The sequence below is a fragment of the Macrotis lagotis genome, chromosome 1 (genome assembly GCF_037893015.1).
Source record: "Macrotis lagotis isolate mMagLag1 chromosome 1, bilby.v1.9.chrom.fasta, whole genome shotgun sequence".
Taxonomy (NCBI): Eukaryota; Metazoa; Chordata; class Mammalia; order Peramelemorphia; family Peramelidae; genus Macrotis; species Macrotis lagotis.
The window spans coordinates 451,249,208-451,321,296 of NC_133658.1; the positions used below are offsets into that span (position 1 = coordinate 451,249,208).

At 37.1% G+C, this 72,089-nt stretch overlaps 2 pseudogenes; one reads left to right on the forward strand and one right to left on the reverse strand.

Annotated features, from left to right (window-relative positions):
- Nucleotides 1–13,121: 13,121 nt before the first annotated feature.
- On the reverse strand, nucleotides 13,122–32,058 carry LOC141504541 (forkhead box protein H1 pseudogene; annotated as a pseudogene).
- Nucleotides 32,059–37,405: 5,347 nt separating this feature from the next.
- On the forward strand, nucleotides 37,406–37,792 carry LOC141519194 (large ribosomal subunit protein eL32 pseudogene; annotated as a pseudogene).
- Nucleotides 37,793–72,089: the final 34,297 nt, after the last annotated feature.

The window sequence follows — 72,089 nt, forward strand, 5'->3', positions numbered from 1 at the left end:
AGGGCTGGTGCTTTATCCACTGCGCCACCTAGCTGCCTCAGGAAATAAGCTTCTTAAAAATTTGAATAGACCAAATAGAAACCAATGACTACATGAGAAAATAAGAAATATTAAAATGAAGTTTGAAGACTGAAAAAGCCTGAAAAAAAAAACATAGCAGAAACAAGTGACATGAAAAACAGATCAAAGAGAAAAGTTATTTTAAGAATCATTGGACTGAATAACACTATCAAAAAAGAGAGCCAGGGCGGCTAGGTGGCACCGTGGATAGAACACCGGCCCTGGAATCAGGAGTACCTGGGTTCAAATCCGGCCTCAGACACTTAATAATCACCTAGCTGTGTGGCCTTGGGTGAGCCACTTAACTCCATTTGCCTTGCAAGAGAGAGAGAGAGAGAGAGAGAGAGAGAGAGAGAGAGAGAGAGAGAGAGAGAGAGAGAGAGGGCCTAGACATCTTAATTCATGAACTTTTAAAAGAAAACAGCTCATAACTCTTGGAATCAATGGACAAAGAAATAGAGGGAATCTTCTGGTTACCTCCTGAAAAAACCTCCCAGGAAAATTCCCAGGAAATATCAAAATCAAAATGCAGAGCTTCAAGAAAAATTAAAAAATACTGCAGGGAGCAGGGAGGAATAGCTGACATTGGAACTTAACACTTTTTTGTTCTACTCTGAACTGATGAAAGACATGGAAGGGAGAAATAGAGGGAATGTATGTTAAGGGAGGAATTATCCTAAGCAAAACAAACCCTAAAGATGTTTAAAAATATTTATAGTTCTTTCTGAAGGAGTAAAGTATGGGAATTTGAGGGAATACCCATAAATTGGGGAATGACTGAATAATTATGGTACCTAAATGTCATATAATACTATTGTGCTATAAGAAATGATGAAGGAGATGATTTCAATGAAATTTGGGAAGATATTAACTGACACAAAGCAATATGAACAGAACCAATAGGACAATTTTTACAAGGCAATGTGGAAAAGAGAAATAACTTTGGAAGAGTTAGGATCACTGATCACTGCAATAAACAACCATAATCTGAAATAATGATGAAAAATACATCTGTGCACGGAGAGGTGCAGGATTTGGAGAATAGAATGACACATTTTTTTGACATGGTCAATATGCAAATTTATTTTATTTGATTATACATGTTTATACTCCACAAGGGTTTTGTTTTTCTTTCATTCTCAATGGGAAAGGGGCCATTGGAGGGGAATCCAAAGAAGATAGGTTTTGCTGATAAAAAATGGAAAAAATAGAATAAGTTATCATATTTTTATTTCTTATGTTCCTAAAAGAGTGAACTATCCAGGGAAGAGTACTTATCTTAATTTATCTGTCTCTCTAGCCATGCATAACATATGATTTTCTGTCTATTCTTCCTACGTCCTATACATACACCGATCATAACTTTCTGTCAGTTATTCGGCTTTGTTACCTGCATAACTGTGCAGTCAGGAGTTGTTTATTATGTATTGGATTAAATAGAATTGAAGATCCCAGTCATGCTGACCTTCCTGTCAATACTCTGAACCTGTACATGCCCTTTGATACCTGGACACTCAGAACCACCTGAATATCACCCAAATTTCAGGTCTGAATAAGCATAGTAGGATAGCAGTAAAGATCCTTCATTCTCCTAAGAGAACTCAAACTACCTCTAAAATTTGTTCAAAAATTAAGAAGAATAATGAAACTTCCTCTTCTCTGCCAAAGCTGCTCAGGACAGTAAATTGATGAACTGGAAAGGGATTAGATAATAAGGTGGCACAACATGGTTTAGTGGTATGATTTCAGAAAAGTCGATCTATTGTTTCAGTTTACCCATATGTAAAATGAAGAGATTGCCACTAAAGTTAAAATTCTAAACCTAAATCTCATGATTTATTTTTGTTGAGCCAGGAGCCAAGAAGAGCCAGAACACCTGGGTTCTAGACTTAGTTCTACCAAAACAAGTTTTTTGTATCACTTTGGGAAAATCATTGATCTTACCTGAATTCCAGTTTCTTCATTGTAAAACGATAATTGTAATTCTTGGCTGATCTCCCTTCTTCTCAAGACTCAAGAATAAGGATTCAAAGAAAAGATGGATGGGAAAGTTCTTTTCATAACAAATGTTGGTCTCATAAAGCACTCAAAAACACAGTTCCCTCTTCTTAATGAGGATTGATCCTATTAATGTGTGTGTATATGTATATGTGTGTACACACACACATATATGCACATATTTTGCTATGTTTAATTTTAATTTTTTTATCTTTTAAAAGAGAAAATTTAATATGTATACTTGGGGTGGTGGTAAGGATGGTGAATATATCGGGAAATTATTGCTGTAGGAAACAAAAGAGATATCAATGCAATTAAAAAAAAGAAATGCTTTTCATTTTTATCAAGTGTACATACCATAGAATTTGTTGCTAGATAACACAGGACCCATTCAATTAAAAAAAATTTTGTGATTCTATGAAAGATTTTTGTGTCTTAACACCAGAAACTTTCCTTTTATATGTGTACATATACAAGCCTACATGCACACACTTGCACACATGCATGTGTGTGTATGTGTATATATACATATATATGTATATATACACACTTATATGAATACATGTAATAATTTCCTGGCTGTATCTGTTGATAAAAGGCATTACTTTTTGGGTAATATAGAATCTCCCAATCCCAGTTCTTAGAGAAGTCTAGGATGTTGCCCTTACTAACAGCCTCTGAAACCTTCCTTAGCCTTGCCCTTGCCTATACCATCAGCAAAAAGGTAATAAGACAGCCTTGCCTGGACAAATGGAATTAATGAATGATATATTTATTAAGGGCTTACTATGGCAAAGAACTGGGTTAAACACTGAGGATATACATAGGAAAAAAAGATAGTTCCTGCTCTTAGGTAGCTCACATTCTTTTTTTCTTTTTGCAAGGCAGATGGAGTTAAGTGGCTTGCCCAAGGCCACACAGCTAGGCAATTATTAAGTGTCTGAGGTCGGATTTGAACTCAAGTCCTCCTTACTCCAGAGCTAGTGCTCTATCCACTGTGCCACCTAGCTGACTCTGTAGCTCATATTCTAATGGGGAAATCAGCAAATAGTGAAGGTTGACAGACAGTAGAATGAGAAACAGAGAAGGGGAAGATCCTCTGCGAGGAGGAAGCAAGAAATGATAGTGGAATAATATAGTGGGGTTGTCAGGAGAGAACTTGCCCAATAAAGATCCTAGTCAAGAAACTAGTCAAGATATTTAGTCATTCCCTGTTGAGAGGAACTGAAGCAGTTACTGGTAAAACTGACATTAATCATAAAAATTTTCTATCTTCTGGGGGGGCATATGAACAGGACATGGCAGAACACCTCCCAAGACTACTACCCATTTCTAGTGACACATATAGACCCTAATGACTTATCATTTGACAGAAAGTCTCTAGAAAGCAGTATAGTTTGGAAATACCTCTGAGGGTATTTTAAATTAAGTTTACTTTCTTCAATTACTAGAAATTTATATTCTATTCCCTTCTACCTCCTTCTTCCCCCCTACTCCTTACACTAAAAAGAAAATCAAAACCCTTGTAAAATATGCATAATCAAGCAAAATAAATTCCTTGATCAGTTAAAACCAAAAATATGTCTTATTTAACATCTTGAGTCCATCACCTTTCTGTCAGGAGGTAGGTAGGGTTTTAGAATCATGGTTGGTCACTTCCCTAATCAGAGTTCTTAAACAAAAGCTGTTTTTTTCTAGTTTCCCTTTTCTCTCTTCGACGGCCTGTTTTCCCTAGTCATATTCCCTTATAATTCATACATCTTCCCTTCTGCCCTGTCCCTTTTCTGGAATCCTCCATGTTTTTAAACTTTTATGTCAGGAACATTATAATTATACATTTTCAATTTTCTACTTGATTAGTAGAGGTTTACTTGAGTGGAACACCTCCCAACCCTCCCCTCAGAGCAGTTTTGATCTGGAACTGGCATAACCTTTCAAGATGCCATGATCTCAGAGAGGCTGTAATCCCAGAGCTGAACAAGTTCCTCAGAGGCATGGACCTAGGGATTCTGAGCCACTGTAGACTTTCTTTTCCTGTAATGACCTAAAGACCATCATGCCCAAGGCTCTGTAGTGACAACCCAAGATGCATCCTGGATATTTCACAATCTTACCTCGTAGATGTTAGTCCTGGTTCCAATATTAAGGAATTCATTGAGTTATCATAATATGGAGGTATCAGACCTATCCTGTCCTTATCCCTGCCTTCTAAAAAAATGAACTGATTTTTCTTTTTAGGCCTTCCCTTAAATATGTCCAATAAAAAGGCCTTTTCAGTATTAAGCCTTTAAGGGGTCTTATGTTGACTTTAAGGGGTCTAGCTCCAAAGACAGCACATAATAGGTGTTTGATAAATTCTTGTTCATTCATACTTTTTGCCTCAGTTCACTATATTGTTATATTGATGTGTTTGGCTATGGTACTTCAGGATGATGACTTTGGGGTAGGATAAGCATCATTATCTGTATTTCTTGAGATAAAATACAACCCATATTCAAATTAGCAGGTTGGGCCTCAAGAGAAAGGTTGTCCTCAGAATTAGATGGATAACCCTAAGGGTTTGGAGGTTCTATAGTACCATCATTCACAAGCAACTACCTTATATATTTTCCATAATCACAATTCATATATTAAGATCTTCTTAATATTATTTAACCATGGATTACTGCTCCAATATATTCTAAAAATTAACTTTAACTTTTACAAAAGGATACTTACTAAAAAGATATAATTAAAATCAAAGTACAATAACTAGAGAAATGGAAAGCACACTCTCATCTATGATCTCAGTCCCCAGGAAGAGTGAACTCACACCTATGAGTAATGACTACCGGGGTGGCTAGGTGGCATGGTGGATAGAGCACTGGCCCTGGAGTCAGGGGGACCTGAGTTCAAATTCAGCCTCAGACACTTAATTACTTGGCTGTATGGCCTTGGACAAATCACTTAACCCCATTGCCTTGCAAAAACCTAAAAAAAAGTGATGACTACCAACATTTCTCTCACCAAATTTACTTCTGCCTGTGATGTAGCCAATGTATGAGTCACACTCATACATTTGTTTGAATAATGTGATATATAGGATGCTAGGTTAGTTCACTACTGGGATGGGTCAAACAGGTCAGTTCTCATGTTTAGTTCATCACTAAACTTGGCTACTATAGCCACCAGTAAACTGTACTTGCTGAGCCCCTATAACTGTTTTGCTCTTTTGAACAGTTCAAAACAGAATAGGTCTGCAGGAAAGTCATACAATAATTAGATCTTCTGTCTCTCATTCTTTACCTGAAGACCTCAAGTTAAGGGAAGCCCACTAGATTCAGAGGAAGTTTAAAAACTTAATTACTAAAAAAAAAAAACCCCAAAAAACCCAACTTAATTACTTTAGTTCAAATTACTAGAAAACTTTTCCTTACAGAGCAAAAATATACCCTTCTAAAACTTCAACCACAATTTTTATACTTCAAAGTCACATTTGATATAACTTAGTGGCCTAGCATGGATCCCAATAAGCCTCTACAATTCAAGGAAAGGTCCAGATTCCCTAATATTGTTCTCTACAGTAATAGAGAAGGTAGGAAATGGAGAAAGGTTTAGGGGAAAAGATAATGAGTGCTATTTTGGACATTTTGATTTTAAAAGATGTCTATTAAACATTCAGGTAGAGACATTTGAAAGACAGTTGGAAATGAAAGATTGGTCTAGTGAGATAATTCAGTTGTGACAATACTGGTGGCAGCTGATTAGCTAATGAGAGCCCAGATCTTAGAGAATGCACATATTGGGAACAGTCCAAATGAAGGCTTGGTGAGCCAATTTCTGGACATGAGTATTGGAGGATCTATTTCCCCCATTCAGAATACATGCAGGTATTCTCTGGTCACAAAAAGTATTTTAACTGTCTGTTGAACTAGAGATGAGTGACTGAGTGTGCACACAAATAGTTCAAACAAAAGAATTCTCTTTCTCCTTGTGATTTGGAATAAGGAGGAAAAAATGCTATGGGCCTCAGTGGAGAGGAGCGATCATCATATGTGCTGTGTCTGTCTTAGATCCCCACTTGGGCTATCATGTGGAAGGTGAACAGGTAGTCACCTCTGTTCCATCTATTCTGTTGTATCTTTTCTTTTCTGATCTTAAGTAAATAAGTATGACAGACCAGACCAAATGAGGTCTTTCTCAGCTTTGAAAGGACAGGAGTTTCAGCCACTGGAGCAGACTACCCTAGTTCAGTCTAGAGAAGAGGGACCTGCTCACTTTTGCCCAACCATGAAATGGCCTGGCAGCTGAGACATCTGTCCTGCAAACAAAGGATTCACTATTCCATCAGCTAAGCCATTCCAGAAGACTAGTACTTCTGGTGCAAGGGCTGTGTTTCACCTTTGGTGCCCTGATTTATCCAACTCTCCCCTGTGACTCCCAGAAGCTGAAGCATATGTAGTGTTCATACCTTAGTAGGCCTTTCTGGCAACTGTACTAAATCAAGTAGATCACTGAGGAATCAATCACCTTTGATGTGCTGGGTTATATCTACCCCTAACATGTGAAGATGTTCTCCTGTGAAACTGGTGGAGGAAAACAATTTCTGCCAATGGCCATGAAGGTGACTGAAGCAGGTAGTATTAGCACTTAAAGCTTGCTTAGACATTGAAAAGGCCAATGTTATCCCAAGTCATCATTAATCATCTTGCTTTGACTCACAACTGGATTGTGATGACTCTGGAAGCAAAGTGAAACCAACAACTTCAAACAATTCTGTCCAATACCATTTTATCCTTTTTACTTATCTCAAAGTACTATGGTGACAGACCAGTGACAAAGCAGCAGTTGGGTTAAAAAAACTGGGAGTTTTTTAAAGACCACACTGTTATTCTCCTGGAGAGCTTAGAACTAGTGACAAAAAATTGTCTGTTCCAGCCCTGGCTTTGCAACTTATATCCTGTGTGATCTTGGGTGAATCACTTAACCCCTCTGTGGCTTCAGTTTCTTCATTCATAAAATAAAATAATTAGAATAACTGACCCCAGAGGTACCTTTTAGCTCTAGCCCTATAATCCTATATCAATGAATGTCATGCTGGCTTGAGTGTTTATATGGGGAGTTGAAGGACCTCTTAGGGAAAGCCAGAAATTAAATTCTGATGTTTCCAGAGGAAATCATCCCCTAGGTGGGAGAAAACAAAACATAAAAATTTTTACCAAAAAATAGCTTCATATTTATCATAAAAGACCATAGTTTGTTCTGGGGTGAGGCCCAATTAACACACAATTGACATAACTATTTAGCATTCAATCAAATAAACATTCATTAAGAATTTTTGTATCTTGCGTGGCTAGGGTAATGGATAAAGCACCGGCCCTGGAATCAGGAGTATCTGGGTTCAAATCCGGTCTCAGACACTTAATAATTACCTAGCTGTGTGGCCTTGGGCAAGCCACTTAACCCCATTTGCCTTGTAAAAACTTAAAAAAAAAATTTGAATCTTGTACTAAGTTCTGGGTGCAATTTGAAAAACAAATCATCAAGGAGTTTAAAATCCAATAAGAAGAGAGGTATAGAGAGTGGGATAGAGCATAAGAATAAAATATAAATGAATAAATATGATGGTGGCACAAAATGCAATGATGATAAAGAAGGATCTAGACAAAGTTGGGGATAATTAAGGAGGTGTCTTTATGGTTTAGTTTGCACCTAAGATGGGCCTTGAAGACAGAGCTGGGAAGAGAACATGTCCTAGACCTTGGGTATGACCTATGATGGAAACTCTAGGATTTCTTGAAAAACCAAGACAGATAACTCTTCAGAGAATAAAAGTAATCTATTTGCACTGCCTATGTCACAAAGATGTTGTGAGGAAAGTACTTTTAAAATAATTTATAAATCCCTATAGAAATGCAATCTATTTTTATAAAAATGCAAGGAACCCCTCCTGAGTGACCTTCAGGTAATTGGGGAAGGGGCTCTGAAGCCCATGCAGATTTTAAATGGAAGATGACAGAAAATTTCACCAAGAAGTAGTAAGGAAAAAAGAATTGAGATATAGCATCTTTGAAATCAGTGCCCTACTACATCAGTACATAAAATATTATCTTTCCACATAATCTCATACTTGGAAGGGATAGCAGAACTCATTGAGTTTTCAATGCACAGTTGAATAAGAAATTTCCTAAAAAGCCATCAAGGAGCCTATTACCTTCTGAGATAGCCTGTTCTACTTTGGGATTCTTAACTCTGACTGCTAGAAAGTATTTCCTTTTATTAGATCTAAAGCTGCCTCCTGCAACTTATATCAATTACTCTTAACTTCACTCTCTGGCACCAAGCAAAACTAGAAGAAAAAAGTTCCCATTTTCCACTTGATCTCTTCCATTATCAACTAATAATAACCAAAGATGCAATATCAAAGTAATGTGAATTCTACTTAAAAGTAGAGTTCAAGACAAACAAAAAAGAATTAAAATAAGCAATATCTATCACCTCCTTCCATAAAACTAACTCTTTCAATCTTGGGATAGTGTAAAACCTATAGCATAATGCTTTTAGTGACTTGCTTGAAGAAAACTGAAGTGTCTGTGCCTGGTAGATAGCACTATAATTTAGCCTGCCAAAGCTTCCAGATCCTACTTCTGGAAGGGGAATGGTGACATCTCTGGAATTGTATCTTGGCATAGACATAATGAAATCTCAGCATTCTGAAACCATTGTTTCTTACAAAAGGAGTGAATTCTCAAATTGTCATTTCATTATCTGAAATTGTTAATACAGAGTAAGGGAGTACAAGCCAAGAGCTAACCTGGGGGGAGTGACAGTAGCCCAGAAAAAGATCTTTGCTCCTCAGACATTTTTCTCCTCCTCCTCCTCCACCTTGTCTTTCTCTCTTTGTCTCTCTGATTCTGACTCGCTCTGTCTTTCTGTCTCTCTCACCCCCATTTTGGACGAGATTATAGAACTAGTCAAGAACGAGTTTTCAGTCTAACTCTAGGAACCAGATCACCAATATTTCCTGACCAACACCCCAAACCAGAACTCCTTGTTGCCTCCATTCCCATCTCACCAGTATTCAGAATGATGAATTATAAAACCAAGTAGCAGGGCAGCTAGGTGGTGCAGTGGATAAAGCACCAGCCCTAGAGTCAGGAGGACCTGAGTTCAAATCTGACCTTAAACACTTAATAATTACCTAGCTCTATGACCTTGGGAAGGTCACTTAATCCCACTGCCTTGTAAAACAAACAAAAAAGCAAGTAGCACCTCCACTGACATATTATGTACAGTGCCTTGGAGAGCAAGAGTTTCTAACAACTGGGTCTTTCCATAGAACCGGCTGGCAAACCTCTACCTTTTGTGTCATCTGACAAAGCCAAAGAAAAAATAATTTTAAAAATGTTTTTCCTGATACCTTTCCCTACATTTTGAAGTGGTTTAACACTTTAGCCCTACATCTCCATAGTTCCTATTATAGAGCACTGAGAAAAACAATTCTATTTCTGACATCCTAGATCCTTTCATATCAAATTTCTTTATCTTATAATTTATCAATCTTTCTGGTCTTACAGACTCCTGACTCTCTCCAAGACAGAACTCATCCTTGCCCATCCTCTTCTCAGATTGCTTCTTTTCTCATACACCCCAACCCAATGAACATAAAAATTAGTTAAGGAAAACTTGATAAAGAAGAGATCACTTATAGCTCAGACCTTTGCTTTTCACTTCCATTTTCAGTTTATCCCTTTTCTACCTTTCTCACTTCTCTATCTTTAGTATCTATTCATCTGTATAAGCCCATCCAGATCACTAATATATATATATACATATACATATATATATATATATGTATATGTCCCAAATTTGTCAAAGACAGAAAGGTCTCATATACACCAAAATAATTATAGCATCAATTTTTGTTGTTGTACCAAAATGATGGAACAAACTAGGTATCCACTGATAAAGAAATGGCCAAATAAATTAGTACATAAAGTTAACAGGATAAAATTATGCCATTAAAAATAAAATTTAAAATATTCATGAAGTGATTAATATGAAGATTTCAAATAAGGATGGAAATATAGAAAAACTCAAATGAACTGTTGCAAAAAGCAGTAACTAGAACACAATATATACAATGATTACATCAATAATACATGGGTAGAAAAAGTTAAAACTGAATGCAATATAAATTTTAATTATATCCCTGTATTGACCTTAGAGAAGAGTAGAGGAGGATACTGTAGGTGTGGAATACTGCATATTATATAAGACATGATTATTATTTTGTTTGATTTTGCTGATTCTTTTCCTCTTTTTAAAAAATCTATATTATAAAGTATGGCTCATCGGAAAGGGGAGAGGAATAAACTTAAAAATATTAGTGTTGTAAAAACCAAAAATAGCAATAAAAATAAGATTTTAAAAAGTTCAGTATATAACTTATAGCTTTCCTCTAATCCTACTCCTGTCCCCTTATTTGAAGACTTTATATTTAGATGGCTCTTTGTACACCTTTTTATTCATTAGTTTCCTTAATTTCCAGGCCCTATGTATCTTTACTTTGTTTCAGTCACCTATAGATCTGGTCATACAGAATTTAGAACTCACTGGTCACAAGATAAATGTTTTGCAAACCTTAAAGTTCTCTATAAATGAGTTATAAAATATAGGTGTGGAGGTTCAGAGTAGTCTATAATCTTTGGGCATATTTTCTCAAAACTGAACATGTTTTCCAACATGCTTTTCACCATCCCTTCCTGTATCTGCCTTGCCATTGAATCTACCATGTGAGGGCAGAGTCAAGATGATGGAGAACAGGCATCAAGTTGTCTGAGTTCTCTCTCAAACTCCTCCAAACCCCTTAAATAATTCTATAAAACAATTTCTGACAAGGCAAAACCAACAAAAGGATGGAATGAAATGATTTTCCAGTCAAAGATAACTTAGAAGGTCATCAGGAACCTGGTTGAGAGGAGAGCACAGTCTAGCACAAGTTGCACCAGCATTCACCACCTCCAGCAAACTAGAAGCAGATTTTGGGAGCCACTGAATCGGCAGTGACAATGGCTAATTCTAGAGGTCTCAGTCCACAGGACAGGGGCTTGAATGATTGATCAGAAGGAGATCCCAGGGATCTCTTTGTTGAGACTGTGAGCAGGACTCTGGGTCACAGTCCTTGGTGGTAGTCCCAGGGTGAGGAGGAGCACAGTGCCCACCAGAGCTTGTAGCCACAGTGGAGCAGGGACCCTTGTCACAGTTCTAGGATAGAAAAGAGTACTTGTGGTCACCCATAGAGCAGAATACAGATCAGGAGAGCAATAAATACACTTCTCCCTAGATCATGCCAACTTGGAAGAACTGAAAACTTATAGGTTCCTAGAAGTATCTCTGAAAACTACTGCATAAAACCTGTGTGCCCTCCATACTGGAAACAGAACCCCACTTTAAGTTAAAAGTCAAGAAATAGGTTGGAAAATGAATAAAAACTTGAAAAAAATTCTGACCATACAAAGTTGCTAAGGAGATAGGGAAGATCAAAACACATACTCAGAGGAAGATAACAAAGACAAAGTTCCAGCATCCTAGAAAAATACGAATTGGTCTCAGACTAATGAAAGATTCAAAAGGAATTCTGAAGGTCAAGCAAAAGAGATAGAAGAAAAATTGGGAAGAGATGCAAAAAAAATTTTAAAGGAGAAAATGACACTTTAAAAAACAGAATAGGCTAAATGGTGAAAGAGGCATAAAAATTCACTGAAGAAAAAAATTTCTTAAAAAAATAGAATTGATCAGGGCAGCTAGGTGGCACAGTGGATAGAGCATTAGCCCTAGAATCAGGAGTACCTGAGTTCATATCTGATCTCAGACACTTAATTGCCTAGCTGTGTGCCATTGGGCAAGTCATTTAACCCCATTGCCTTAAATAAATTTTTTTTAAAAAAAAGTAGAAGTGAACAAGTAGAAAAGAAGGTGCAAAAGCTCATTAAAATATTTCTTTAAAAATTAGAACTGAGTAGATGGAAGCTAATGATTTTGTGTGAAATCAATAAACAATAAAACAAAACCAAAAGAATAAAAAGACAGAAAACAATGTAAAAATATTTCACTGGAAAAATAACTAATCTAGAAAGTAGATCAAAGAGATGATTTAAAAATCAATGATATCTGAAAACCATCATAAAAAAAAGCCTAGACATAATTTTCTTTTTTTTTTAAGTGTCTCAGTCCTTTATTGCCTCTATCCCTGTGTGCCCTGCCCCCCCCCCCCCCAGCTTTTAGGCTCTGGAGCAACCAACATACATGCTTTTCTCTACCCCTGCCCCCCCACAACAAAGGTGCTAGTTCTTCCCCTCCCCAGGCTTAAGGGAGGGGCCATAGACAGTGTCCCAGCCTTTTCTTTCAGGCCAAAGATGATATAAACTCGAGAATAGACAGGACCTAATGGATAGAGGGGGAAATTGTGATAGGAAAGGGTCTAATGGAAATGTTGGGGGAGTGGGAATAGTGGAAAGGATTCTGGGTCCTGTCAGGAAAATTGGGTTGGGGGGTCTCAGTTTGGTCTCTAACTCATGGGATGACCTTGAATAGTTCTTTCCCTTCAATGAATTTGTTTTTTCTTTCTGCAAAAGAAGGGGGTTAAACTCTTGTGATCTCAAAGGTTCTTCTCAATTCTAAGATTCTGTGACAAATGGACTGTCCCCAGGGCTCCAACCAGGATCCAACTACAAAGTGAGTCTTTTCCTCACTGTCTCTCTCCCTCTGGGAAGCCATGGCAGTATCATTCCACAAGGGAAATGGTTCCAATAAAAGTTTCAAAAGACTCAGTTTGATTTTTTTTCTGGTTTTAAATCCTATGATGATTAGAAAGATGGTAATGGTAATTAGGGTGATAGTCCTCAAGGAGGAATAACTGGTTTGTAATTGTGGACCTGGGACTTGGGTCTGAAAATGGCTGGGAGCCCCCAGGATAAATAAAGCCTTATCTCCTTTACTTTCCTGATGTGGAAACAGGTTAGGGTGGAGGTTAGGGAAGAAAAACAAGGAATGGATGGGAGAGAGATCCTGGTCCAATTCCTTCAAACATTGTACCAGGTGAGTAATGTATTGGAGTAGAACCCCTGGGGTTAGGAGAGACCAAGTCCAAGGGGTGAGTGACCAGCACATCACAGATGCTCTTGTTAGGTGGCACCACCTGAAAGAGAGCATCCAAGTCCCCTAGGGAGCCAGTGGTACCTGTGGCTTTAGGTGCTAGCCCCCAGTAGGGAGTGCCTGGGGGAGGCAGACACTGAGGGCAAAGTGGAGGTGGGAGTTGTGCCAGGGGCATCACCACATTTGGGGTGTATATTGGGGAGTATGATGAGGACAGCTGAACCCCAGAGGGGGACCCTGGCAGCTCCTGATAGCTGTATCTGATTTGAAGTACCCTGAATTATAGGAAGGGGCAGGAGAAGCCAGCTTGGGTTGAGGTACCCTGCAGAAGAGGAATGGGCTGGAGGGGCCAGTGTCCCCCCCTCTGAGGGAGAGGAGGAAGAGGACAGGGGAGAAGTAGGTGCTCCGTGGCCCCACAAAGACCCCTCTTGTGACTTGGAGAGGGGGCCCAAGGGCCAGGACACTGGCTCTGAAGTGGAAGAAGAGGAAGATGATGGCCATGGGGGCTGGGGCCCTTCTGGAATATCCCCAAGCAAGGAATCAATACAGAAGGAGTCGCTGGCTGGGTTGGGGCTAGGAGGCCGGTAAGGTCAGCCATAAAGAACATATGGGGTCAGGTCCTTGGCAAAGGCTTTGCCCTGACCACCCCTCTCCCCTCGATGGGCCACAGTTGTGTTTTGCAACAGAAGGGCCTCAGCAGGTATCTAGTTCACGTCCACCACCCAAAAATTCCCTTTGGCCTGTGGCTTTTCCAGGTCCTTGGGCACCTTGTGGAAGTACTGGTTAGAGGAGAGGTTGTGCCGGATGGAATCCTTCCACTCTTCATAGTCATCCTTGAAGAAGGGGAACAGGGCTTGAACCTGGGCCAGTTTGAGGCTCTGGGCCAGGGCAGCCTGAATCACCAGGGCTATCATGGCCAGGTAGGTGTAGGGAGGTTTGTCATGCCAAAGGTATTTCTTCTTTCTTTTCTTCTTGGGGGGCTCTGGCTCTGGTTCTGGCTCCAGCCCTGGTTGTGGGGGGCCAGAGCTGGGGCCCCCTTGGGGCACCATGGAAGGGAAGGACCAAGCACTCTAGACATAATTTTCAAGAAATTATCAATAAAAATTGTCCTGATATGCTAGAACCAAAGGGTAAAATAGAAAATGAAAGAATCCACTGATCCCTCATGGAAAGAGATCCCAAAATGAAAACTCCCAGTAATATTATAGCCAAATTCCAGAGTTCCCAGGTCAAAGAGAGAATATTGCAAGCAGTTAGAAAGAAACAATTGAAGTATTGTGTAGCCACAGTCAGGTTAATGTAAGATTTAGCAGTTTTCACATTAAAGGAGTAAACAACTTGGAATATGATATTTCAGAAGGCAAAGGACCTATCCAGCAAAGAAGGACTATAATCCTAGAGCGGGGAAAAATAGATATTCAATGACATAGAGAAATTTCAAACATTCTTGGGGAAAAGACTAGAGTTGAATAGAAGTTTTGACCTTCATACAGACTCAAGGGAAGCATAAAAAGGTAAACAGGAATGGGAAATCAAAAAGCACCTTTTGATAGGGTTAAACTGTTAACCTTCTTACATGGGAAGATAATACTAGTGACTCATAAAATCTTTCTCATTATTAGGACAATTAAGAATATGTTTAGGGGCGCTAGGTGGCGAAGTGGATAGAGCACCAGCCCTGGAGTCAGGAGTACCTGAGTTCAAATCCAGCCTCAGACACTTAATTACCTAGCTGTATAGCCTTGGGCAAGCCACTTAACGCCATTTGCCTTGCAAAAACCTAAAAAAAAATAAATAAATAAAGATTATGTTTAGACAGAGGGTACAGGTATGAGTTGAATATGAAGACATGATCTAAAAATCTAAAAATTAAAATTAAGAGTGTGAGAAAGAAGAATGTGCTGGAAGACAACAGGGGAAAGGGAGGGAAAGAGAAGGGTAAATTATAAAAAGCGAGGAAAACCTTTACAGTGGAGGAGAAGGGGGTAAGGGTAATGAGAGAGAGTAAGTGAACATAATCCTCATCAGACCTGGTTCAGAAGGAATAACATACATAAACACTCAATTGGGTATAGAAATCTGTCCTATCTTATGGGAAAGTAGGAGGGGATAAAAAAAAGTATGGGGGCAATAGAAGAGAGGAAAGATTGGGTGTAGTAGTAGTCAGATGCAAAAGGTACAACAGGGTGAAAGGAGAGAAAGAATAAACAGGCATGAGATAAAAGGAAATACATTTAGAAATCTTAACTGAAAAAAATTTGAAGCAAATTTTTCTGATAAAGAATTCATTTCTCAACTAAAAAAATGGAGTCAAATTTATAAAAATAGGAAACATTCTACAGTTGATGAATGATCAAGAGATATGAAGTTTTCAGATGAAGTGATCAAATCTATCTATAGCCATATGAGAAGGTGTTCTAAATTGCTATTGATTGGAGGCCCTATCTCATACCTTTTAAGACTGGCTAATAGTACAGAAAAGGAAAATGACAAATGTCGGAGAGGATGTGGGAAAAATGAGACATTAATGAATTGTTGGTGGAATTGTGAACTGATTTAACCATTCTTTAGGGCAATCTGAAACTATGCCAAAGGGCTATAAAACTGGGTATTCCCTTTGACCTAGCACTGCCACTACTTGTTCTATATTCATAAAGAGATAAAAAACAAAAGGAACCTGTATATACAGAAATATTTATAGCAGCTCTTTTATGATGGTAGGGAATTGGAAATTGGGAGGATGCCCATCAGTTGAGGAAAAGCTGACAAACTGCTATGAACTCATGATGGAAAACTATTGTGCTATAAGAAATGATTAGCAGGATGCTCTCAGAAAAACCTAGAAAGACTTACATGTGTTGATGTACTGTGTACAAAGTAACAGCAATATTGTAAGATGATTAACTATAAATAATTTAGTTATTCTCAGAAATACAATGATCCAAGACAACTCTGAAGGACTTGAGGAAAAAATGCTACCCCATTCCCAGACAAAGATTTGATGATATCTAAATCCAAATTGAAGCATATATTTTTGATTTTATTTTTCTTGAGGATTTTTTGTCTACATTTTCTTTCTTATGACAAATATGCAAATATATCTTGAATGGGGGGCGGCTAGGTGGTGTAGTAGATAGAGCACTGGCCTTGAAGTCAGGAGTACCTGGGTTCAAATCCGACCTCAGACACTTAATAATTACTTAGCCGTGTGGCCTTGGGCAAACCACTTAACCCCATTGCCTTGAAAAATCTAAAAAACAAAACAAAAAAATATATATCTTGAATGACTATACATGTAAAACTTGTATTGAATTGCTTGCCTTCTCAGTGAGAGTTGTGGGGAAGAAGGAAGGGAGATTATTTGGAACTCAAAGATTCTTTTTTAATATTAAAAAGGTTTTTACATGTAATTGGGTAAAATACAATTTTTTTGATAAAATTTTTTTAAAAAAGAATCTAATATATATATCAAAGTATATGTTGAATTTATCTTTCCAAATTTTTTGTAGAATTTCTCTTCCTTTTTCATTCTAAGCATAAGTGCATAGGCTCCAATTAAGCTCCCAATGTGTCTTCTGGCTTTATGTTCATTATGAATATTCAATGCTGAGATGGTGGAATGCTCTCTTGAAACTTCACTTAATTTGTTTCCTCTAAGCATCATCTTTCCAATTAGTGGTACCTTTTGCTTTCTGATTTTATTATAAAAATATTAATTCATATTTATATTTAAATGGTTTAATTCTTTCAGTGATATATTAATTCATGGCCATCATAACATATTCAGTAAATTAATTTATATATGGAGCAGCCCTCTCATTCAAGTTTTCTATTATACAGAGTAGCAGAAAGTAATGGGACCCCAGTTGCATGAAAGAGGCACCAAAGAAAAACTGAAGGTCAGAGGTCTCATTGCTAAGACCTTGCTTTTGCTTCTATTTGTGTTTTCCAAGACTGATGAACCGATCACATGAGTTTCCTACTGGATAAAAAATATATTAAAAAAAAAAACCTCAATGGCTGAGAAGCAGGTTCTCACTTTGATGCCCTGTACTTGGAAAGACTTGCTTTCTGAGCTCCTTAGCTTTCATCTAAGACCTGTTTTCTAGACCCCTTTGCTTGGAGACACATGACCATGGTGTATGCTGGGAGAGGCTGCATGAGTTTCAATTTTATTGATTCTATGCCAAGACTATGGTACTGCATTAGTTAATTTTGGGACTTTGTGTTTTCTTGTGAAGACTGACTTTATGAAGATAGGATACAGAAGGAAGGCTCAGGAAATGCAGCTTGTATAGAGGAAAGGGTTGTTTTTTCCCCAGTGGAATGAAATCAAGAACTACTCTGATTGAGTAATTCTTCAAAATTCATAGCCTCCAGGTAATGAGTCAGCAGAACTACCCAATTAGAAGATAGATAGCTAACCACCGTCTGGCCTGTTTGAAACTACCAGAGAAAGTAGAAAACTAGTTATAAAGCCTTCTGGTTGAAGAGGATAGGGCTAGTAGCTATTAGTGCCACCTAGTGGTCAAATTATCTATCATCTAAAGATGAGCATTCCACTGAACTCCCCTCTAACGTCAGCTGCTCTTCCAACAACGTGATTTCAGAAGCAGAAAGTGGATAAAGGAAAAGGAGACACAGGAATAAGAGTAATTAATTTTTTCTTTGGTTTAAAGATTTTTGTGCCAAAACATTCATTATCCAGGAGTCAACCTGCTCATTCAGTCAACTCCATACTTGGCAAGCAGATTGTCTGTAGTTAGAACTATAGCAATTTTCACACATTCCCAGAGAAATGGCTGTTCTTGGTTAAATTTCTGTCCTCTATACAGCACAAAGCAGCACTAGCTTCCAAGAGTGGGGTGTGAGAAATGTAGGGTGTTGGTCTTCACAGGGTGTGGAGGGGAGCCCTCAGGGAATCCATTATAAAGGGGGAATGGCCCAGCCAATCACAAGAATCAAAGAGTTTTCCTAATCCCATTCCAGGGATACCAAACCCCAGAGATCTTGACCTAATGCTACAGAGTTTGCACAATTAGGTAATTGAATATTAACCCACACTCTCCCTGTGAGGATTGGGGTTCTTTAGCATATCATGCATCTTATGATGTGTGGGGGGAATCAAATTAGGGGCATATCATGGAATGGGTGGACCTTTTAGATTCTAACTCTAACTCTGAGAGCCTATGAACATCCAAGAGGGAAGGGAAAGAGTTTCTGAAGACCATAAATTACCTGACTTTGAAGACTAATTCATGCTTCACCCCTATGTGAATCTTGCAAGGTTCATGAATAAAATGTACAATTTTCTCTCACTCTGGCAGGTTTTTCTTTTCATTCATTTATAACAGGGGTCTAGAATGCTTATTATGGACTTGGGACAGAAGGCATGTGGAGAATATTAGAGAAATATTTGGAAGATTCCATCTTATTACTCTAATGAAAATGCTCTCATTTATTTTAAGAGCAGTAACCTAGTCGAATGTCTGCCTATACAAATAAACTAAGCATCAGTAGAAAGTCTCAAAGTACATCAAATTAACCAATGACAAAAAGATATTTGAATAACCCATCAAAAAGTAAACTTTTATTAACTTATTAGTCCATTGCTTCATAGCATCTAAACTCATAGCTTCAGTGATATCAGACCTGGTATTTTTGTACCCCTTACAGCTACAATTTTAAAAACAGGCTTTTGGAGTTAATATCTTCATAGTGCTCTGGAAGCTCCCCACTATCAGGGCAAGTTAAGACTCAAGTTCTTGGGGTTTCTCTCTTTTCCTATCCCATTATCCCAGGTTGAGTAGCAAACCCCTTTGGCAATATATCCAGGAGTTTACAAGTCTCAAATCACTGGCTCTCATAGATTGTACAACAATAGCTCCCAGGATAAGCTCTAGGGGTCATTGTTTGGGACCTGATTGACTCAGAGTGAATGTAAATAAGTAATTGTTTCTGTTTTGGCCAGGAAGGTCTTCCTCTCCCAGATGGATTTTTTTTTTTTAATTAGATGTTGCTGTGGTTTGTCCTTCCTTCTCAGGAAGATCATAACATCAGGGAGGTGAAGCTAAAGATGTGTAAATGCTTTGGATTAAAGTGAGGAGATTCTGTGCAAAGCAACCAACCAGCTTCACTTTTTCCTCCCAAACTATCTAGGTCTAGTGGCCAGATCTAGATCAGGATGACTGTGGATTGACCCTGAATGCAGTGGGAGACCTTGTTTTTTTTTTTAAATTATGTCTTTCCCAGGTCAGTTTGATAGAGGCAAAAGCCCATTTTAATTATTAAGTTTAGATAAGAAAGAGATGAGGCAAAGAGGCCAAGAATAAAGACTTCCAAAAAAAAAAATAAGGATAGGCTAGTCTTTTCCTCATTCTGTCTTACCCTAACATTAATGACTGAATGGGCATGGTTCCAGACAAACTGAGATCCATTAAGACCCTAGTTTAAAAAGGCCAAGGTCTCCCATTGCATCCGAGGGCATCTCCAGGCATTCTGACACAGATGGCTCTGAAGGAGAAAGGGAAAAAGTGACTTTGCACAGCCCTCCCACACTCAAATCTAATTTCATGTGCATGTGTAATCTATATCAAATTGCTTGTTTTCTTTAAAAGGGTGGATAAATGAAACGCAAGTAGAAAACCTGGAACTTATTTTTTAAAAATTAGTGTTACAATAGTTACATATAACTAGAAAAACATCTTTTTTTAAAAATCTATCATGCTTCATCTGAAGTAAAAATAACAATCATGATCTCAGACAAAGCAAAAACAAAAAATAGACCTAATTTAAAAAGATAAGCAGAGAAACATTATTTTGCTAAAAGGTGCCACAAGGAAGTAAAAACAATGCTAAGTATACATGCACCAAAGGGCAAAGCAACCAAATTCATAAAGGAAATAGTAAATGAATTACAGGAAGAAATAGGCATTAAAACCATAGTAGTGATTTACCCTTCTCAAAACTAAATAAAAGAAATTACGGAAAAACTAGAATTTTAGAAAAGTTAGATATGATAGATGTCTGGAGAAAATTGAATGGTAATAGAAAAGAGTATACCTTTTACTCAGCTGTATATGAAACCGCTTTTTGGTATATAGCACCAATTGTATTTGTATATGGCACCATGTACTAGGGCATTAAAACCTTACAAACAATGCAAAAAGCAGAAATATTAAATGTACCCTTTTTGAATCAAAATGTAATAAATATTCCATTCAATAGAGCCTTGGAAAATAGAATAAAATCTCATAAGAAGCTAAATCAACTAATCCTAAATAATGAGTGGGTTAAAGAGCAATTTGTAGAAACAATAATTTCATTAAAAATGAAATTATGAAACAATATACCAAAATTTATGGAATTCAGCCAAAGTAGCACTTAGGGGAAGAGATTAATAAATTTAAAAGTTAAAAAATCCATTAAAACAATAAATAAAACCAGGAGCTGGTTTTGGGGGTGGGGGGGCAATATAATAGATAAATCATTGGTCAGTTTGATTTTAAAAAAAATAATAAAACCAAATTACCACTGTAGGGTATCCCACCAATGAAGATATAAATATATGCCAATAAAACTGACAATTTAAATTAAATAGATGAATATTTACAAAAATGTAAATTGTTCAAATTAGCAGAAAAAGAAATAAAATGCTTAAATAATCCATTTTAGAAAAAAAAATAAAATCAAGCAACTAGTAAATGTGATTCCTAAGAAAAATTCTCCAGGACCAGATGGATTTATAAAGAAATTCTACCAATGATTTATAGAACATTTAACTCAAATACTACATAAACTATTTCTACTATAGATAAAGAAGTCCTAGATTATCCTCCTTTGAAGAATTACAAGTCTGAGACCTGGGAATGCAAGTATAAAAGAAAATAAGAGATTTATTAAAGAAATTACAACATAAAAGAAAGAGATATGAAAGTTAAATAGAGATTAAGGAGTCTGAATTTTGCCTTTTTGGAGGAGGGGTCTTTTATGGGTGGTCTGTTTCCAGCCCTGGTTCTCAAAATCAGATCAGATTGAAGGTCAGGCCCTCAGGCCATAGCCTAAATTAGAAGATAAATGAAGAAGGAAGATTCCCTTAACAATGCAAACAAAAGATTTAAAAAAATTTGTCTCCAACTGTTATCAATACTCCCTATGCCCATAGCTCTCTGCATCACCACCAAATTTCAACTATAATACAAATTCGTGGTTCTAAACCAGGGAGAGAAAAAAAACAGATAATGAAAACCAATTTATCAATAATTTTAACTAATAAATATTGGTTCAAAATATTTAAATAAAATTTTGGCAGAGAAAGCATGAGCAGTTAAGACTTATACCTCCAGGAAAGTAGAATTGGTTCAACTTTGGTAGAACTATAAATATAATTGACTATATCTTTAATAAAAACCACAAAAGTTAAAGAATTATTTCAGTAGATGAGAAAAAGCTTTTGACAAATATAACATTATATTAAATATATAAATATAACATTATATTAAAAGCTGGAATTTCCTTTAAAATGATAAATAGTACCTCTAAAACCATCAGCAAGTATTATCTATATTGAAATAAGCTAGAAGTTTTCTCAATAAGATCAGGGATGAAACAAAGATGTTCAATAACAACACCATTATTCAATATTATATTATAAATGCAACAAGAGAAAAAAAGAAATCAAAGGAATTAAAATAGGTAATGAGGAAACAAAACTGCCACTCTTTGCAGAAAATATTGATACAAGAAGTTATGGTCATAGGAGACGTGATTAGAAACAAATTTTGTGGAAATTTTGGGGAACTCTGGTTCAAAGTGACTCCATTGTTAAATATGAATTTGTCAAGATGGGAGTGGCCTTAGCTTGTTCCCCTTCCTTCTTCCACCTTCCAGTTTCCAGCCTACCTGTACTTGACCAGTGATGGGTCTAGCTTATGCTAATGTGACGGGAAATGACATGTTGGATTTAGAGATCAAGGTGAGCCTTGGGACAGGAAAGACCAGCTTGCCTGTGGAGAATACCTGGAGCCAGGTGCTGGATCATTCCCCAAGCACCACCCTTGTCCAACTCGCTATAAAAGTGCATCCAGAAGAGAAGGCTCCTCTTTTTTTCTCTTCTTCAGCCTACCTTTGTTTTGCAAGAACAGCTATCTCTCTCTCTCTCTCTCTCTCTCTCTCTCTCTCTCTCTCTCTCTCAGTTAGGCCCTTTTCCTCAGGTCTCCTAGCTACTTTTCTTTTCATTTTCTTCTTTCTCTCACCCAAACCTTGGCACTCACCCAAGTCTCAGCCCAGTTGGTTCTCCTGGCTGACTCTTCTCACTCAAAAAAAACCTTGCCTTGTCCTTGTCCTGCCCTCTAGCAGCCTACCAACAGCTTCTTGCTTCTCCAGGAGAAAAGATTTTAATTTGTACACTTTGCAGGCTTGTATAGTAAATCCTAAATGGTCTTAAAATCCCAGAGCTGTGTGTAAATTGGTGATAATCTTCAGCAAAAATATGATGGCATGCTTAGAGAATTCTAGAGAATCAACTACAAAATTAGACAAAACAAGTAACAAATTTAGAAAGTTGCAGGATGTAAAATAAACACATATAAATCATCAGTATTTCCATATATTGCCAACAAAATACAATATGAAGAGATAGAAAAAAGAATTTGCATTTTAAATAGCTATAGACAATATAAAGTACCTGCCAAGATATACCCACAGCAACTATATGAACACAATTACAAAATACTTTTCACACAAATGAAAACAGATTTAAATAAAGATATCATGTATAAGCCAAGCCATTACAATAAAAAAATGTAGTTCCCATCTAAATTAATTTACTTATTCAGTATTATGCCAATCAAACTAACAAAGAATTCTGTCATAGAGTTAGGAAAAAAAATAACAAAATTTATCTGGCAGGACAAAAGTTTAAAAAAATCAAGAAAACCAATGAAAAAAATTAAAGGCAGTCTAGTAATGCCAAATTTCACAAGATACTAAGTGCTAATCATCAAAACAAAATTTTACTGGGAAAGAAAAAAAATGATTGATGGATCATGTACACAGTAAACAGATATAAATGACCATAGAAAAATCAAGTGTTTGATGAACACAAGGATATAAGTTTTTTTTGGGGGGGGGGTTAAGAACTAACAATCTGACAGAAATTGCTAGGAAAACTAGAAAGTAGTTTTGACAGAAATTAGGCATAAGCCAATATCTAACATTGTGTACCAAAATATGGTCAAATGGTTTCATAATTTAGCTATAAAGTGTGATATCATAAGCAAATTAGGGGAACATGAATATTACCTGTCAGATCTATGGATAAGAGAAGAGTTTATGACCAAAGAAAAGATAGGATCATGGGAATTAAAATGGATAATTTTGCTTACATAATGTTAAAAAGGATTTTCACAAATGTTATAAATGGCTCAAGAATACTTAGTCCAGAGTGATTAAAATGTCTTTTTTTATTAAGCTATCTTAACAAGGGGGCGGCTAGGTTGGGCAGTGCATAGAACACTGGCCCTGGAATCAGGAGTACCTGAGTTCAAATTCAGACTCAGACACTTAATAGTTACCTTGTGTGGCCTTGGGCAAGTCACTTAACCCCATTCGTCTTGCAAGAAAAAAACAACTAGAAAAAAGATATCTTAACAAAATGGCACATCTCTCTCATGGTGGGAAAGAGGGACAAGAAGTCCCAGAAATGGAAAGTCTTTTATGCAGTTTGTAAGGCTTTATTCCTGCCCACCTCTTGCCAATCATAGGCTGGGGGTACAAATCTAATTTGTCCATTGGTTCTTATATATTTCCCCCTGCCCTGCTTATTATACTAATGAGTAAGAACAGCTAGATCTCCTTGAGCATGTGCAAAGGAGGGCAAGACTCTAGGTTAAGTTAAACAGATGGGGCAATCTCATCAGTTTTTGATCAAATGGAGGCTAAATCTTTTATCTTAAACTCAGTACCTGAGGTACCTAGGTAACAATACAGGCAGACCCTAGTCTTTGTAATGTAAACTTACAATCCTCCCTTTATATTCTTGTGGAACCCCAAACACCCACATTTTCCTCACAACAAATAAAATCAGCATAACCAAAATTAAAAGAAAAGCAGGAAACTGGGGGGGGGGGGGTTGTACAGCAAGTTTCTCTAATAAAGATCTCATTTCTCAAATATATAGGGAACTGAGCCAAATTTATGAAAATAAGAGCTATCCCCTAATTCATAAATGATCAAAGACAGCTTTTAGAAAAAAAATCAAAGCTATTAGTAGTCATATGAAAAAATGATATAAATTACTAATAATTCAAGAAATACACATCAAAACAATTCTGATGTACCACCTCATAGCTATCAGATTGGCCAACATGATAGACTCTAGATCCCAGTATTCTATCCACTGCATCACCTATCTGCCTCTCAGAACTCTGCATCATCAATCTTAGATGGAGGACAACTAGGAGGACCTGAGTTCAAATTCAGCTCAGAGGATTTATAATTACCTAACTGTAACCATGGGCAAGTCATTTAACCCCCCCTGCATTGCAAAAAATAAAAAAAAAAGTCTTAGAGTGAATCTAAATAGACAAAGGGCCTGGGAATGGTCTTGTTATATTCTGATGACATTAGAAGCAAAAGGTAAAGGGAGGGGAAGATAAATATACCAGAGGAAAAAGGAAAGTTGAGGGAAGTTGTCTCACATAATTCAAGTGCCCTGATAGAAGTTTATACAAACAAGGAGGAAGTGGTGACAGGGACAGCAGCATTTGTATCTGACTCATATGAATTGGTCAAATGCAGGGGAAGAACAAATTCACAAAGTTTGTTGCTAGAAATAAGAAGGAAGAAATTTTACTCAGGGAAAGGAGGAAAGAGAAGAATGAATAAGGGGGAGGGGAGACCATGAAAGGGATGAGTTCTGAGCAAGGACAACTAGCATTCGTCTTGGAGTCAAGAGAATGGGAATTCAAATCAAGCCTCAGAAACACTTGACACTTACTAGCTGTGTGACCCTGGGCAAGTCATTCTGATTCATAGCTGACCACTGGACCCAGACAGCTCTGGAGGAGAAAGTGAGACTAGTGACTTAGCACAGCATCCCTCATTCAGATTTAATATATGCGCTTGTCATGGCATCATCTCCCTGATGTCATGGTCTTCTTTAAGAACAAAGGACAAAAAGATCAGTTCTGAGCAAAAACAAACAAACAAAAAAAGAAATCTTTCTGAGGTAGGTAGATTGTGAAGAGAGACCCAAATGAAAATAAAACATTTCTATTAAGCATATTCTTTTTCTCTTAACACTTTTTCTTCATAAAGGGCAAGTGGGCAGCAAAGAGAAGAAAAAGTATAAGAGAATAGGATGGAGGAAAATATATATAATGATCATGGTTGTAAATGTGAAAGGTATGAACTCACCCATAAAAGAGAAGATAATAGCAGAGTGGATCAATAAAGCAGAATCCAAAATTATGATGTGTGGGGGTCCAGCCTCCGAGGGGTCCTTGGAACCTGACAGGAGGGATAGAGTCAGCGAAATGAGTTGAGTCAACAAGTGGGTAAAGGCAGGAGCAGGTTGACTGACTATCAGCTGCTTGGATTTATTTTTATAGTTTCAGAATCATGTATGTTTCAAGCAAACAAGCAAGCTGGGATCATTTCCTTGGTTACAAGAGTGTACGATTTTCATCATCAATCATATAGTTCATATGGTTACAAGTTTTTATCATGTGATTACCAGTTTAAGTAATAATCATATAGTTAATTGATTTCTTATCCCTACTCAGACCATGATGACCTTTAACCTGTCTGTTACCATATTTATTGCTACATTGTATAATGGTTAATTCATTTAGGGTTATTAATTAAGCAATTCTTTTAATGGAAAGTTTTTTATATTTTTTGTGTAGGTAATGTTTTTCGATACACTTCCTTTACAATCTGTAGTGAGGGTCTTTATGCTTGTCCACCCATCCGTTAACTCCTACAATAACCAATTTTTCTTTCAGGCCTTGTTGGTAGAAGCCAGTTTCTGTGACTTTTTTATTCTTTCCCATGAAACTAAGGCTGCTGGAGTTCACATACTGGTCACCTGTACTAACTATTTTCTCACCATCTTTTTCATATATTCCTGTGTATGGTAAGGGGAGCAAAACTATTAATTTCCCTGGAATTCTATCTGACCCATCTTGTATCTGTTTTCCTTGTATATATTCTGGCATCTCCTTGGAATTCCCAGTGCTGGGTTTTCCAGAGATTTCATAATGTTGAAGCCTTTTGTATGCCTCAGAGAGAGGCAGTCCTGTTAAATTTGGACAGAGTTTACAATCTGTTTTATTCAAGGAATTTTTCTGAAATCCTTCCTTTGTAGTCATTCCAGTATTAGGGTGAGTAAATATTGTAATCAATAATAAACCTATAAATATTGGTATGCATGAAATCCACATATATATATGTATATATATACTGAAGAAGGAAATGTTGTTCCATCAGGCAGTGTGACTGCCTTGAGTCTTCTTGCTGCGACTGTGTCAAACAGTTTAGAGACCCTGGCTCCCAACAATGATGTTTAGAAGAAACACAGTTGAAGTATAAAAATTCATATAGAATTAAAAATAAGAGACTGGAACAAAATCTATTATGCTTCAGCCAACATTTAAGAAAAAGAAATCATGATCTCAACCAAGACAATAATAAAATAGTATTATTCAAATGATATAAACAAGGAAACTACTTTTGGTAAAATGTCCCATTGGCAATGGCTTGATTTTATATATATTATATATAAACTATATTTAACATATATATATATATATATATATATATATATATGCCAAATACCAAATGTGTAACTGCTTAAAGGAAAAATTAAATGAGTTACAATGACAAATTGAGAGTAAAACTCTAATAGTGAGTGATTTTAGTTTATCTCAGATTTAGATGATTCTATGATAATAATAAACCAAAGAGGAAGATGTAGTAGTAGCAGCAGCCATAAGAGCAGCAGCAACAGTAATAGAAAAACTAGATATTATAGAACTCTGAAGATTATATAATAGGCGTTAAAAGAATTATACATATAGCTCAGTAATGCATGGCACCTCTCAAAAACTGGCATAAAAATCTTAACAACAAAAGCAAAAAAGTAATAATGTTAAACATCTTTTTTGAGTCAAAATGCATTAAAAATTATGTTAAATAAAAAGCTGTTTAAAAACTATTATAAAGCAATCAGACTAAATAATTAATCCTTAAACATGGGAGAGTCAAAGAACAAATCACAGTAAGAATCATTTCATTAAATATAAGAAAAATGCCAACATATTTAGGATATATCCAAGGTAGTCCTGAGGAAAAGGTTTATATTTCTAAACATTTTCATCAATGGAACAGAAAAAGAGCAGAGCAATGAATTAGACACAAAATAAATATCATAAACAGTCCAAATAAACACCATACATTCTGAAAGTAAAAATAAGAAATTAAGACAATTGAAATTTAAAAAAACTATTGAATTAATAAATAAAGCCTATCACTAATAATTAATGAAATGCAAATTAAAACAACTTTGAATAACTGCTTCATGCCCACCTGATGACTAAAATGACAGGAAAGGAAAATGACAAATACTAGAGTGAATGTAGGAAATAGGTACACTATTGGAGTTGTGAATTAGTCCAACTATTTTGGAATGCAATTTGGAATTATGCCCCAAAATTCCTTTAAAATGTATATACCTTTTGATTCATAAATACTACTACTAGATCTACACCCCAAAAAGATCAAGGAAAAAGGAAATGAATTCACATACTCCTAAAAATATTCCTAACAGTTCTTTTTCTGGTGTCAAAGACTGGAAACTTGGGGATGTCTATCTCATAGTCAATGTTTAAGAAATATTTATTTTTTCTAAAGTACATATTTGACCATGTACTTCTGTTGTAAAACAAAACTCTCCAGTCGCACCTGCTGAGGCTAAAAATCAATTTTAAAACCCTTTGCTTGGTATTTAAAGTTTTTTTTACAATTTGACCTCTTCTTATCTTTTTTTAGTCTTTTTACACATTCTTCCTTCTACTCAATTCTAGGGTCTAGTCACCTTGGTTTACTTGTCCCTCAAGCATGGTTCTTTGTTCTTTCTCTCTTCCTCTGCACTGGGATAGCCTTATGCCATATATATATGTATATATATATATATATATATATATATATATATATATACACACACATACATACATACATACACACACACACACACACACACACACACACACACACTCTTGGAAATCCCTAATTTCCTTCAAGCAAGAAGCTTGAGAGTTTCTTGCCAGAATATTTCATAATTTCAAAGTGATATTATCTCTGTGATAATTTACAAGTTTCCAAAACATTTTCTTATTATTCTTTTATGGGGATTATTATTCCAATTTTACATAAGGGGAGAATCAGGACCAGAAAGGGAAAAGATCTCAAAGGTCTCAATGAGTCAGTGGAAGAACTGGGATTTGAACCCAGGTCTTTCATTTCTTACTAGGTATGCTTTTCCCACTATCCTACAATATCTTTTTTTTCTATAATACCTGTTTCATTGCATCATTTAAAAAATATTTACTGGTGTTTATCATGTATAATAGTCAATAAACACTTATTAAGCACCATTCTAAGCAATGGGGATAATAAATATAATAAAAACAGACAGCCCTGTCTTCAATGAGTTTATAATCTAAGGGTGGAAAGAAACTGAAAAGTCTGGGTGGCGGGGGTAAAAAGGAGAAGGTCCTTGGTAATGATGGGAAAGTTCTAGAGAAATCCAAAAGCAGTATAGTTTGTGAAAAATAAGAACAAATTGTTGAACCCTCTTTTTAAAATAGAGGATCTGGAACTCATGAAATCAGAGGATCTGAGGATACTGATGATATGGGAGTATCAAGCAGATTCAATGAGATATCCGAAAGATGAGGTTCCTGGGGAAGGAAGGCAGGATGCAAAGTTCCAGAGAAAGTCAAAAGTATTATTAGACCCTGTGCTGGGGAAGCCAAAGTTAGATAGTTTCAGCCATGCCCTTAGTCTTTGCTGAAAAAGACAGGAGCAGCAGAGCTGGGACGTGTTTTCTAGAGTTCAAAGACTTGGAGGTAGACAAAATGAGCAGAAGTTTGATTATGGTCTTCAGGAGAACAGGAAGAAATTTGAAGCACCAAGTCTGGAGGAGATGGAGATAGCACAGGCTCTGTCTTCAGGAAGCTCACAGTTTAGAAGAGGGCCCAAAGGAAACTAGAGAAAAGTCTAGATTTGAGCCTGGCCTTGAATCATGGGGAGGATTTAGAGAGGTGGGAGGAGAGTGAGCATAGTCAGGCATTTGAGGCTGCTGTGTCCTGAGGACAATTTCCAAAGGCAAATTATAAAATTGTTGTAAAAAGGTCCTCCTAGACTGGCTCATCATCAACATCCAAGAGGGAACCTGGGAGTAGGATGAGAGTTGGAGGAAGGCATCACATCATGACTCAGTGAGATTTCCTCTGAGTAGCTAGGAAATTCTTCAGGAAAGGGAGTAACACAAACAAATCCTGGGGCTCCTAAGCAAGGACTGGAAGCCTAAGTCAACCACGCCCTGTTATATCAAAGACATGTGACAATTCCATTCTTGGCCCCAACATTGTTCCAACCTCCAGCTTCCTGCTGTGGACTGTCCTCCCCCAGTCCAGCCCGCTAGACCCAAACCAGGCCTTGTCCTGTCCTTGACCTGCATGTGCTAATCAAACATCAGAAACATCTTCTCCACTTCTCCCAAGAATTGCTCCCCAGTCTACTCTCTCTGCTTCCCCAGGAAAATCAGGATTCTAAGACCTACCCCCATTTCTACAGGCAATCTTGTGAGTTTGGGATTTTATTTAGAGGACAAATATGTGAACATGTCCCTGTTAGATGTGTCCCCTCTAAGTAGCCAGACTTATTCCACTCCAGTCAGGTTCATTCATCATTCCTAGTTTTCCCTTATGACATTCCTTCGTCTAGTTGTAATGCCTCTTCTTTTATCTTTCTCAATCTTATCAGTCCTTCCAGGCAAAGCTGAAGTTCTAGGTCCTTCAGGAAGACTTCCCTGACTATTCCAGATCACATAGCTAACTCCCTCCTTTGAGTACCTAACAAAAAAAGTGAATTGTAAAAAGTGCTAACATTAATCTTGCACTTAAATTTTTTTAAATTTTAAATTAATTTTTAATTTACAATATAAAACAAGCAATTCCATAGCACAGCTGAATAAAAGAAGATTGTAGATGAAACTGCAAATCTATTATATATAACTTGCTATTCCTTTTAAAATATATAAAAAATTTATTATGTAAATTTCATTTTTTCCCCTTAGATTCAAAATCATAATTATAGGATGGGGTGGGGCTAGGGAAGGAAATGTATGTAGGGAAGAGTTTAGGTAGGGAAAATGTATAGGTTTTTCTGAACTACCAGTTCAACATGAGTCAATGGTGTGAAATGGAAGCCAGAAAATCCCAACCCTTAGACTGGATTATCTAGGCTAAAGTCAACCAACCAGCTGATGCTCCATAGTTGGCAACCTATACCAGTCCCTGGCCTTTATCTATCCAGTGTAATTTTTCCAGGTAAAGCCCTAGGGAAGCTTGACTTTGAAAAGGGAGGCATCAGTTCCCCTCACCTTTGCACACACCCTGGCTACTCTGGGTATAATTCTACTTTTGGCTCTACTCTAAGATTTCTCCCCAAAACAGGGAAAGTAAAAGAAGTACTCAATATATATAAACATGGGCAAGAAATAGGATAGGCAATTTATTCCTACTTTTAAAAAGTAATGATTAATCCAAGAGGATCACAGTATACATTACAGAATGATTAGAAGACAATTCAGTCGTTTACAATTCAGTAGTTTACACCAAGTATAGTCATCTGGGAGGTCTCAATGAAAAATAAGTTATATGTGGGTCTTTTTCCTTTTTATTCAGTCTCTTGGAGTATAGATCTTGTAGTAGTATTGCTGAATCAAAAAATATATAGCATTTGAGACATAATTCCAAAATGCATTCTGGAATAGTTGGATTATTTGGGATACAATTCCAAAATGTATTTCAGAATAGTTGGATTATTTGGGACAAAATTCCAAAATGAATAGTTGGACTAGTTCGCAACTTCACCAAATCCATCAGTGAATTAGGGAGAATATCTCCTTCAAGCAAAATGAAGACTTCTGGCAGAATGGGAGAATGAGGACAATTTGCAATTTGTTCTATTGGCCATGAAGATGATGAAGCAGACACCGGAGCACTGAAAGCCTGGCAGACACTGCATCCTGGGCCCTAGTCAGTTATCTTGACTTTGGCCTTGCCATCAGACTTCAGTTACTCTGGAAGAGAGAGGCAGATCACTTTGTGTAACTGCCTCACTTAAATACAGTTCACCTGGTGATAACACTGATTCTCTTAGAAAACAAAGGACAAAAATAACATTAGTGCACCTATTTAAGGATCACTGAGGCAGAAACAGATTTTGCAAGACAGATAAGTGGTCATGATACATTCTACCTCCAGTTCAGCTTGATTTTTTCTCTGGCCTCTTCTCTCCCTACCAGCCTGCTCTTTGTGCCCTCTTTCCTGGGCATGGTTGAACTGCTCAACTGAGAAATTTGTCTCTTTTCGTCAGCTATCACCTCTCTGGCCACTTGTGCTATTTTGCCAGTGGGAGCTCCAGGCTTTACAACTATAGGCCTCCAGATCTTTTAACTTCTTATAAGGCCCTCTGCCAAAGGAAAGTAGACACAAATGGAAAGGATCTTTATCCCTGGCACTGACATAGCCAGGCAGGGCATACCTTCTTCTCATGGTCAGATGGGAGAGTCATTTTTTACTTGGGTTCATCTTCATACTTTGTGGCCAGAAGAAAGAAAGAACTGACAAGTTTCTTCTGTTATATGTCCATTCACTTCTAGATCATTGATTAGTTAAAGAATTCTTTGTCATCAAATCCCAAATTATTATGGCTGAAAGTATGCTCTCCCCAGACATGAACAATTGAACTATATTCAGGGATATCAACATGTATTCCAAATTCACTACTATTAAAGAAATATAGTAAACAGATTGAGGGAAATGAGGGACACACTATATCTGGAATACAGGGGTTACATTTTAGGGGAGCATTAATAAACTGGAGTTTGTCCAAAGAAAAGACAAAGGACAAGTTGTAAAGTGAATTGCAGACCAAGGATTGATTGACTGAATTGGTGAGGAAGAGAAGTCTGAGAAAACAAAATATCGAAGGATTAAAATAGAGTAGAGGTATAAAATTAAAGAATCTCAGGAAAGAATCTAACAGGTCATCTGGTCTCAGCTCAATATGAATGGTAATTTACGTTGACCTCTAATAACAAATCCCTTTGTATCCAGGTCACTGTGGTGCTACATTTGTGGAGACCCCTTTCCTTCCCCTTACCCTGATATGCCTGTGTGATCAGTAAGCTTAGAGGAATATTGTGCATGTTAACCTAATTCTGTTTTTCTCTTTCTTAAGGCCAAACTCCAGAAACATTTGTCCCTTATTAAGGCATATCAGAATGTTAACACATACTTATCTAATTATTATTATTATTATTATTATTATTATTATTATTATTATTATTTTAGGTTTTTGCAAGGCAGTGGGTTAAGTGGCTTGCCCAAGGCCACACAGCTAGGTAAATTATTAAGTGTCTGAGTTTGGATTTGAACTCAGGTACTCCTGACTCCAGGGCCCATCATGCTCTATCCACTGTGCTACCTAGCCACCCCCCAATTATTATTTTTAAGTCCAGATTCACAGAATTCCTCATCTCTAACATGTCCATGACAAGTTATTATCTTGTACAAATTTATATTTATGGAGAGCCTACTACCGGCAAGAAAGACAGTAGAATTTTTAGGCAGCTCTAACTGAGGCAAATTTTTTTTCTCATATAGAAAGAAAACTTGTCTACCTCTAGCTTCCACTTATTGCTTCCATATCTTTTTCTTGTTTTACTTGGTTCTACAGGGCAGAGTTAAGGTAATAAAGGTGGTGTCTAGATAGTAGTAGGAAGAAGGAAGGAATTTCAAAGAAGTAGATATTGGCTCAGTAAAAGAAAAAATTTCTTAAAATCAAAATTGCCCACAAAAATAAATGGGTTGCCTCTAAGATGCTACAATTCTTTGAAGTTGGGAGCTAAAAATTAATCTATTGACAATCAAGACTTCTCTGTGGCCCACCTTGTCCTGAGTTGGTGGTATAGGGTGGAAGCAGCAGTATGACTAAAACTGGAATCCTAGAACCATTACTTCTAGGGCATATGGTTCAATCTTCCTGCTTTGGATTAGGCAGGTATATTCTTCCCTTTAGCTGAAGCAAATATCTTTCTGTGCACAGAGCACAGTAAATCATTCTGAAAAATCTGTTGTTAAGAAACAGTTTCTAATCATTCTGGGAAATCTAGAAATCATAGCTGGTGTTGGAGGAAGCTTAAACTCTGTGTCCTCTGTTGTTGTATTTAGCTATTGGACTTTGGGAATTTTCTCTGAAACCCCTTGATGACCAACGAGTCAGATCTTAGGCCTGTGACATGTTATCTCTTAGCCTGACTATAGATTTTGTCAAAACAGAATTTTCAGATTTTCAAAAAAATCATGGAATCAAAATCACAAGGGAATCAAAATCACAAGCTCACAAAATCACAAAATCTCAATTATAAATATTATGAAGAAGGGTGATAGTGGAATCAAAATGGTAGACTGAAAAACAAGGCATTATTGCCTTAACTTCTTCAAAACATTCTTCACAACAACATAGAAAATGTATCAGGAGGGGGCGTAGCCAAGATGGTGACAAGAAGGGATCAAGTCTTAGGAGCTCTCTGATAAAATTCATCAGCTAAGGACTCTAAACTTTCAAGAGACAGAACCCACAAAGGGACCCAATGAGGCAGTTCTCCTACTCAAGGTAACCGGGAAAAGAGCAGAAAGGCTCTGCTCCTCGGGACTGGAGAGGCGGCCGCCAGAGGGGTGGCCTGCCAGAGCCAAAGAACCTCAGCCTCCTGGAGGCAGCCCCAGGGTGCTGGGGGGTCTCAGCTCACAGCAACGGGGGAGTCTCCTGAGCTGCACCCCGAGGAGCACCGGGCACAAAGTGAGGGAACAGCGGGGGACCTTTGCCAGAGAGAGCACATAGAGCCCAGCCCTCAGGGCACACAGCAAGCAGCAGCATCTTTCCCCAGCCCTGATCCAGGAAACAGAAGCAGGCGGAGCCAGTAAGCAGGAGCCCCCAGGGCATGAGCCCATTGAGCTAAGGGAGGGGAGTGAAGAGAGACTGCCTAGCTCTGTCCTCTACCCCTGGAACAGGACTCTGGGGCTCTGACTACATTCAGATCCTGATCACAGTCTAGGCCCCCCCATAGAACAGCAGGGCCCCCCCACCTCAGCCCCGTGGCAGAGGGGGGTGCTTATGGTCATTCATGGACCAGGAGGGAGGACAGAGCCTCATGCACTGAGACCCTTGTGGGAGTGTCCCAAAAGCTCAAGAAACACCCCAAACCAGGCCCAGGCTGGGTGAGCAAACAGAGAAACAAAAGGAAGACTATTGAGAAATATTTTGCAAATGTGCTCAAGAAGGACCAAAATACTCAGCCTGAAGATGAGGAAGCACAAGCTCCTGCATCTAAAGACTCCAAGAAAAACAGAAATTGGGCTCAGGCTATGATAGAGCTCAAAAAAGACTTTGAAAATCAAATGAGGGAGTTGGAAGAAAAACTGGGAAAAGAAAGGAGAGAGATGCAGGAAAAACATGAAAATAAAGTCAGCAGCTTAGTCAAGGAAATCCAAAAAAATGCTGAAGAAAATAGCATGCTAAAAACCAGCTTAGGTAAAATGGATAGAACAGTTCAAAAAGTTATTGAGGAGAAGAATGCTTTAAAAAGCAAAATTGGCCAGATGGAAAAAGAGATAAGAAAACTCTCTGAGGAGAACAAATCCTTCAGACAAAGAATAGAATTCAAGTAGACTGATGAATTTACCAGAAATCAGGAATCAATACTTCAAAACCAAAAAAAATTAAAAATTAGAAGAAAATGTGAAATATCTCATTGAAAAAACAATGGATATGGAAAACAGACTTAGGAAAGATAATTTGAAAATTATTGGAATACCTGAAAGTCATGATCAGGAAAGGAGCCTTGACATCATTTTCAGAGAATTACTACAGGAAAATTGCCCTGATATTCTAGAATCAGAAGGCAAAATAGGAATGGAGAGAATCCACCGATTCCCCAGAGAAAGAGATCCCAAAAAACCAACCCCTAGGAATATTATAGCCAAGTTCCAGAACTCCCAAGTCAAAGAGAAAATATTACAAGCAGCCAGAAGGACACAGCTCAAATATCGTGGAGCTGCAGTCAGGATCACACAGGACTTAGCAGCAGCTACATTGGAAGCTCGTAGAGCTTGGAATACAATATACTGGAAGGCAAGAGAGCTTAGAATGCAGCCAAGAATGAACTACCCAGCAAGGCTGAATGTCCTCTTCCAGGGAAAAAGATGGACTTTCAATGAACCAGGGGAATTTCAAAGGTTCCTTTTGGAATGGCCAGAGCTGAACAGAAGGTTTGATCTTCAGATACAGGACTCAGGTGAAGCATGGAGATTGGAGGAGAGGGGGGAAATATGAGGGACTTAATGAGCATGAACTGCATGTATTCCTGCATAGAAAAATGACACTGATAATACTCATAATGAACCTTTTCAGTTAATAGAGCAGGTAGAGAGAGCTTTTATAGTTGAAGCACAGGAGAAAGCTGAATTCGAAGATAAAATATGGTATAAAAATGGAGTCAATAGAAAAAAAGGGAAATGGAAGGGGAGAAAGAAAAAGGAGAGGGGGAATAGTCCAAGATATTTCACATAAGATTTTTTTATGACAATGAGCTATTGCAATGATATGGAAGGGGGGAGGCAAGGGGGAATGAGGGAAACTTTGCTCTCATCAGAGATGGCTAGGAGAGGAAACAGCAAATATACTCAATGGGGTATAGACATCTGGAGTAAGAAGGAAGGGGGAGCAGTGGGAAGGGGTGGGGATGTGAATAAAGGAGGAGAGGATGGACCATGGGGGGAGAGTGGCCAGATATAACACATTTTCTTTCTTACTTCTTGCAAGGGGCTGGGAATGGAAGGCCTGCCCAGGACCACAGGGCCAGGTGGATTCTGGGCCTAAGGGGTGGTATGGGGGCTCAGGGCTTCTTGGCCCCAGGACCAGGGATCTGTCTGCTGCGCCACTCAGAGACCCTACAGCAGAGTCAGAGTGAAAGGAGAGAGAAAATAGAGTACATGGTAGTGGAGAAATAAGAAAGGAGGGAGTTGCTATCAGCAATGGCAACGGTGGAAAAATATGGAAATAACTTTTGTGGTGGACTTATCATAAAGAATGAGATCCACCCATGACAGAGTTGTTGGAGTTGGAACAAAGACTCAAGCACATTTTTTGTTATGATTATTTGGGGGAGGGTGCAGGGCAAGTAGGGCTGGATGGCCTGCCTGGGGCCACATAGCAGTGTGATCTTTGGGTGTCTGGGGCCAGATTTGGACCCAGGTGCTCCTGGCTCAAGGGCCAATGCTCTGTCTGCCACCCAGCCACCCCTACTATTATTACTATTTTATTTTATTTTGGGGTTTTCTTTCTTTCTTTTTTTTGTTTTTTGCAGGGCAGTGGGGATCGGGTGGCTTGTATGTCATACAGCTGGGTGATTGTTGGGTTTACGAGGCTGGATGTGGACTCGGGTGCTCGTCGCTCCAGGGCTGTTGCTTCGTCCATTGCACCACCTGGCCATACCTACAATTATTACTATTATTATTTTTTTATTTTAATTTTTTTCTCTCCCGTTTACTTTTTTTGCCCAAACAAGTCTATCTATATTCATGGGGGAGGAGGGGTATTTTGTTTACTTGTAAACAAGAATATTTTATTAATGTAAAAAAAATTTGTACAAAATGAGAATAAAAAATAAATTAAAAAAAAGAACATAAAATTCTATAGAAAAAAATTGAAAATAAAAAAGATGCATTTCTAGCCTGATTAAAAAAAAAAGAAAATGTATCAGGCTGAACTATGAATAAGAAAGCCAAGAAATCTATCCTTTTCTTGCTTTTCCCTCAGTGCTTACAGTGGAAGGGATCACCTTATCTTCATTGGCATCATGCCTGCCCTCAGACCCTATGTGAAGCCCAAGATTGCCAAGAAAAGGACCAGGAAATAATCGGACACCATTCACACCAATATGTCAAGATCAAGAGAAACTGGTGTAAATCAAGAGGCATTGACAAGAGAGAGCAAAGATAATTCGAGGGCCAGATCTTGATGCCCAATAATGGCTATGGAAGCAATAAGAAGACAAAAGACATATTACCAAGAGGATTCATGAAGTTTTGGGTGCACAAGGTCAAAGAGCTTGAAGTGCTCCTGATGTGCAAGTGAGATGGCAAACAATGTTTCCTCTAAGACTTGCAAAGTCATTGTTGAGAGAGCAACTCAGCTAGTGATTAAGATCACCAATCCAAATGCTAGTCTGAGAGAAAAAAAATGAAGAAAACATTTTGTACATTTTTATTTGTGTTAAATAAACACTCAAACTATTCTTTCAGCAAAAAAAGCCAAGAAAAAGTGAAAATGAGCCATTTTCCCAGGCTAGGAAAGCTTAGGAAATGAGAGTGTAAGATCTGCAGACACTGAGGGAGGAAAGGGAAGGTTTGGCCTGGATCACAGGCAGCAGCTGTGGTGGGGAGCATCCTTGAGCCCAGGACAATAAATGGACTACACCAAAGCAGAAATATCAGAGGAAGAGAACTCTAGAACTGAGAGCAGAAATGGGGTCAAATTGGCAAGTTCTAGGAATATAGCTAGGCAGCTCTGAGTAACCTCACATAAATAAGCCAGGGCAGAAGACTAAAATCACATGTGAGGCAGAAGTTAAGTAACCCCATAATCTACAGAACCTTCCAGAGGACTAATAGTAACTAAATTTAACAGCAGTCTATGGAACCCAGACCTGGGTCAGGAACTTACAGAGTACAGAACAGGAGAGCAGACAGAAAAAGAAATCAAATACTAAAGAGTCACAGTCAAAAATCACACTACATTTAGAAGCTTCCCTAAAAAAAAACCAAAAAAAAAAAAAAACAGAGAACTTGCAATATAAAATTTCAGAAAGCAAAGGAATTAGGATTCAACCAAGAAAAGTTTACCTAGGAAAACTGGGTAAAATTCTAAAGGGAGAAAAATGGGCATTTTTTGAAATAGAGGATTTTCAAATATTCCTAAGGAAAAGTAAAAAATTTGACATTTCAAACATAAGATTCAAGTGAAAAATAAAAAGGTAAATTGAATGTGAAATCAGAAGGGGCTTAACAGGGTTAAAGTGTTTACATTATAATATGGGAAGATTAAAGCCTCTCATGATTTTAGAAGATTTTCTTTCTTTCTTTTCTTTTTTTTTTTTTTAGATTTTTCAAGGCAATGGGTTCTAAGTGGCTTGCCCAAGGCCACACAGCTAGGTAATTATTAAGTGTCTGAGGTCAGATTTGAACCCAGGTACTCCTGACTCCAAGGCCGCTGCTCTATCCACTGCGCCACCTAGCCGGCCCAGCCTCTCATGATTTTATCATCAACAAAGGTCTTTTATTAAGACAGATAGCCTGGCATAATTCTATTATGTTGAGATGATCTCAAAAGAAAAATCAAAGGATGAAAAAAAGGAATGTGCCTGGGGGTAGCTAGGTGGTGCAGTAGATAGAGCACCGGCCCTGAAATCAGGAGGACTTGAATTCAAATCCAGCCTCAGACACTTAATAATTGCCTAGCTATGTGACCTCGGACAAGTCATATAAACTGCATTGCCTTAAATTTACAAAAAAGGGAATGCACTTGAAGAGAAGGGGAAAGGAAGGGTGAAAATGGGGGAAATAAGCCACATAAATGTGGCTTACAAGGAAGAGTTAACACACTGAAGAGGAAAATATGAAAGTGCAGAACACTTGAACTTCACTTTCATTTGAATTGGTTCAAGGAAGGAAAAATACATTTACACACATAGCTGAGTACAGAAAGTTCATCTTAACTGTGGGAGGGATGGGGATAAGAGGAAGGGTAGATTAAGGAGGCAATTGCTAGAAACAAAATAGACTCTTGAGGAGAGGAGAAAGTCAAAGAGAAGGGTATGTATGAAATAACAGTTTGACAGGAAATACACAGTTAATAAATATAACTTTGTATGTGAATGGAATGAATTAACCTATAAAATAGAAGAGGATTAAAACCAAAATACAATATGTTATTTAAAGAAGTACTCTTGAAACAGAAAGATACTCCCAGAGTTAAAATAAGAGGCTGAAGCAAAATCTATTATACTTCAACTGAAGTAAAAAGAGACAGAATAATTATCACATTAGGCAGAGCTGAGGAAAAAAATATAACTAATTCAAAGAGACAATCATAGAAACTCCATTTTGCTAAAAAGCACTATACAAAATGAATTTTTACTAATATTGAGCATATAAGCACAAAATAGAATAGTATCAAAATTCTTGAAGGAAAAGTAAAATGAGTTATAGGAAGAAATAGACAGTAAAATTATAAAAGGACAGGATCTTAATATTCTTCTCATAGGCTTAGTTAAATCAAAGCATAAAATAAAAAATTTAAAGAAATTAACAGAATTTTAGAAAAGTTGGATATGATAGATACTGAATGGGAAAAGAAAGGAGTATGCCTACCTTTAAGCTTTGTAGAGTATCTTGACTAAAACTTGACCTTGTATTACAGCAAAAATTCTCCTCCAAAATCCAGAAAAGCAGAAATATTAAATGCATCTTTTTCTTTTTTTTAAGGATTTATTTATTTTCATATTACTACAATAATCTTGTGAAAGTAAACTTAAAACCCCCTCCCCCAAAAAAGATAGAGAAACCTCAAGAGAAACAAAGTAAGAGGAAAAAAAGTATATTTCAGTCTGTGTTCAAAAACCATCAGCTCTGAGATGGGCTGCAGTCTTCATGATAAGTCCATTAGAGAAGTTGCTTCAATATTTTTCACCACAGTTGCTATTGTTAACTGTATTTTCCTCCCTTCTATTCATCCCCACTCCCATTTATTCTATTGGCTCTCACCTTTCCCCCCCTTAAAAGTGTATGGTATCTGACTACCTTCTCCCATTGTCTTCCCTCTCTTCTATCACCTACACCTCTCTCCCCTCCCTGTCCCCTGTCTCCAGTCCTTTTCCTTTCTTTTTTCCTTTGGTGTAAGATAAACTTCTATACCCTATTAAGTGTGCATGTTATTTCTTTTCTGAGCCATTTCTGATGAGAATGAAGGCTCACTCATTCCCCCTTACCTTTCCTGCTTTCCATTCCATTGCAAAAACTTTTTCTTTACTCTTTTATATAAAATATCATAGCCCATTCTATCTCTCCTTCCCCTTTTTCCCAGTACAGTCCTTTTTAACCCATTGACTCCATCTTTGTACTATATTAAACCAATATATTAAACTCCCTCCTGTACCTTGTCTATATATGCTCCTGCTTTTATAAATGAGAAGGTTCAAATGAGTTATCAGTATCATACTTAATTTCTCCAATGTCTTATGAAAGGCTCTGACTGCTCTTCTGGTCTGTGCTCTGGTCTGTGGATGACCACAGGCAATCTCCTCTGCCCTGGAGCTGTGAGGAAGGTCCCTGTTTCTCTATGGAAACTGCTCCACTACCACAGACCCAGGCACCTTGAGGGCTGTTCCTGGAAGGTTGGAAATGATTTGCTCCAGCATCAGTGTGGTTGCAACCCAGGCTGTGCTGTGGCTCTTTCCAATTCTAGTTCAGGTGCAATAGACCTTTTCTGAGGATCTATCAAGTTGTCTTCAGCTGAAAAATTGTTTCACTCACTCTTTCTGTGGATTCTACCTCTCTAGAACTTTGTTAGAATCATTTTATGGCATTTAGAGTTTTTTGGGGGGAAGAATTTATGGAAATTCCTGCCTCCACACCATCATATTGTCTCTGTCCCTACCTGGATCTCTTTTTCTGCCCAAACTGTGATTAAAAACTACATTCAATTACATTCAAAAGATGCCTTGGAAGTATAAATTAAAAATTAATTGGAAACTAAATGACCTAATCCCAAAGAATGAAAGGGTCAAAGAACAAATCATAGAAACAATAGTAATTTTTAATATTTATTTATTTATTTATTCGTTCTTATTTCTGTACAAATGATTTTTTTATACATCACTAAAATATTCTTGTTTAAGAGTAAACATAATACCCCTTCCCCCAGAAAATATAGACCCGCATGAGCGATAAAGTAAAGAGAAAAAAATTAAAATTAAAAATAATAGTAATAATTATAAGTGCAACCAGGTGGTGCAGTGAACGGAGCACAAGCCCTGGAGCCAGGAGCACCCAAGCCCAAATCCAGCCTCAGACACCTAACAATCACCCAGATGTGTGACCCTGGGCAAGTCACCCCAGCCTCATTTCCCTGCAAAAACAAAGAAAAAGACCCAAAATAAAAGAAAATAATAACAATAATAGTAGGGGTGGCCAGGTGGCACAATGGACAGAGCACCGGCCCTGGAGCCAGGAGCACCCAGGTCCAAATCTGGCTTCAGACACCCAACGATCAGCCAGCTGTATGGCCCCAGGCAAGTCACCTAGACCCATTTGCCTTGCAAACTGCCCCCCCCCAATAATAACAACAACAACAACAACAATAATAATAATGAAAGATGTGCTTCAGTCTGTGTTTCAACACCTCCAGCTCTGTCACAGGTGGATCACATTCTTTATGATAAGTCCATCACAAAAGCCACTTCCATATTTTTCCACCATTGCCATTGCTGATCTCAATTCCCTCCATTCGTATTTCCCCAATACCATATACTGTATTTTCTCTCTCTTTTCACTCTGTCCCTTTTCTTAACTGTGCTGTAGGATAGCTGAGTGGCACAGCAGACAGATCCCCAGCCCTGGGGCCAAGAGACCCCAAGCCCACATACCACCCCTTAGGCCCAGCATCCACCTGGCCCTATGGTCCTGGACAGGCCATCCAATCCCAGCCCCTTGCAAGAAGTAAAAAAGAAAATGTGTTATATCTGACCACTCTCCCCCCACGGTCCATCCTTTCCGCCATCACTCACATCCCCTCCTTCCCCCTGTCCCCCTGCTCTCCTTCTTACTCTAGATGTCTATACCCCATTGAGTATATATGCTGTTTCCTCTCCTAGCCACCTCTGATGAAAGCAAAGTTTCCCTCATTCCCCCCTTGCCTTCCCCCCTTCCATATTATTGCAATAACTCACTGTAATTTAAAAAAATCTTATTATATGAAATATCTTAGCCTATTCCCCCCTCTCCTTTTTCTTTCTCTGATTACATTTCCCTTTTAGCCATTGACTCCATTTTTACATTATATTATATCTTCAAATTCAGCTCTTTCCTGTGCTTCATCTATAAAGGTCTTTCGACCTGCTCTATTAAATGAGAAGGTTCATATGAGTATTATCAGTATCATTTTTATATGCAGGAATACATGTAGTCCATCATCATTAAGTCCCTCGTATTTTACCCTTCTCCTCCACTCTCTATGTTTCACCTGAGTCCTGTATTTGAAGATCAAACTTTCTGTTCAGCTCTGGCCATTCCAACAGGAACATTTGAAATCCCCCTGGTTCATTGAAAGTCCATCTTTTTCCCTGGAAGAGGACATTCAGTTTTGTTGGGTAGTTGATTCTTGGTTGCATTCAGAGCTCTTTTGCTTCTGGAATATTGTATTCCAAGCCCTATGAGCTTTTAATGTAGCTGCTGCTAAGTCCTGTGTAATCCTGACTACAGCTCCACAATATTTGAATTGTGTCCTTCTAGCTGCTTGTAATATTTTCTCTTTGACTTGGGAGTTCTGGAACTTGGCTATAATATTCCTAGGGGTTGGTTTTTGGGATCTCTTTCTCGGGGGGGATGGGTGCATTCTCTCCATTTCTATTTAGCCCTCTGCTTCTAGGATACCAGGGCAATTTTCTTATAGTAATTCTTTGAAAATGATGTCAAGGCTCTTTTCCTGATCATGACATTCAGGTATTCCAATAATTTTTAAATTTTCTTTCCTGAATCTGTTTTCCACATCAGTTGTTTTTTTCAATGAGATGTTTCACATTTTCATCTAATTTTTCATTCTTTTGGTTTTGAAGTATTGTGACTTGATTTCTTGAAAAATCAGCAGCTTTGCTCAGTTCCATTCTACATCTGAAAGTTTTGTTTTCCTGAGAGAGCTTTCTTATCTTTTTTTTCCATCTGACCAATTCTGCTTTTTAAAGCATTCTTCTCCTCAATAACTTTTTGAACTGTTTTATCCACTTGACCTATGCTGGGTTTTTAACATGTTATTTTCTTCAGCATTTTTTTGGATCTCCTTGACCAAGCTACTGATTTCTTTTTCATGTTTTTCCTGCCTTTCTCTCTCATTTCTTTTCCCAATTTTTTCTTCTATCTCTGTCACTTGATTTTCAAAGTCTCTTTTGAGCTCTGTCACAGCCTGAGCCCAATTTCTGTTTTTCTTGGAGTCTTTAGATGTAGGAGCTTGTACTTTCCTCATCTTCAGACTGAGTATTTTGATCCTTCTTGGGATCATAGACAACGTATTTCTCAATGGTGTTCCTCTTTTTTCTCTGCTTGCTCATTTCTCCAGCCTGTGCCTGGTTTTGGGGTGCTTCCTGAGATTTTGAGTATTATTGGGGCACCTCCCCACAAGGATCTCAGTGTGTGAGGCTCTGTCTTCCCTCCTGGTCTGCGAATAACCACAAGCACACCCCTCTGCCACGGGGCTGAGGTGGGGGAATCCTTGCTGTTCTATGGAGGGCCTAGACTGTAATCAGGATCTGAATGTGGTCAGAGCCCCAGAGTCCTGTTTCAGGGACAGAGAACAGACCTCCTCAGTCTCTCTCCACTTCCCTACCTAGGCTCAGCACTCATGCCTGGCGGCTGCCATGGACACACAGCTCACTGAGTGCCCCAAGGACTGGGCTTCACACTCGCTCTAACAGAGGTCCCCCGATGATTCCCCTAAGTTGAGCCTGGTGCTCCTCAGGGTGTAAGTCAGGAAAGTGCCCCTGCTGTGGTGAGCTGGCTCCCAGAGCCCTGGGGCTGCCTCCAGATGGCTGAAGTTCCTTCACTCTGGTGGGCTGCCCCCTAAGCTCATGGAACAGAGCCTTTCAGCTCTTTTCCAGGTTACCTTGGGTTGGAGAACTGTCTCACTGGATCCCTCTGTGAGTTCTGTCTCTCGAAAAATTCAGTTGGACCCCTTATTTTATAAGTTCAGAAATATCAGAGAGAGAGAGAGAGAGAGAGCACCTAAGAGAGGATCCTCTCCTGTAGCCATCTTGGCTCGGCCTTCAACAAATTGTAATTTCAAAGAAAATGACAGCAATGAGACAACACACCAAAATTTGTAGGGGGTAGTCAAAGCAATACTTAGGAGAAAATTTTTAACTCTAAATGCTTACATCAATGAAAGAAAGAAAGAACAGATCAACAAATTGGGCATGCACCTACAAAAACTGGAAAAAAACAACAAAATACCCCTCCCCCAACTAAAAAGCAAATTAGAAATTTTGAAAATCAAAGAAGAGCTTAAGAAATATAAAAATAGGGGCAGCTAGTTGGCTCAGTGGATAGTGTACCAGTTCTGGAGTCAGGAGTACCTGAGTATCTAGCCTCAGACATTTAATAATTGCCTAGCTGTGTGACTGTGGACAAGTCACTTGTTACAAAAAACAACAACAAAAAAAAGACTGATATTCATAGTATGCACACAAAACAGAATATGGAGAAATATAAAAATTAAAAGGAGTGTGTGTGTATATATACATATATAAATACATATAAGTGTGTAATATATATGCATACACATACATTTACACATATAAAAATATGTGTGTGTGTGTGTGTATATATAAACACACACACATATATCTATTAGGAGTAGATTTCTTGAACAAACAATAAAATCACTGATTTCTTTGATTATTAAAAAAAAGAAGAAAACCAAACCAAATTACCAGTATCAAAAATGAAAAGGGTGAATTCACAATTAATAAAGATTAAATAAAAACAATTCTTAGGAGCTATTTTGTCCAATTTCACATTAATAAAACTGTCACTTAAACTGACATTTAAAAATTAAATGGATGGATATTTACAAAATATAAATTGTCCAGTTTATCTGAAAAGGAAAGAGACTACTTAAATAATTTTATCTTAGAAAAAGAAAGTGAACAAGCCATAAATATATTCTGTTAAGGGGAGAAAATTTCAGATACATTTACAAATACCAAAACAAAGAATGATTAATTCTTTTTTTTTAAGGTTTTCGCAAGGTAAACAGGGTTAAGTGGCTTGCCCAAGGCCACACAGCTAGGTAATTATTAAGTGTCTGAGACCAGACTTGAACCCAGGTACTCCTAACTCCAGGGCCAGTGCTCTATCCACTATGCCACCTAGCTGCCCCCAAGAATGATTAATTGTAATACAACATAGCTGTTTCTTTTAAGTTAAAAAAAAAAGGAGGTAGAGCCAAGTTGACAGAAAAAGTTAGAAAAGTGCCTGAATTTTCCCAACTTCTTCTCTGAATAACTTTAAATAATGCCATAGAACAAATTCTAAAGTGGTAGAACCCACAAAATTATATGGTGAAACAATTTTCTAACCCAAGATAACTTAGAAGGATTGTAGAAAAGGTTTGTCTCACTCAAGTAAAAGGGAAGCACAGCCCAGTGATAGCAATGTCTAGGATAGCCAGCAAGAGGGCCCTTGTCTCAGACAGGTTAGCAACCAAAACCTGATGATCCTGGCTCAGCAGGTCAATGATAAAGGAAGGCCAGTTCTGAGATCTCCACACCCTGCTGAAACAGGCAAGTGTTCAGGTTTAGTGGAGGCCTAGTGGAGAGCTTTGAACCTGATATTTCAGAAGACAAATGAGCCTGGATTAGAACCAAGAATCACCTACCCAGAAAAACTGAGCAAAATCCTTCAAGTGAAAATATGAACATTCAATGAAATAAAGGAATTTCAGACAATCTTGATGAAATGACCAAAGCTAAAAGGAAAAATTAAATTTAAAATACAAGTCTAAGTTATTCAATAAGGTTAAACTCTTTACATTGCTACACAAAAGATGATACATAGCTTTTTAAGAACAGTATCACTACTTTTATAACATGAAGATGCACATGGAAACTGGAATGAGCATCATTTGAAACTTACTCTCATCAGATTTGACCCAAAGGGAATAACATCTACACTCAATTAGGTATAAAAATCTATCAACCTATAACAAACAGGGCAGAGTGGTAATGATAGAAAGAAGGGGGAACAGATTGAAAGAGATGGTAGTCAGAAACAAAATGTTGGAGTGTGTGTGTGTGTGTGTGTGTGTGTGTGTGTGTGTGTGTGTAAGAGAGAGGAGAGTATAAACAGATGGAAAATAGGATGAAGGGGAAAATGGAAAAACATAGCTAGTAATCATAACTATGAATATGAATGGAATGAACTCCTCATAAAATAAAAGTAGGTAGCAGAATGGATTAAAAACCAGGATCTTATAGTATGTTGCTTACAAGAAACACATTTGCAGTAGAGAGACACACAGAGTAAAGGTAAAAGGTTGGAGCAGAATATGTTATATTTCAACTGAACCAAAAAAAAAAAAAAAGGCAGGAAGGAGCAATCATGATTTCAAACAAAGCAAAAGCAAAATAGATCTGATTAAAAGAGATACTGTAGCAAACTATATCTTGCTAAAAGGTACTAATAGTATCAAAAACAAAAATATATGCATCAAATAACATACGGTCTAATTTTTTAAAAAAAGTTAAATGAGTTATAGGATGAAATAGACAGGAAACTATAATAGGTAGAACTTTAACATTCCCCTCTCAGAACTAGATCTAACCACAAAATAAACAAGAAAAAACTTAAATAAAATTTTAGAAAAGTTAGATATGATAGAACTCTGGAAGAAATCGAATGGGGGAAGAAATACACATTTCTCAGTGGTACAAGGCTCTTACACAAAATTGGCCACACATTAGGGTAGAAAATTCTCACTATCAAATGCAGAAAGTCCTGGAATATTAAATGCATATTTTTCAGATCATAATTCAATAAAAATTATATTTAAAAAATCCATGGCAAGGCAGAATAAAAATTAATTGAAAACAATAATCTAATCATAAAGAATGAGTGGGTCAGATAATAAATCATAGAAACAATAACTTCACTGAAGAGAATGACAACAATAAGATTAAATACCACAATTTATGGAATTCTGGCAAAGCTGTACTTAGGGGAAAATTTATATGTTTAAAAATTTATTTCAATAAACTAGAGAAAGAGCAGATCAATGAATAGGGTACATAACTAAACAACTAGAAAAAGAACAAATTAAAATCCCCAAGTAAACTTCAAATTGGTTATCTTGAAAAATCAACAAAACAATTAATAAAAACTGAAAGAAAGAAAACTACTGGGGCAGATGGTGTGATGGACAGAGCACCGACCCTGGAGTAAGGAGGACCTAAGTTCAAAACCATGTCAGACACTTCAAAATTACCTAGCTGTGTGACCTTGGGCAAGTCACTTAACCTCATTGCCTTCAATAAAAATAAAAAATAAGAAAACTACTGAACTAATATATACAAGTAGGACTTGGATTTATGAAAAAATTTAATAAATAAATTCAATTAAAAAAATAGAAAGAAGAAAAATACCAGGATCAAAAATGAAGAGGATGAAATTAAAGCCATAATTCAGAGTTAATTTTGTCAATTGTATCAAATAATTCTGACAATCTAAACAAAATTAGTGAATATTTACGAAAATATAAATTGCCCAGAATAACAGAAGAAGATATAGAAAACTGGAATAACCCTTTCTTAGAAACAAAATAAATCCTCTAAGAAAAATGTTAAAATCAAATAGATTTACAAATGAATTCTACCAAATATCTAGAGAACAATTCATTCCAATTCTATATAAACTATTTGGGTAAATAGATCAAGGAGTTCTACCAAATTTCATTTACAATACAAATATGGTGCCAAAACCTAAACCAGGAAGGGCCAAAACAAAGAAAGAAACCTATAAGCCAATTTTCCTAGAATACTGATACAACAATTTTAAATACTATATTAGCCAGGAGATAACAATAATATATCATCATGGGCAGATGGGATTTATAGCAGGAATGGTTCAATATTAGAAAAGCTATCAGTATAACTGACTATATCAATAATAAAACCAACAATAATCAGATGATTATATCAATAGAGGCAGAAAATTTTTTTTTACAAATATAGCACCCATTCTTATTAAAAACATGAGAATAAAGGAATAAATGTAACTTTCCTTAAAATGAAAAGTACTATTAGAGTAAAATCATCAAGTATTGTCTGTATTGGACATAAGCCAGAAATATTTTCAATAAGACCGGGGGGCAGCAAGAATACCCATCATCACCACTATTATTCAATATTGTACTAGAAATACTAATTATAACAATAAGAGCAGGAAAAAATTGAAAGAATTAGAACAGAAAATGAGGAAATAAAATGACCAGTAAATGAAGAAGCAAAACTTTCACTCTATGATGATGATATGATGGTATACTTAGAGAATTCTAGAGAATCAAGTAAAACACTACTTGAAAGAATTAGCAAGTTTTGTAAAGTTACAGGATACAAAATAAACCACAATAAATATAAATAATAATCATTTTATACATTACTAACAAAACCTAGCAGCAAAAGATCAAGAAATTCCATCTAAAATAGTTGTAGACAATATAAAATACATGGGAATATATTTCTCAGGAAAAACCCAAGAATTATATATGAACACATTTACAAAACGTTTTTCATACAAATAAAATCATATCTAAACAACTGGAGAAACTTAATTGCTCATAGGTAGACTGAACCAAAAGAATAAAAATGGAAATTCTACCTAAATTAATTTACTTATTCATTGCCTAACCAAAAAAAATATTTTATATAGAGTCAGAAAAAAAAGTAAAATTCATTTGGAAAATCAAACAGTCAAGAATATCAAGGGAATTAATGAAAACAAATGAGAAGGGAAGTGGCCTTGCTATACCAGATCTCAAACTGTAGTTATTATAAAGCAATAATCATCCAAACTATCTGGTACTGGCTAAGAAATAGAGTGGTTTTTAATAGAGTACACAAGACTAAGCAAAAACTATCATGATAATCTAGTGTTTGATGAACTCAAAGATCCAGCTTTTGGGACAAGAACTCACAATTAGACAAAAACTTCTGGAAGAACTAAAAAACATGGTGGCAAAAAACAGGTATAGACCAATTTCTTATACCAAGATAAGATAATAATAGGTACATAATTTAAAAATAAAGGATGATACTATAAGCAAATTAGGAAAGCAAAAATAGTTTATCTATCAAATCTATGGAGAAGAAAAGATGAAAAATGGAAATTTCTGATTATATTAAATTTAAGGGTTTTTGCATAAACATAACCACTGCCATCAAGGTTAGAGAGAACTCAGAAAGCTGGTAAATAATTTTTACAGCAAGTGTTTCTGATAAAGGTCTTATTTCTCAAATATGCAGAGAACTGGTTCAAATTTATAAGAATACAAGTCATTCCTTAATTGATAAATGGTCAATCTGAACAGTTTACAGATGAAGAAATCAAAGCTATCTTTAGTCATATGAAAAAAACAGATCACTATGTTTTTTTCTTTTCTTTTCTTTTCTTTTCTTTTTTAGGTTTTTGCAAGGCAATGAGGTTAAGTGGCTTGCCCAAGGCCACACAGCTAAGTGTCTGAGGCCAGATTTGAACTCAGGTACTCCTGACTCCAGGGCTGGTGCTCTATCCACTGCACCACCTAGCCGCCCCATCTTCTCACCTTTCTGACTGCTTCTGACAGCTCAGTAATTATTAAGTGTCTGAGGTCAGATTTGAACTCAGGCACTCCTGACACCAGGGTCGGTGCTCTATCCATTGTGCCACCTAGCCGCCCCAATAGATCACTATTGATGAGAAAAGTGCATCAGATTGGCTAATATTTTTTTTAAATATTTATTCTCCTTTTATACAAATAATCTTTTTATACATTAATAAAATATTCTTGTTTAAGAGTAAACAGAATAGCCCCTCCCCCCACAAAATACAGACTTTCTTGAGCGATAAAGGGGAAAGAAAAAAATTAAAATTAAAAAAATAATAATAATAACTGTGGGTATGGCCAGGTGGCGCAATGGACGGAGCACCAGCCCTGGAGCCAGGAGCATCCGAGCCCATATCCGGCCCCATACACCCAACAATCACCCAAGCCATGTGACATGCAAGCCACACCAACCCCACTGCCCTGCAAAAACTGAAAAAAGAAAAAGAAAAGATGCAAAATAAAATAAAATAGTAATAATAGTAGGGATGCTGGGTGGTGGACAGAGCATTGGCCCTTGAGCCAGGAGCACCCGGGTGCAAATCTGGCCTCAGACAGCCAAAGATCACCCTGCTATGCGGCTCCAGGCAGGCCACCCAGCCCCATCTGCCCTGCACCCCCACCCCCACCCCCATAATAATAATAATAATAAATGTGCTTCAGTGTTTGTTCTAACACCAACAGCTCTGTCGCGGGTGGATCACATTCTTTGTGGTAAGTCCATTGCAAAAGTTACTTCCATATTTTTCCACCATTGCCACTGCTGATCGCGATTCCTACCTTTCGTATTTCTCCACTACCATGTACTATATTTTCTCTCTCCTTTCACTCTGACTCTGCTGTACGGTATCTGAGTGGCACAGCAGACAGATCCCTGGTCCTGGGGCCAAGAGGCCCTGAGCCCCCATACCACCCCTTAAGCCAAGCATCCACCTGGCCCTATGGTCCTGGACAGGCCATCCAATCCCAGTCCCTTGCAAGAAGTAAAAAAGAAAATGTGTTATATCTGACCACTCTCCCCCCATGGTCCATCCTTTCCTCCATCACTCACATCCCCCCTTCCCCTGTCCCCCCCCCTTTTCTTCTTACTCCAGATGTCTATACCCCACTGAGCATATATGCTGTTTCCTCTCCTAGCCACCTCTGATGAGAGCAAAAATTCCCTCATTCCCCCTTGCCTTCCCCCTTCCATATCATTGCAATAGCTCATTGTAATAAAGAAAAATCTTATTATATGAAATATCTTGGTCTATTCCCCCTCTCCTTTTTCTTTCTCCCATTCCATTTCCCTTTTTTCTATTGACTCCATTTTTACACCATATTTTATCTTCAAATTCAGCTTTCTCCTGTGCTTCAACTATAAAAGCTCCCTCTACCTGCTCTATTAACTGAGAAGGTTCATATGAGTATTATCAGTGTCATTTTTCTATGCAGGAATACATGCAGTTCATCATCAAGTCCCTCATATTTTCCTCCTCTCCTTCAATCTCCATGCTTTACCTGAGTCCTGTATCTGAAGATCAAACCTTCTGTTCAGCTCTGGCCATTCTAACAGGAACATTTGAAATTCCCCTGGTTCATTGAAAGTCCATCTTTTTCCCTGGAAGAGGACATTCAGCCTTGCTGGGTAGTTCATTCTCGGTTGCATTCTAAGCTCTTTTGCCTTCCGGTATATTATATTCCAAGCCCTACGAGCTTCCAATGTAGCTGCTGCTAAGTCCTGTGTGATCCTGACTGCAGCTCCACGATATTTGAACTGTGTCCTTTTGGCTGCTTGCAATATTTTCTCTTTGACTTGAGAGTTCTGGAACTTGGCTATAATATTCCTAGGGGTTGGTTTTTGGGATCTCTCTCGGGGGGATCGGTGGATTCTCTCCATTTCTATTTTGCCCTCTGCTTCTAGAATATCAGGGCAATTTTCTTGTAGTAATTCTTTGAAAATGATGTCAAGGCTCTTTTCCTGATTATGACTTTCAGGTATTCCAATAAGTTTTAAATTATCTTTCCTAAGTCTGTTTTCCATATCAGTTGTTTTTTCAATGAGATGTTTCATATTTTCTTCTAATTTTTCATTTTTTTGGTTTTAAAGTAATGAATCCAGGTTTCTCATAAATTCATCAGTCTCCCCGAGTTCCATTCTTTGTCTGAAGGAATTGTTCTCCGTATCTCTTTTTCCATCTGGCCAATTTTGCTTTTTAAAGCATTCTTCTCCTCAATAACTTTTTGAACTGTTTTATCCATTTGACCTAAGCTCGTTTTTTAGCATGCTATTTTCTTCAGCATTTTTTTGGATTTCCTTGACTAAGCTGCTGACTTCATTTTCATGTTTTTCCTGCATCTCTCTCCTTTCTTTTCCCAGTTTTTCTTCTATCTCCCTCATTTTCTTTTCTTTTTTTTTAAATTTATTTTTTTATTCTCATTTTGTACAAATGTTTTTTTACATTAATAAAATATTCTTGTTTACAAGTAAACAAAATACCCCTCCCCCCATGAATATAGATAGATTTGCTTGGGCGAAAAAAGTAAAGGGGAAAGAGAAAAAATTAACATTAAAAAAAATAATAGTAATAATTGTAGGTATGGCCAGGTGGTGCAATGGACGAAGCACCAGCCCTGGAGTCACGAGTACCTGAGCCCATATCCAGCCTCATAGACCCAACAATCACCCAGCTGTGTGACATGCAAGCTACCTGATCCCCACTGCCCTGCAAAAACCAAAAAGAAGAAAAAGAAAAAAGAAAAAAAAAAGAAAAAGAAAAAGAAAAAAGAAAAGAAAAAAAGACCCAAAATAAAATAAAATAGTAATAATAGTAGGGGTGGCTGGGTGGCAGACAGAGCATTGGTCCTTGAGCCAGGAGCACCTGGGTCCAAATCCGGCCCCAGAAACCCAAAGATCACACTGCTATGTGGCCCCAGGCAGGCCACCCAGCCCCACTTGCCCTGCACCCTCCCCCAAATAATAATAACAAAAAATGTGCCTCAGTCTTTGTTCCAACACCAACAACTCTGTCACGGGTGGATCACATTATTTATGATAAGTCCATCACAAAAGTTACTTCCGTATTTTTCCAACGTTGCCACTGCTGATCCCAACTCCCTCCTTTCGTATTTCTCCACTACCATGTACTATATTTTCTCTCTCCTTTCACTCTGACTCTGCTGTAGGGTTGCTGAGTGGCGCAGCAGATCCCTGGTCCTGGGGTCAAGAAGCCCTAAGCCCCCATACCACCCCTTAGGCCCAGAATCCACCTGGCCCCATGGTCCTGGGCAGGCCTTCTAATCCCAGCCCCTTGCAAGAAGTAAAAAAGAAAATGTGTTATATCTGACCACTCTTCCCCTACGGTCCATCCTTTCCTCCTTTATTCACATCCCCACCCCTTCCCCCTGCTCCCCCCCTCCTTCTTACTCCAGATGTCTATACCCCATTGAGTATATATGCTGTTTCCTCTCCTAGCCACCTCTGATGAGAGCAAAGCTTCCCTCATTCCCCCTTGCCTCCCCGCTTCCATATCATCACAATAGCTCATTGTAATAAAAAAAAATCTTATTGTGTGAAATAGCTTGGCCTATTCACCCTCTCCTTTTTCTTTTTCCCCATTCCATTTCCCTTTTTTCTATTGACTCCATTTTTACACCATATTTTATCTTCAAATTCAGCTTTCTCCTGTGCTTCAACTATAAAAGCTCCCTCTACCTGCTCTATTAACTGAGAAGGTTCATATGGGTATTGTCAGTGTCATTTTTCTATGCAGAAATACATGCAGTTCATCCTCATTAAGTCCCTCATAATTCCCCCCTCTCCTCCAATCTCCATGCTTCACCTGAGTCCTGTTTCTGAAGATCAAACTTTCTGTTCAGCTCTGGCCATTCCAAAAGGAACATTCCCCTGGTTCATTGAAAGTCCATCTTTTTCCCTGGAAGAGGACATTCAGCCTTGCTGGGTAGTTCATTCTTGGCTGCATTCTAAGCTCTTTTGCCTTCCGGTATATTGTATTCCAAGCCCTATGAGCTTCCAATGTAGCTGCTGCTGAGTCCTGTGTGATCCTGACTGCAGCTCCATGATATTTGAACTGTGTCCTTCTGGCTGCTTGTAATATTTTCTCTTTGACTTGGGAGTTCTGGAACTTGGCTATAACATTCCTAGGGGTTGGTTTTTTGGGATCTCTTTCTGGGGGGGGGGGGGGGATTGGTGGATTCTCTCCATTTCTATTTTGCCCTCTGCTTCTAGAATATCAGGGCAATTTTCCTGTAGTAATTCTCTGAAAATGATGTCAAGGCTCCTTTCCTGATCATGACTTTCAGGTATTCCAATAATTTTCAAATTATCTTTCCTAAGTCTGTTTTCCATATCCGTTGTTTTTTCAATGAGATACTTCACATTTTCTTCTAATTTTTATTTTTTTTGGTTTTGAAGTATTAATTCCTGATTTCTGGTAAATTCACCAGTCTACCTGAATTCTATTCTTTGTCTGAAGGATTTGTTCTCCTCAGAGAGTTTTCTTATCTCTTTTTTCATCTGGCCAATTTTGCTTTTTAAAGCATTCTTCTCCTCAATAACTTTTTGAACTGTTTTATCCATTTGACCTAAGCTGTTTTTTAGCATGCTGTTTTCTTCAGCATTTTTTTGGATTTCCTTGACTAAACTGCTGACTTCATTTTCATGTTTTTCCTGCATCTCTCTCCTTTCTTTTCCCAGTTTTTCTTTCAACTCCCTCATTTGATTTTCAAAGTCTTTTTTGAGCTCTGTCATAATCTGAGCCCAATTTCTGTTTTTCTTGGAGTCTTTAGATGCAGGAGCTTGTGCTTCCTCATCTTCAGACTGAGTATTCTGATCCTTCTTGGGCTCATATGCAAAATATTTCTCAATGGTATTCCTCTTTTTTCTCTGCTTGGTCATTTTCCCAGCCTGAGCCTGGTTTTGGGGTACTTCCTGAGCTTTTGGGACACTCCCACAAGGGTCTCCATGTGAGAGGCTCTGTCCTCCCTCCTGGTCTGTGAATGACCACAAGCTCCCCCCTCTGCCTTGGGGCTGAAGTGGGGGGGGGGCCCTGCTGTTCTATGCAGGGGCCTAGACTGCTTATCAGGATCTGAATTTGGTTAGAACCCCAGAGTCCTGTTCCAGGGGCAGGGATTGGAAGTCTCTCTCTTCATTCCCCCCAGGTTCAATGGGCTCATGCCCTGGGGGCTCCTGCTTACTGGCTCTGCCTGCTTCTGTTCCTGGATCTGGGCTGCTGAAAGACCATGTGTGCCCTGAGGGCTGAGTTTCACATGCTTGCTCTGGCAGAGGTTCCCCCCCCCCCCCCCCGCCGCTGTTCCCCCAATTTGTGCCTGGTGCTCCCCAGGGGCGTAGCTCAGGAGACTCCCCCACTGTTCCCAGCTCCCTGGGGCTGCCTCCAGGTGGCTGAAGTTCTTTAGCTCTGGCGGGCCACCCCTCTGACCCCAGGGAGCAGAGCCTTTCTGCTCTTTTCCAGGTTACCTTGAGTAGGAGAACTGCCTCACTGGCTCCCTCTGTGTGTTCTGTCTCTCAAAAGTTTAGTTAGAGTCCTTATTATTGAAGTTTTATGAGAGAGCTTCTAAGAGAAGTTTCTCTCTTGTTGCCATCTTGGCTCCGCCCCCCCATTGGCTAATATTAAAAAAAGAAAAATAATAAAATGAGACAGTAATGCACTGTTGTTGATGGATTTGTGAACTGATTCAAACATTCTTTAGAGTAATTTGGAACTATGGTCAAAGGGCTATAAAACTGTATACCCTCTGATCCAGCAATACCATTATAATTCTGTACCCAAGGAGATCATAAAAAAAGGTGTAGGGAGGAGGACCTAATTTATATAAAATTATTTACAGGAGCTCTTTTTGTAGTGGCGAGAAATTGGAAATTGAGGGAATGTCCAACAATTGAGTAATGGCTGAATAAGTTATGGTATATAATTGTATTGGAATATTATTATGCTATAAGAGTCGATGAGCAGGTAGCTTTCAGAAAAACCTGGATAGACTAAATGAGTTGATGCCAAGTAAAGTGATCAGAACTAAGAGAACATCGTACATGGTACCTGCAGTACCATATGATGATCAATGAATTAGCTATTCTCATTAATACAATGATTCAGGATAGTTCCAAAGTACTAATGATAAAAAATGCTGTCTAGCTATGGAGAAAGAAATGAAAGAATCTGAATGCAGATCAAAGTATGATATTTGTCACTTTACATTTTTCCCCAAAACCCTTTGGGTCTGAGTCTGCTTTCACAGCATGGTATTATGTTTTGCATGATTGAACATATATAGCCTATTTCAAATTGCTTACTGCCTCAGGGAGGAGGAAAGGGAGGAAGAGAGAGAAAATCTGAAACTCAACCTTTTTTTTAAAAAAAATGAGGGAAAAAAATGAGGGTTAAATTGTTTTTATATGCAACTTGGAAAATAAATTTTTTAAAAAATCTAATTGCGAAACATTTAATAATAGAAATAGAAATATAATACAACATTAAAGAAACAAAGGAGTCCTAGCAAATTCTTTCTATGATACATATATAACATTGATGCCTAAACAAGCTAAAAACAGAGACAAAAAAAGAGAGACCAATTTCTCTAATGAATTTTGATTGAAAATTTTTAAATAAACAACAGTATGTCAAAAAGATTCTACACTATGATCATAAAGGATTTCTATCAGGATTTAGAGCTGCTTCAGTATTAATCAAAATATAATCATAATTGATGAAATAAATAACAAAAACAATAAAAAATCATATTTATCTCAATAGATTCAGAAAAAGTCTTTGACAAAATATAAACACCTTCCTATCAAAAACATCAGAAAGCATAGGAATAAATGGGACTTACCTTAAAGTAATGTTATATTTATCTAAAGTCATTAACAAGCATTATCTATAATGGGATAGGCTAAAAGTCCTTCCAGTAAAATAAAGGATGAAGCAAACATTTCATCATCACCATTATTAATCAAGAGTATTCTTGAAATGCTTGTCATAATGTTTTGTCATAAGACAAGAAAAAGAAATTGAAAGAATAACAATGAGAGAATTTTTTTTTACTTTTTGACATGATATAATAGGTTCTAGAGAACCCTAAAGCATCAGCCAAAATAAAAAAGTCAAAATAATTAACTTCAGCAAAGTTGCAGGATATAAAATAAACTCATATAAATAATCAATATTTCTCAACATCATCTACAAAACTCATTAAGAAAATATAGAAAGAGAAATTCCATTTAAAATAACTACAGAAGGGATAAAATAATTGGGAGTCTATCCTCTATGACACAACTCCAGAAATTTTATGAACAAAATCACAAAACATTCTTTACATGAATAAAGACAAATCTAAATAACTGAAGAAATATTAATTATTCATGAATAGAGATAATATAACAAAATGACAAAACTACCTAAATTAATTTGCTAATTCAGTTCCAATATAATGCTTGAAAAAATAACAAAGTTAATCTGGAGGAACAAAAGTTCAAGGATATCCCTATCAATAAAAAATGAAAAGGAAGAGTATAAAGTATAAGATCTAAAGTTAAATTACAAAGCTGTAACCATCAAAACATCTTGTAAATAAAAAGGTTGATAATGATACTAATTAGGGACACACTATGTAGAAGCAAATGATCATAGTACTTAATATACCCAAAGATCCCAGATGTTGAGACAAGAACTCATTCAACAAGAAATATAGGGAAAACTGGAAAACAGTCTGGGAGAAACTAGGCATAGACTAATAACTCACAACATATACCAATATAAACTCAAAATGGTTACATTTTGACATATAGACATAAATGGTGATATGATAAGCAAATTGGTGGAACATGGAAGAAATTACCTCTTAAATCTTTGAATAGGAGAATAGTTCAGGACCAAACAAGAAATGGAAAAGTTCGTAGATAATTTTTATGATAAAAATTTAAAGTTTTTGCATAAACAAAACCAAATAAGTTAAGATTAGAAGAGGGGCAGGATTTTGGGGAGGGGGAGGGGAAGGAAACAGGAATCAAGTTTCTCTAATAAAAGTCTCATTTCTCAAATGAGTCAGATTTATAAGAATATGTTTCCATCTCAGATTGCTAGCCAAGGGAATTTTTGTTTAAAACTTTTCAGAGGAAGAAATTAAAACTTTCAATAATCATATAAAAATGCTGCCATCAGTAATTAGAAAATTCAAATTAAAACAACTCTGAGGTGTCACTTCACACCCTTCAGAATGGTTTAGATGACAGAAAACAAAAATAACAAATAATGGAAGGGATGCAGGAAAATTTGTACCCTATTGCATTATTGGCAGAGCTTTGAGTCTAACCATTCCCAAAAAAGCTATAAAACTGTGCAGCAGTGATATTGACCAGCAATATCACCATCAGATCTATACACCAAAGAGAATAAAGAAAAAGGAAAAGAACTCATATGTGCAAAAATATTTTTAGCAGCTTTGCTGAGCAAGTTATGGTATATGAATGTGATGGAATACTATTTCACAATCATTTCAGGAAAACCTGGGAAGATCTGTATAAAAGGTAACATGAGTAGAACCAGGAAAACAATAGGCAAATACAGTACAATTATAAAGATAATCAAATATGAAACACTGGGCTACCTGATCCCCCATAATTCCCAAGGACCCATGATGAAACTCCACCTTCAGAATACAGATTGTAGCATAATATTTTCTCTTTCATTAGTACTGATTATAAAACACTGAGCACAATGTGTATAGTAAGTCCTATATTTACATTAGTTATTATTTTTTTTAACCGTGGCCAATGTGAAAATGTTTTGCGTGACTTCATATATTTCTTGCCTTATTCCTGGATGGAGAAGAGGGTGGGGAGAGGATTTGGAATTAAGAATAAAATAAAATTTAATTTAAAAAAATATTACAGGGATGGCTAGGTGGCACAGTGGATAGAGCACTAGCCCTGGAGTCAGAAGTACCTGAGTTCAAATCTGGCCTCAGACACTTAATAATTACTTAGCTGTGTGGTCTTGGGCAAGCCACTTAACCCCATTGCCTTGCCAAAAAAAAAAAAACAAAACCTAAAAACAATACTACGATCTGTGCCTGGATAAGAATCCTCCTCCTTATACAACATTTCCAACATATAATTATCCATCCTATTTTTGAACACTTATTGTAGAGCAGCCTACCTCTCAAGGCAATTTGCTTCATTTTTGGATAACATTAATTATTTTCTTCATATCAAACCTAAATTTTCCTCTCTCTAACTTCTACCCAATTACTTTTGGTTCTTCCCCTAGTCTGATTCTTCCCCTAGTTCCCTCAAAATGAGGTTTTTCCATAGGATATCTCTTTGGATATTGAAGACTGATGTCATATCTTCTCAAAATCTTTTCTCCTCTAATCTAACATTCAACATTTTCTTCTGTTAGACTTGGTGGAGTTGATTATATATTCTGTGCACAGACACCAGATTCTCCTATGTCTTTCCTGTTTTATATTTCTTAGGCCATGTGATGCAGGGTAAAATTCTTAGTCAAGAAAACCTAGGTTCAATCCCTGATTCTGTCACTTACCAATTGTCTAATCCTGGACACATCACTTGTCCCTGGGCCTTGATTTAACCATCTTGGAAATGGGAAAATAATAATTTCCCCTTCCTTTTCCCAGTGCCTGAGCCTGGAGGCTTCATTTGAGCTTCAGACTCTGTTGGTTGGTTTTGTTGAAGAGTTAATTTTTTTTAAATCCATTATTATAATGGATGACTTGCTGGGAGGGATATATATCAAAATGAAGGTGACATACATAATAAAAGTTATCAGTTTCTAAAAATTGATGGAGATAGCTAGAAGTGCTGGACCTAGAGTTAAGAAGATCTTAAAATCCAGTCTCAGATACTTACTAGTTGGGTGACACTGGGAAAATCATGTAATCTTTGTTTCTCTTTCATTATCTGTAAAATGGGTTAATAAGAGTATTTACCTCTCACAGTTGTTATGAAAAGCAAATGAGATAGTACTTGTGAGAGAGAGAGAGAGAGAGAGAAAGAGAAAGCCTGAAGGAAAAAGAGATTCATGTTTATGTCTATTTCAATTTATATGTAAATAGGTATATCTGTGTCTTTGTATATTTTTGTATTTGATTATATTTATGTTTGTGTCTGAATATATCATAAGGTATCTCTTATTCTGGGCCTTTTTATACATTCATATATATATGAGAAATCTTTTAGCTAATACTTCCTTGGCTATGGGGAGTACTTGGGCAACTGGCTGGGGGTTAGGGAAGGTCAGGGATGGCCTGGACGAAGACAGGTGGGTGTGGGCAGTGCTAGCAGCTGAGGGGGCATGGATAGACAGTATGGCCTAGGACAGGTGTTCTGGACATGGAGGAGGCTGTGGACAATGAGTCTGACAGCTGTGATGAAGATGAGGGTCCATGAGGCTAGCAAAGGGTAAGCAAAGCCAATCTTTCACTATGAACTTCCCCTGGGCTCCTATATTATAACTACATAACAAGCGTTACAGGTATGCAGAAGTAACCCATAGTTCATCTCTCCTTACTGAGCTCACACAATGAAATATAAAATACTAGAACATGCTGTAGACTTAAAATCCACTTTATGTGGAAAGGGTCAATTACATTGGGCTGGGCTATGGAAGCCACCAGTCTGAGGGTACAAATGGCACTCCCTAACTAGTCTATTAGGGAGACAGTCTCTTCAAAATCATAATTGAGAACTGAGAATTCTTGTTCCCAGACATATTCAACTGGAGGTAAGGAGAGAGAATAATGTATAAATTCAGTTAATAAGTTATTCAATTCCCTTAAACTATATAAACAACATTGGCTATAACAAGACTATCTATAAAATTACCAATTCAGAAAAACCTTTTTGACCTCTCAAATAGGTAAGATATGAAGGCTTATCCTTGCAGAAACAAACATTTATTAAGCTCTTACTATGTCCTAAATCTGTCAGTAAATTAACATTTAGTAGTACCTACAATGCCAGACATTGTGTTAAGCACTACTTTCAAGGAGCTCAGAGAAATGGGAGCGAGAACAAGCAAAAAATTACATACAAACCAGGTACCCATATTTCCCCATGTATAAGACACCCTTTTTGGAAAAATTTTGGGTCTAAAAACTGGGAGTGTCTTATACAGTGGTTGTAGTTTTTTTACTTGCATTTACCACTTTTTCATTGTCTTTGTGCTCATTGCTTCACATTTGTTACTGGTATATTAGTTGATGTTTTGCCATGTTCTGTCCAGAAATAGCTCAGAAAACATTTTTGTACAGTGCTGAATTCAAATTCAAAGTGAACCAGTTTGCAAAAGTGAATGGAAATCATGCTGCTGAAGTTGGTCCTCCTGCAACTGAGAAAACAATCTATGGGAAGAAGAAATCTACAGAAAATTCCCCAGCAGAAAAATTGCTGATGAAAAAGAAGTGATTGATTTCCAAGGAGGACACAAGGGGTGCTTCAGGTTCATGAAATGGAATGGACTGATTGCGCGTCCATGCACCAGACTTGCTCAAAAGATGCCTGAAAGTGATGAGCAGAAGATCCTTGAGTTTTATGATGAATAAAACTTGAGTTCAATAATTTTAAGTAATATATTTTTTCAAATTTCAGGCCCCCAAATTAAGATGTGTCTTATACATGGGGGAATATGGTATACCCAGGATAAGCAGGAGGGAGCCAACAAAGGAAAGGCACAAAATAGGAAAGGATTTCTGTAAGTGGGACTTGAATGAAGGTGAGAATGGGGAGCATTCTAGGTATGGAGGACAGTCTGTGAAAATGCTCAGAACTAAGAGTGTCCTGTGAGAGGATTATCAAGCAGCCTAGAGTCACCAGATCACACAGAGAGAGTTTAAGGGGGTGGGAAGTTGAACATTAGAAAGGTAGATAGTGGGAATGGGGCAGGTTATGAAGAATGTTGAAGTACAAACAGAAGAATTTGTATGTGATCCTGGATATAATAAATTACTACAAAAAGTAGAGCACAACCTGAGCAAACTTGCTTGTTAGAAGGAGCAATCAGACAAACTGAGAGTTGTGACAGGGAGACAACCAACAGATCATTGCAATGGGGTGATTAGGTTCCTCATGAGTGGTGACAGTGTCAGAGTAGAAAAGGGATATTATACAAGAAATATTATGAAGGTGAAATTGACAGGCCTTGGCAACAAATTCAACAAAATTGATGAGAAAGATTGAGGAGTTAAGGATAACATTTAGGCTAGAAGCCTGGACCACTGGCAATGCCTTCAAGTATACAAGGGAAGTTTGGAAAAGAGGAAAAATTTAGAGAGAAAGATAATGAATTCATTTTTAGCAACTTGAATTTAAGAAGTCTATGTAATATCTCTATGTGAAGAAGTCTGATAGGTAGTTAAAGGTAAGAGACTTGAGGTCAGCAGAGAGGTTAAGACTAGCTAAATAAAACTGAGCATAGAAATAATTAAATAGGTAGAACTTAATAAAATCACGAGTTAAATAATATAGATGGTCAAATCTAGCCTACAGGCTGTTTTATATTGCCTAAACTAAGAATGATTTTTACATTTTAAAAGGCAAGAAAAGTTTTTTCAATTTTATTAATTTTTTACTAAAGATATTATTTGAGTTTTACAACCCCCCCATCTCAGTTCCCTCACCCCCCCCCCCCCCACAGAAAGCAATCTGTCAGTCTTTACTTTGTTTCCATGTTGTACCTTGATCCAAATTGGGTGTGATGAGAGAGAAATCATATCCTTAGAGAAGAGACAAGAATTCTAAGATGTAACAAGATCAGACAATAAGATATCTGCTTTTTCCTAAATTAAAGGGAATAGTCCTTGAACTTTGTTCAAATTCCACAGCTCCTTAACTGGATACAGATGGCACTCTCCTTTGCTGACAGCCCAAAATTGCTCCCGATTGTTGCACTGATAGAATGAGCAAGTCCTTCAAGGTTGATCATCACTCCCATGTTGCTGTTAGGATATGCAGTGTTTTTCTGGTTCTGCTCATCTCACTCAGCATCAATTCATGAAATTCCCTCCAGGCTTCCCTGAAATCCCATCCCTCCTGGTTTCTAATAGAACAATAGTGTTCCATGACATACATATACCACAGTTTGCTAAGCCATTTCTCAATTGAAGGACATTTACTTGATTTCCAATTCTTTGCCACCACAAACAGGGCCGCTATAAATATTTTTGTACAAGTGATGTTTTTACCCCTTTTCTTCATCTCTCTTCAGGATATAGACCCAGTAGTGGTATTACTCGGTCAAAGGGTATGCACATTTTTGTTGCCCTTTGGGCATAGTTCCAAATTTCTCTCCAGAAAGGTTGGGTGAGTTCACAGCTCCACCAACAGTGTAATAGTGTCCCAGATTTCCCACATTCCTTCCAACAATGATCATTATTCTTTCTGGTCATATTGGCCAATCTGAGAGGTGTGAGGTGGTACCTCATTTTTTCATATGGCTATGAATTGCTTTGATCTCCTCATCTGTAAATTGCCTTTGCATATCCTTTGGCCATTTGTCAATTGGGGAATGGCTTTTTGTTTTAAAAATATGACTCAGTTCTCTGTATATTTTAGAAATGAGTACTTTGTCAGAATCATTAGTTGTAAAGATTGTTTCCCAATTTACTACATTTATTTTGATCTTGGTTACAGTGGTTTTATCCGTGCAAAAGCTTTTTAATTTAATGTAATCGAAATCATCTAACTGGTTTTTGGTGATGTTCTCCAACTCTTCCTTAGTCATAAACTGTTCCCCTTTCCATAGATCTGACAGGTAAACTAGTCCTTGATCTTCTAATTTGCTTATAGTATTGTTTTTTATGTCTAAGTCCTGTAACCATTTGGATCTTATCTTGGTAAAGGGTGTGAGGTGTTGGTCTAATCTAAGTTTCTTCCATACTAACTTCCAGTTATCCCAGCAGTTTTTATCAAAGAGGGAATTTTTATCCCAATGGCTGGACTCTTTGGGTTTATCAAACAGCAGATTACTATAATCATCTCCTGCTTTTACACCTAGTCTATTCCACTGGTCCACCACTCTATTTCTTAGCCAGTACCAAACAGTTTTGATGACTGATGCTTTATAATATAATTTTAGATCAGGTAGGGCTAAGCCACCTTCTTTTGCACTTTTTTTCATTAAGCTCCTGGCAATTCTTGACTTTTTATTTCTCCATATGAATTTACTTACAATGTTTTCTAACTCATTAAAGTAATTTTTTGGAATTTTGATTGGTAGGGCACTAAACAGATAGTTTAGTTTTGGAAGAATTGCCATTTTTATTATATTAGCTCTACCTATCCATGAGCAGTTGATATTTTCCCAGTTATTTAAATCTGATTTAATTTGTGTGAGAAGTGTTTTATAATTGTTTTCAAAAAGATTCTGAGTCTGTCTTGGCAAATAGACTCCCAAGTATTTTATATTGTCTGAGGTTACTTTGAATGGGATTTCTCTTTCTAGCTCTTCCTGCTGTTTCTTGCTAGACATATATAGAAAAGTTGAGGACTTATGAGGGTTTATTTTATAACCTGCAACTTTGCTAAAATTGCTAATTGTTTCCAGTAGTTTTTTGGATGATTTCTTGGGATTCTCTAGGAAGACCATCATGTCCTCTGCAAAGAGTGAGAATTTTGTCTCTTCCTTCCCAATTCTAATTCCTTCAATTTCTTTTTCTTCTCTAATTGCTGATGCTAACATTTCTAATACAATATTGAATAGTAGTGGTGATAATGGGCAACCTTGTTTCACCCCTGATCTTATTGGGAATGCCTCTAGCCTCTCCCCATTGAATATAATGCTTGTTGATGGTTTCAGATAGATACTGCTAATTATTTTAAGGAACAGTCCATTTATTCCTACACCCTCTAGTGTTTTTAATAGGAATGGATGCTGTATTTTGTCAAAAGCTTTTTCAGCATCTATTGATATGATCATATGATTTCTGATGGGTTTGTTGTTGATATAATTGAGTATACTAACAGTTTTCCCAATATTGAACCAGCCCTGCATTCCTGAAATAAATCCTACTTGATCATAATGTATTATCCTGATGATAACTTGTAATCGTTTTGCTAAGATTTTATTTAAGATTTTTGCATCTATAGTCATCAGGGAAATAGGTCTATAATTTTCTTTCTCTGTTTTAACTCTTCCTGGTTTAGGTAACAGCACCATATTGTTTTCATAGAAAGAGTTAGGCAGAGTTCCATCTTTCCCTATTTTTCCAAAGAGTTTATATAGGATTGGAACCAACTGTTCCTTAAATGTTTGGTAGAATTCACTTGTGAATCCATCAGGCCCTGGAGATTTTTTTTTTAGGGAGTTCAATAATGGCTTGTTGAATTTCTTTTTCTGAGATAGGGTTGTTTACATATTTAATCTCTTCTTCATTTAACCTGTGCAAATTATATTTTTGTAAATATTCATCCATTTCACTTAGATTATCAAATTCATTGGCACAGAGTTAGGCAAAATAATTTCAAATTATTACTTTAATTTCCTCCTCATTGGTGGTGAGTTCACCTTTTTCATTTATGATACTAGCAATTTGGTTTTATTCTTTCTTTTTTTAATCAAATTGACCAGAGGTTTATCAATTTTATTGTTTTTTTTCATAATACCAACTTTTGGTTTTATTTATTAATTAGTTTTTTTGCTTTCGATTTTATTAATTTCTCCTTTAATTTTTAGAATTTCTAATTTGGTATTTAATTGGGGATTTTTTATTTGTTCTTTGTCTAATTTTTTTAGTTGCATGTTTAGTTCATTGACTTCTTCTTTCTCCAATTTATTCATGTAAGCATTTAGAGGTATAATATATCCCCTGAGAGTCACTTTGAATGAATCCCATAGGTTTTGGTATGTTGTTTCATTATTATCATTATCTAGGATAACATGGTTAATTCTTTCTATAATTTGTTTTTTGGTCCACTCATTTTTTAAAATGAGGTTATTCAGTTTCCAATTTGTTCTGGGTTTATAGCTCCTTGGCCCAATATTGCATATGACTTTTATTGCATTGTGATCTGAGAAAGATGTATTCACTATTTCTGCCTTTCTGCAGCTGATCATTAGGTTTTTATGTCCTAGTACATGGTCAATTTTTGTATAAGTTCCATGTACTGCAGAGAAAAAGGTATATTCCTTTCTATCCCCATTCAGTTTCCTCCCTAAGTCGACCATATCTAATTTTTCTAACAAACTATTTACCTCCTTAACTTCTTTCTTGTGTATTTTATGATTTGATTTATCTAGATCTGATAGCAGGAGGTTGAGGTCTCCCACTAGTAGAGTTTTGCTGTCTATGTCTTCCTGTAGTTCTTTCAGCTTCTCCTCTAAGAATTTGAGTGCTGTCCCACTGGGTGCATATATATTCAGTATTGAAATGACTTTATTGTCTATGGTACCTTTTAGGAGGATAAAGTTTCCTTCCTTCTTTCTTTTTTTTTTTGCAAGGCAATAGGGTTAAGTGGCTTGCCCAAGGTCACAAAGCTAGGTAATTATTAAGTGTCTGAGGCCAGATTTGAACTCAGGTACTCCTGACTCCAGGGCCGGTGCTCTATCTACTACACCACCTAGCCACCCCCCCCCCCCATCTCTTTTAAGGCTATCTATTTTTGCTGCTACTTTGTCTGAGATAAAGATTGCTACCCCTGCTTTTTTTACTTCAGCTGAAGCAAAATATATTTTGCTGCAACCTTTTACTTTTACTCTATGTGTATCTCTCTGCTTCAAATGAGTTTCTTGTAAGCAGCAAAAAAGTTTTAAAGAATATAAAAAACATTCTTAGTTTGGTCTGCCATACAAAAACAGGCAGTGGCCTGGATTTGGCCTATGGCCCCTAAATTGCTTCCCTGGAATAGAAGAAAAGAAGATGATCCAGGACAGAGTTTTGTAGGAAATCCATCTTTAAGAGCTCAAGAGTGTATGAAGATCCAACAAAGAAGACTGAAGTAGGAGAAGAACCACAAAAAGAGAATCAAGAAATTTATTGCCAAAATCAAAGACTTAAGAAAGAACAAGAAGAAAGAGGACTGAAAAATGGCCATTAGATTTGGCAATTAAGTGATCATGATAACTTTGGAGAGAGCAGCTCAGATTCAAAGATGAGGTTGAAAGCCATACTGTAGAACAGGGCTGTCCAACCTTACTTTCAAAAGTTTTTATTGGTCGGCTAGTTGGCATAGTGGACAGAGTATTGGCCCTGGAGTCAGGAGGACCTGAGTTCAAAGTTGAACTCAGACAATAATTAGAAAAAAAAGTTTTTATTGAAACAATGGACAATATATTTTGATTTGCCACTTTAGTGAGATCTCAGAGGGGCTCTACTTGGTTTCATTTAGTATTTATTAAAGCATTTAGTAAATCCTCAGGAGTCTGCATAAATTTACCCTGGGGGCTGCATTTTAGACCACTCTGTTGTAGAGAGCTAGAAAAGAGAAAGAAAAGAAGTGAGGGATTTACTGACAAAGGACTTCTCAAGGAGTTTAACTATAAAAGTCTGGAGACATATGAAATGATAACCAGCAAAGAACAATGGGTGAGACATAGACCTGTTCAAAGGGAGTAGGAAAGCAGCCAATAACAAGAGATTGTAAATAAAGGAGAAAATGGACCTGGGATACATAGAAAAACAACTGGATCTGGCTAAAACATGAGAATAGGAGCATGGCATTGTGGCAGGTACCATCCCATGGGAATGGCACCACAATTATGGAACTCAAAGAAGAGTGAGATGGCAGCCTGGAGTGGGTAAGGTAGCTAGGGTGGATCTACCCATCCTGTGGCACAAATCAGGGTGGCACAGATCAGCATAGATCACAGAAGAATGTTCTGAGGTATGGGGAGGCTGACTTGGAGGACTGCTGTGGGAAGAAAATTTCTCTACCATGTTGGTCCTGTAATTGCATTCAGTTAAGAGGCAGTCAGTCATTTCACTCCTGAGTTAAGAACCAGAAAAGATTTAAGTGAAAAATAAGCTAGTGGGTTTTTTTTTCTTACTATTTGTGTGACACAAATTCAACACATCATTTTCCCTCTATGAGCCTTTCCTCTTTGTCAAATGGGAGTGCAGTATAGGAATTTTTCTCTAGGGTCGTTTCTCTTTTCCCAGAATCTTTTTCTAAATTCTTTGGCTCCTAATATTTGCCTTTCCCTGGTGAGATCAGTGCCTTGTAAACCTTAGAATACAACAGAAAATGGAATTATTGTTATTATTATTATTATGGTTGTTGCTGTTATTGTAAATGTAAAATACCTCATTAGAAAAACAACTACCTAGAAAATAGATCTAGAAAAGATCATTTAAAAATTAATAAAAAAAAAAAAGAATTAATGGCCCAAAGGCCATGAACAAGAAAAGAGCTTTCAATAAATTAACAAGGAAAACTGAACTAATATCCTAAAACAAGAGGGTAAAATGTCATTCAAAGAATTCATTGATCACTTCTGAAAGAGACCCCAAAATGAAAACTCCAAGGAATATTGTAACCAAATTCCAGAACTATGAGGTCAAGTCAAAAATCCTGCAAAGCATCCAGAAAGATGCAATTCAAATGTGGCTCAAAGGAGCCACAGATTACATAGGATTTAGCAGCTTCTACATTAAAGGATCAGAGGGATTGGAATATAACATTCTGGAAGGCAAAGGAGTTTAGATTACAATCAAGAATCAACTGGCCAGGGGCAGCTAGGTGGCACAGTGGATAGAGCACCGGCCCTGGAGTCAGGAGTACCTGAGTTTAAATCCAACCTCAGACACTTAATAATTACCTAGCTGTGTGGCCTTGGGCAAGCCACTTAACCTCATTGCCTTGCAAAAAAACCCTAAACACAACAAAAAACAAACAAAAAAAAAGAATCAACTGGTCAGCAAAATTGAACATAATCCTTTAGGAGAAAATAAACTTTCCTGATAAAAAGATCAGAGCCAAAGAGAAAATTTAATCTGCAAATATAAGACTCTAGAGAAACATAAAGACGTAAAAAGGAAAGAAAAAATATATAATATTCAATAAGTTTAACTATTTATATATTTTCTTGGGAAAAAAATGATACTTGTAACTCTTAAGAACTGCACCTCCTTTAGGACAGTTAAAAGATGTATTCTAAGACAGAGAAAATGGATATAAGTTGACCATATGTGAAAATTTTAACAATTAATTAAAGTGTAAAAAAAGTATTATACTGGGAGAAGAGGAAAGGGGGAGGCAGAATAGGGTAAATTATCTCACATGAAGAGGCATGAAAGAATTATTACAGGTGAGCAAAAGAAGGAAGAGGGTGAGCATTACTTGAATCTTACTCTCAACAGATTTGGTTCAGAGAGGAAATAACACTACATGCTCAGTGGGGTAAAGAAATCTATCTTACTCTATAGGGAAGTAGGAAGGGAGGGAGATAAAAAGATGGGGGACTGATAGAAGAAGAGAGGGTAGATCGAGAGAGGCAATGGTCAAAAGCATAACCCTGTTAAGGGGGGACAGTGAAAAGACAAAGAAAGAAAAATATAAACAGAAAAATGAGATGGATGGAAATATATATGGTAATCATAACTGTGAATGAGAAGGGATTAACCCTTCCATAAAAGTGAATTGATAGTAGAGTGGACTAAAAATCAGAATCCTACAGTTTATTGAGTTTTTTAAGGGTTTTTTTTTTTAACAAGGCAAATGGGGTTAAGTGGCTTGCCCAAGGCCTCACAGCTAGGTAATTATTAAATGTCTGAGACCGGATTTGAACCCAGGTACTCCTAACTCCAAGGCCAGTGCTTTATCCATTACATCATCTAGCCACCCAGTATATTGTTTAAAAGAAATACATTTGAGAACTGATGCTGAGTGAGATGAGCAGAACCAGAAAAAAACACTGTATACCCTAACAGCAACATGGGGGCGATGATCAACTTTGATGGACTTGCTCATTCTATCAATGCAACAATCAGGGACAATTTGGGGCTGTCTGCAATGGAGAATGCCATCTGTATCCTGAGAATGAACTGTGGAGTTTGAACAAAGACCAAAGACAACTTTAATTTTAAAAAAAACTGATATCTTATTATCTGATCTTGCTATCTCTTTTACTTTATGTTTCTTCCTTAAGGATATGATTTCTCTCATCACATTCAATTTGGATCAATGTATAACATGGAAACAATGTAAAGAATGGCAAATGGCCTTCTGTGGGGGTAGGGGGAGGGAAGTAAGATTAGGGGAAAAATTGTGAAACTCAAAATAAATAAAATCTTTAAAAAAATAAATAAAAGAAATACATTTGAAGCAGAGAGATATACATTAGAGCAGTATCTATTAATCCTGATCTCAGACAAAGCAAAAAAGCAAAAAATAGATCTAATTTTTTAAAAAAGCAAAGAATCTTGCTTAAACATACCATAGAAAATGAAGTAATGTCAATACTAAACATGTATGTACAAAGTGGTAGAACATCCAAATTCTTAGATTCTTAGAGAAGTAGTTAAATGTTACAGGAGAATTCTTAGATTCTTAGAGAAACAGTTAAATGTGTTACAGGAAGAAATAGAAAATAAAACCAGGGGGACCTCAACCTACTCCCCTCAGAACTAGATAAATATAATCACAAAAATGAACAAGAAAGAGGTTAAGGAGATGAATAGCATTTTGGAAAATGTGATGTGTTATATACCTCTCAAGAAAATAGAATGGAGATATAAAGGAATATAACTTTTTATCAGAGGTACATTGTACTTACCCAAAAACTAACCATGTATTAGACCAAAAAAACTTACAGTTAAATACAGAAAGAAGAAAATATTAAATGCATTCTTTTTAGATCGTGATGCAATAAAAATTACAAGTAATAAAGGGCCGTGGAAAGATGAATTAAAAATTAATTGCCCAAGGTCACACAGCTAAGTATGTACTAAGTGTCTGAGGCAAGTCGGGTTCTTCTGACTCCAGAGCCTGTACTCTATCCACTGTATCTCCTAGCTGCCCTTTACATGAATAAAATAGAGAAAGAACATATCAATGAATTGGGCATGAAATTTAGAAAACCCAGAAAAAGAATAAGTTAAACACTAAATTAGAAATTCTGAAACTCAAAGGAGAGTAGTAAAATTTAAAATAAGAAAACAAACTAATAAATAAGGTTAAGAACTGGTTTTGTGGGTGGCTAGGTAGCACAGTGGATAGAGCACCAGCTCTGGAGTCAGGAGTACCTGAGTTTAAATCCGGCCTCAGACACTTAATAATTACCTAGCTGTGTGGCCTTGGGCAAGCCACTTAACCCCATTGCCTTGCCAAAAAAAAAAAGAACTGGTTTAATGGAAAAATTGATAAATAGACAATTTTTCAATTAATCTGATTTAAAAAAAGAAAGCCACATTTTCCATATCAAAAATTAAAAGGATGAATTCACCACCAAAAAAGAGGAAATTAAAGCAACAATTAGAAGTTATTTTATCCAATGCCAATAAATCTGACAATCTGGCTGAAATGATTGAATATTTAGGTTTTTGCAAGGCAAATGGGGTTAAGTGGCTTGCCCAAGGCCACACAGCTAGGTAATTTTTAAGTGTCTGAGACCGGATTTGAACCCAAGTACTACTGACTCCAAGGCGGGTGCTTTATCCACTGCACCACCTAGCTGCCCCATGATTGAATATTTATAAAAATATAAATTACCCAGATTAACAGAAGACGAAATAAAATATTTAACCCCATTTTAGAAAAAAGAAATTGAACAAATCCTAAGAAAAAAATCTCTAGGGCCAGATGGATTTACAAGTGAATTCTACCAAACATTTAAAGAACAATTAATTTCAAGACTATATAAACTATTTGGAAAAATAGACAAAGAAAGAGT